The sequence below is a fragment of the Peromyscus eremicus genome, chromosome 16_21 (genome assembly GCF_949786415.1).
Source record: "Peromyscus eremicus chromosome 16_21, PerEre_H2_v1, whole genome shotgun sequence".
Taxonomy (NCBI): Eukaryota; Metazoa; Chordata; class Mammalia; order Rodentia; family Cricetidae; genus Peromyscus; species Peromyscus eremicus.
Window position 1 is genome coordinate 55499998 of NC_081432.1, and position 60948 is coordinate 55560945.

The 60948-nt window shown below is 37.2% G+C and overlaps 1 long non-coding RNA gene across 2 annotated transcripts; it reads right to left on the reverse strand.

Moving 5' to 3' along the window:
• Positions 1–23761: 23761 nt before the first annotated feature.
• On the reverse strand, positions 23762–39868 carry LOC131893705 (uncharacterized). 2 transcript variants are annotated; one of them, XR_009374737.1, is made up of 3 exons: positions 39763–39868; positions 29207–29514; positions 23762–24108 (listed from the first exon to the last, which is right to left on the reverse strand). It is a non-coding gene; the product is annotated as an uncharacterized LOC131893705 (long non-coding RNA). The 2 variants fall into 2 exon arrangements; XR_009374738.1 differs by lacking the exon at positions 23762–24108 and adding an exon at positions 26907–27100.
• Positions 39869–60948: the final 21080 nt, after the last annotated feature.

A 60948-nucleotide genomic window follows, 5' to 3' on the forward strand; every position in this document is an offset into this window, starting at 1 on the left:
TAACAGTTAGTTATATGTAATTTTACTATATTAAGTTAAAACCTTTCTTTCTAATTAAACAGAAAAGGGGAAATGCTATGGGATAATGCTTTTGTACACTGGTTTAATAAAATGCTGATGGGCCAGTAGCCAGGCAGGAAATATAGGCAGGATAAGCAGATAAGGAGAATTCTGGGAAGAGGAAGGCTGAGTCAGGAGATGCCAGCTCACCATCCAGGAAGCAGCATGTAATGGCACACAGGTAAAGCCATGGAAAAAGTGGTGACATATAGATTAACAGAAATGGGCTGAGTTTAAGTGTAAGAGCTAGTCAGTAGTAAGCCTGGGCTAATGGCTGAGCAGTTTTAATTAATGTAAGCCTCTGTGCATTTACTTGGAACCACAGGGCCTCGGGAGCCAGGCAGGACCAGAAAAACTTCAGTTACACGTCAGTGCTGTCCTAAGCAGCTGAAGCTGTTGCCTGACTCTCCAAGTAGTCAGGATACCTTTCCCCAGAGTTGCAAAACTCACATTTTGGTGTCAAAACCTGGGACCAAACACAGAGTTGCAACTAATTTACTTACAAATATTCCATTGTGTAAATGTACCACATTTTCTTTGTCCATTCTTTGGTTGAGGGGCATCTAGGTTGTTTCCAGGTTCAGGCTATTGCAAATAATACTGCTATGAACATAGTTGAGCAAGAGTCCTTTATTCAAAAGCAATGGTGCCATTTTGCTATAAATATGTTTAAAGAACCATTTGAGAAAAAGAAACTGTGGGACCAAGTATGTAGGTAAATTGATGTTATTGTTGTTCCCAAATGTGAATATAAAAATAAAGAAAGTATCGACCCTTATTCACAAATTTACTTTTAAATACAAAATAATAATGAATACAAACTAAGATTCAACAAGGATAATTTATGTCTTTAGTTTATGGAAATGTTCTAAACTCTCTGAAGTAGTTTTAATGAGTCTTTCATGAATTTGCTTTGCATTTTTGCAATTAGCACACAAATACAGAGGGAAATCTTCCCTCCACCCCTAATTTAATAACTTTTTTGGGCATTTTTGACACCACCTGGGAAATCAGAAAGTGAGCAATATAGGCATTTAATGCTAAAAATATTAGATCAGTTGCTTTCTTTTAACAGGTTTAACATTAATCATTTCTAAAAGTCTTTTGTTGATCTTAAAACTTTTAGAGGGTATACTTAATTATCACTTCTGTTGAGAACTCACAAGAAGAGAGCAACTTATTTTCACATGGCTGCTCAACATTGCTTGGCTTCACTTTTTTTTCTGCTGTGCTACACTATATTTTGTTGTGTATATGTGGCACTGAGCCTGTGTTCTGTGTTGTGGTTTATGTGGTTGTTAGTATATGTTTGCTCACACACATGCACAAGTTCATGTGCCCATGTGAATATACAGTTGGAGACCAGAAATATGTGAAGAATACCTTGTTCTGATTTCTCTCTACTTTTAAGTCAGGATCTGTCTCTAAGTTAATCTAAAGCTCATAAATTCAGCTAATCAGGCTAATCAATGAGATTCAGGAATCTGCCTGTCACCCTTATTCCTACCTACCAGCACCCATCAATTCTGCACCCCCATTGCTGATATTAAAGTGCATACCACCATGTTCAGCCTTTGTTGTGGGTTCTGTGGATCATAACTCTGGTTCTTATACTTGTAAACCAGGCTCTCCATTGACTGAGCCACCTCCCCATGCTCAGTTTAGCTACACTTTAACAGGAAGTGTTCTTTAAAAGATTCCATTTTAGGACTGTACTGAGATTCTACAGGGTACACAATGCTATCAAGCAGCACTAACACTTTTCATGACATGACACAGAGAAAATGTGTTTCTTGTCTCTTGAGCTGCTTACAGTCTGGATATTACACAACTGATACATCTCTAAGAGTTCAATGAACAGAAAAGTTACTTATCAAGGCAAATACTTCCCATTCTGGAGCCATTGTGAAATGGATTATTTAGAATTTGGAATTCATCCAGTCAAGATGAGAGACAAGACCAGGCTCACTTTCAGAGTTCTTTCAGGCCCATGTAGTTTTATTTTTATTGACATTCATTTACTAAGACCCAATCTAATGGATAAGGTCAAAGGATTGTGAACTATAGTACAGGGTTAGTGCTGCAGTAGGTTTTCACATGAGCAATTTCTTGTGTTTGTTTCTTCTTTTAAAATGTTTTGTTTGATGTTTTTGTTTGTTTGTTCATTTGTTTAGTTAGTTTTTCTAAGGAGAGAGAGTTAAATGGCATGTAGTTGGGTGGTAAGGAGTCTGCCTGTGCAGTACCTTCTTCATCTTCATGCTACAAGTAATTTTTTTCAAAAAAATTCTTCATGGGGGAAGTTTAACATCAATTAATAATTGTTCTGTAATCCTTTATCAACTGTAGAGTCCCAGATTGGGAGACCATTGGTTCTGTTTTCTTCATATCTTCTGGTTTAAATCCTTCTTGAGACTACATGGATTATAAAGCCATACTATGTAAATCAAAGCATGTTGCAATTTTGACTATGGGTTTCTTTCATTCCTCTGTTAACTCAGATTACTGTGTTGACCTTTATTCTGGCCATTGAGGACATCTTGATGTTATTTGTGTCCTTGTTTGTGTCTCCACTAACTTGCCCAAGAGAAGAGGTTGTATCTCTTCTTAAATGACTGTCCCATATGACACAGCCATGAAATTTTTTGAATTCATATCTGTTGTCACCTGCATAGGGCCTGTGTAAGACCCAGCCTATAAATATTTAATCATAGATGGAAGTTGACTCATGCTCTCAACCCTGACCCAGGGGAGTTAATGTATATATAACAATCAACGGATGCTGCAAGAGAGGTCTTTTTCTCCAATGATTTAGCCACTGGTGTTACTCGTGGTACAGTAGATAGTGTCACATCCATGCCAACATAAGTGTCTGGTTAAGCCCAGTAGGTCACAAAACCAAAAACTAAAAACTACACAAAAAAGAGAAGAAAATAGATGGAAATTTAGTAGGGAGTATGACTGGATGGGTAGAGCATAAACTAAAATGGAGGGATGAATGTGACTAGAATGCATTTATATACATGAATTAAAAATGTTAGAATAGTGAAAAATAATTTAGTGACCCACCACTGCATTATCTCCCAGTTACTTTTAACTGGGCTAGACTCCACCTCATTCCACCATATATAATTCCCACGGGACTAATGTCTGGGGTCCTAACTGTCCATTCTCTGTAAAGGGGAAAGTAAGGTGAGCACTAACATCCATGCTCTACTTCATTGTTCTCTGATCTCGAAGATGGGTGTAATTTGCCAAACTGCTTCAAGTTGACTTCCTGTTATAAAGCCTGGAGTTGTGAACCCGATGAATTCTTTCTATCATAAAATTGCTTTTTTTGAGGCTATTTTGTCATAGTGACAGGAAAATAAACTAAGAAGAACACCAATACTTGCTTTAAGTAAAAAAAGTGATATTTGTTTGTCATTCCATTTCTCTGCTTTATATCTACTAATGTATTGTTTCTTCAGAAAAGTGTGAGGTAGGTGTTAATATCATTTTAACTATTTTAAAGGGGAAATGAAAAAGTTAGGGGGCACAGATATTTAGCATTTCACCAAAGATGCTACATTTTAGTACTACCTAATCCTGCATAAAATCACCTCTCTCTCTCTCTCTCTCTCTCTCTCTCTCTCTCTCTCTCTCTCTCTCTTGTTTTTTGAGACAGGGTTTCTCTGTGTAACAGCTCTAGCTGTCCTAGAACTCTCTGTCTGTAGACCATGCTGGCCTCAAACTCACAGAAATCTGCCTGTCTGCCTCCCCAATGCTGGGACTGAAGGTGTGCACCACCACCACCTGGCTGCCACTACTCTCTTAAATAATGTAAACATCCTTTAGAAACATGGAAGTATTCTGAAGCTGGTAATATTTTTAATGATTAATATGAGTCTTGTGTTTCTTGCATTGTGATGGGCTACCAATGGAAAAAAAATTCTCCTGTTGAGTTACTATGACAATGGCTAACTAAAGAATTCAAAATGCTCTATTAAACAGCATAATGAGCTTCCAGGAAATAGCACAGAGCAAGTGGAGCTAAGGAATAAGGGTCATTAATAAGTTACTGAAATGAAAGCTAACTTGGGAGAATATGTAGATTTCATACAGCCTAAAGCATCAGACAGAAGTTATAGAAGAACTCATGCACAATAACAGCAACAGTAGAAAAAGACACCCCATAGAAAGGTAATAAACTTCATGAAACATCACGTTTATTTGGGTTTGACACTAAGTGGGATCTTTTGGCAAACAATATTTCCACTGAAACTATGTGGTCACAGGCAATTCTTCAAATATTTTGTAGCCTAAATCTATTGTTCACTCAGTTCAAAGGATGTAAGTAAAGAGTTATGATGTCACATCTGCACGTATATCTCACTCAGGTCCCTTGAGAAATCATTTAAAACATACTCTTCAATATATGATCCTAATGTACCTTGTCAACAAATATGAATTTGCAATTATAAAGTTATATCAAGCATGCAAAAGGAGAGTTGCCATGGACAAGAATCAACAGAAACTATTCTAGAATTGCAAGAGAAAATTTATGCTGAAGAAATCAAAGAGAATTTAAATATAAAATGTTACAGAGATTTTGCAAAGATTAATAAAGTTAAAGTTAATTCAGGGCTAAACAAGTTTGAGCTGAAGATGAATAGTGAATGGGGGGAGGTTCAGAAAAAAATTACATAAAACACAGAATTGAGATTAGAAGTGTGGGGCTGGGAAAGTGCCTCTGGTGTTCTGAGTACAATCCCTGGGACCCACATGGTGGAAGCACAGAAATAACTCCTAAAGTTGTTCTCTGACATCAGCAGGCATGGAACACCCTCATACAAATAAATGTAACAACAAATTTTTAAAAGAAACAGAAAACATCACAGACATAATGGATATCATGAAAAGATTCAAAATATATTTGAAGAACATTTCAAAAAGAAATCTGAGGGGGAAATACAGTGGTAATATTTGCAAGAACAGTACCTTGGATTTTTATAGAACTAACCAGAATGATGAATGACATGTAAAAGAGCAAAGAATCCCAAAAACCTTTAAGTTAAAGGAAATACTCATCTAAAAATTCATGATGAAACTGTAAACTACCAAGATCTTGGCAATGAGCATGGAAATCCAATGAGTAGAAATACAAACCCTAAAATGATTATATCAAATAGAAACTTAAATGCATCTTTAAAATTAAGAGAAAGAACATCTGCATCTCATGGTACCCATTACTGGAAAAAAAATATTTACTGATAAAATAGACTTTTGTCAGAACACCTTTTTAAGAATGAAAGTCTATCAAGAGATTTTCAGAAAAACTAACAATGTATTTTATTTAAATGAATAAACAACAGAAAAAAAAAAAGATTCCAGAAAAAGTCAAGCAGAAATGACACTGCTGAACAACGAAAATAATTACACCTGTACAGCTAAAGAAAAAAGCACAACACAGAATGATAAATGTTCCTCATAGGTTCAGGCGTTTAAACAGTTGGTCCCCAGTTGGCAGAGCTTTTTAGAGATGTTAAGAGGATCTGAAGACTTACTGAGAAAGCGTGCCACTGGGGGTGGGCTTTGAGAGGTTAAAGCCTTGCTGCACTTTCAGTTCACTCTCGGCTTCATGCTTGTGCTTAAATATGTGCTCTCTCAGCGTCCTGTTCCCGCTGCTCACTATGTCTCTGTTGGGGCATATTTGAGCACACTGTGAACCCTGAGTCTGCACTTGAGCTAATTTAATAAAAATTAACCTTGGGTCAGGAGGCTGTATTAGCAACTAGTTGACAGAAAGTAATCATAAAGCATCAGAGGGCATCCGGGAGAGATACAGAGACACCCGAAGCAGTAGGGTAGGGTTTGGAGTGGCGCAGCTTTTTGTGGTTTGGTGAAGCAGAAGCACGAGTCTTCTGTGGACGCCAGCAAGGAGAGAGGGTCAGCTAGTTGCTACTCGGCCTCTCTGAGCTCACAGAGTCTTGAGTCTTACTCATAATTAGAACGATAGAGATTTAGTTAAAGCTACCTCTAACTGCAGTGGCAGGGCCAGTGCCAGTGGAAAACTTCTTGCCAGCCTGCAGCTTCAGCGGCCAGGCCTGGTCGCTGCTAGAGAAGGAGGCTCGTAACTATGGAGTTGCAATTGCTGGTTGAGATAGCCATAGAGTAAGGTGCAGCCACTGTGCTGAAGTTAACAACAGCTCTGCCAGTTGCTTCCCGGTCTCTAGCCCACGGTGGTAGACTTTCATCTCTCTGAAATAATAAGCCAGAGCAAACTGTTTTCTTCCTTAAGTTGCCTTTGGTCACATTGTTTTATAACAGCAACAGAAATATAACAGATACAAACTGTACACTGCTTTGTTTCCCAGGACCCAAATAAGGAGATTCACAACCACCCTCTCTCTAACTCCAGAGGATCCAATTCCTTCTTATAGTTGCCACAAGCACCTGCATTCACACACACACACACACACACACACACACACACACACAACATCACACATATCACACACCATACACCCCACACTCACATCTGACACACACACATCATACATACACCCACACAACCAGACATCCAACACACACACACACACACACACACACACACACACACACACCCCACACACACCCCACACATATCACATATAGCACACATGCACACACACACACTCACTAGCATAACGCATGCACATAATTAAGATAAGTATTTAAAAAGCACAACAAAATAACAATAACTAATTTAGATGTGTAACAGACAATGGTATCATGTAAAGTCACAAGTAACCAGACTCCTGGATGTCATTCTTGTTAACCAGATCCTTTCTTTCCCTTTGCATTTATTCCTTCTGCCTGTGATTTTCTACCTGGCAATTGTTGTCTGTTTGTTTGTGTTCTAGTTTCAGCCTCAGAGAATAAAAGAAGGGACAATTGGATTTAAATCAATACCAGATTCTCAAAATTCTCCAGTGGTGTACTAAGAGGTTAGGTGTTTTACTACATATTGATTTGATGAAAACTATTAGAAAAATAAGAATCTTCCATAACAGTAGAGAGAAAAATGCAGCAATAACTTCAAGCAATTTTTAAACTGTGAAAGAAGAAAAGCACGATTTGAAGGAAAAAAATAAAACAAGTAATGCAAGACAGATAGAGCCTTGCAAAACAAAAATGTCCAAATTAAGTTAACTTATGTCAATAACTGTAGTAACTTTGCCAAACAAAAACAACTGTATTCTAACAGAATTTCTCTTTTCTGTACCTTTCTCTTTCCCTCATGGGAACACAAATTTAGACATAGAGGCACACAACAAGAATAATCAGATGCGCCGGGCGGTGGTGGCGCACGCCTTTAATCCCAGCACTCGGGAGGCAGAGCCAGGCGGATCTCTGTGAGTTCGAGGCCAGCCTGGGCTACCAAGTGAGTTCCAGGACAGGCGCAAAGCTACACAGAGAAACCCTGTCTCGAAAAACCAAAAAAAAAAAAAAAAAAAAAAAAAAAAAGAATAATCAGATGCAAGAGGATCTCTGTATTTTGCTTCCAGTTAGTGATCCCTTTTTTTGTAAGATTTTATTTTAATTAACATATTTATGTGTATAGGGCATGGAGGGCTGAGGGGTGCATATGTAGGCACATGCATTTGCAAGAAAAGGACACAAAACCATTTGAGGCTGGAGTTACAGATAGTTGTGAGCAGCCTGACGTGAGTGTTGGGAACTGAACTCAGTTCCTCTGGTTGTGCAAGTGCTCTTAACCACAGAGGCATCTCACTAGCCCATGGTTATCTTTCTTCATCCCTCCTCCCTTCTTTCTGACTTAAACAAAAATATGATGACCAGACCATAAGCAGCTCTGTTGAACTAGGTAACTGATTTCTAGGCTAAATCTTGAGGATGACAGAGCAGTGAGTTAAGAAGCACCCAGCTTCTTCACCCAGTGGGCCCAATTTAGCCCTGGAATACTTTTGTTTAGATTTTGTTTCTATAGGTTGTGCACTGCATTAGGAATATGACTTGTGTTGTCCCAGTAAAAAAAGTTGAGGCCCTAAAATGATGATGAAAGCCCTCATGAAGTTGAAGAAAGGGATAAGGAGACTACAGTAAGTAAAGTATGTAGCTTAATACCCAACAAAAACTAAACATCCAATGCCAACATCTATTGAGAAACAGGTATGTATTGAATATAGAGTCACAGCAAAATCATACAGGAGGTAAAAATAACTTCATGAAGAAAAGAAGTCAATTTAGCTTATACCTTATATTGAAAGTGTTGGACCAGTGGGCTGGTCTCAAAAGACGTTTAAACAGCACTATGAGAGTAGAACATGTGTGTAAGGCAAAGATCATACTTTCCAAAAGGAAGTTAAAAAAATTAATATGGGTACCAGCTTTATCTTATAGAGACTCTGCACTGGTAGAGCTCAGAGGTCCCATGAGGATCACCTTAATGCCTCCCAAAGGAAGCTCCCCAAGTGATTTAAAAAGCTTGTTCTAGCTTCCACAGCCTCTAACAATGCCACATTGGAGAGACCAGACACTCACTTCAAAACTTAGAGGGTATACTTAAGCCATACTTTCTGCTAAGAATACAGTTTTTTCATAAGGCAACATGGCATTGGAAAGGCAGTTAGTGTCTACTTGTGGGAAAATGTTTACTGTGCTCCAAACTGAAGCTGTTCCATGCTACTCATCTTGTGGCAGAAGCCAACTGCTCCTTTAAACACTGGATGAGTATACATTATCAGTTTAGTTCCAGTCTTCCAATATTGATTAATGATAGTTAAGTACAGGAACAGCAGTGAAAAGGCTAGGAGTTTTAGTCCTACAAATTCAATCAGAAGTAAATCCTCAAGCTAAACCTGCAGGTTGAAGTGGAGCTTTGAGAAATTACAGTTTATGAAGGATGGCACTTGCCAGTCACCTTTAAATCCAGTCAGCTAGCTAATTAAATTTACAGTCCCTCAAATGCTTCCAGTAAACAGAATCCACATACCAAGACACTTTTACGTTTTCTACGCAATCTACAGAAAAGTACATTTATAACCATTTTTTCACAGCCAAGAGTTATTTTGAAAGCTCTGATTCCCAGCTTCATGCAAGGATAACCTGTGAGAATTCTTTTATCATGTCTGTGTTTTCTCAAGGATTTACAGATGCTATAAAAGAGTTGTCTTTATAGAATTTCCCATGAATAAATATTTTACAATCTTTTCAAGGACAAAATATTTGATATAAGAGCTAATTTCATCCAACTATTGAGAATAAATCATTTTGTGCATAATCTTTATAATTGGTATAATGTCAGCAAAAATTTGAAGAAATATTCAGGAACTCACATTCATTGTGAAATGAGAAATAAAAGAAAGACATGGCTTGCTGTGGGATGTTCTGTATGTCAAATGTGTTGCTCTGATTGGTTAATAAATAAAACACTGATTGGCCAGTAGCCAGGCAGGAAGTATAGGCAGGACAAGCAGAGAAGAGAATTTGGGGAAGTGGAAGGCTGAATGAAGCAGAGAGACACTGCCAGCCGCCGCCATGGCAAGGGAGATGTAAGGTACTGGTAAGCCAAGAGCCATGTGACAAAGTATAGATTAATAGAAATGGATTAATGTAAGATAGAAGAAGTAGATAATAAATAACCCTGCCATGGCCATACAGTTTGTAAGCAATATAAGTCTCTGTGTGTTTATTTGCTTGGGTCTGAGCGGCTCTGGGACTGGTGGGTGAGAGAGATAGATTTGTCCTGACTGTGGGCCAGGCAGGACCAGAAAAACTCCAGCTACGATGGCTTTTCCTAACGGGAGGATGTTTGGGCTCACTAGAGATGACACAAAATTTTGATAGCCAGAGCTTCAGATGAATTAGCACCTAGGGAGCCCCAAAGAAAAAGTAGATAGTTGAAGCCACAGGAGCCCAAGCTTCCTCTGTCCCCTGATCTCCTGTTAGTGGACATATGCCAGAAACATTGAAGGTGAGTCTTTTACACTTTTAAGAAGATGATTATTAATTCAGATGACACATTTGAATAATTAATGAAAATAGAAAGGTTTACGCTGAATGATTTGACCACTAAAACAAATGTTTGAGGAGATAAATGTTTGCTTCTCTTTGAATATAAATGAATGTATACATGTGTCAGCACATCTTGTGAAACCCCATAAATATGTACTGATGGAATACTGAGAGTGGGAGAAATGGTCTTCTCTATGGAAGAGTCTTCCAATTATTGATATAATTATATCTATATATAAGTGTAGATACATACACATATATATGCATGTTTACCTATATATCTATATGTGTGTATGTGTGCACATGTATGTATATATGCAACAACAATTAAAGAAAAAGAAGCCATGGATTTGAGAAAGAGCAAGGGGGTACATTAGAGGGCTTGCAGGGAGAAAAGGGAAGACAGGAAAGATATAATAATATTATAATTTAAAAATAAAATATTTTTTCTAAAAATGCCTTGAAATGGCAGTCATTAACACTAGTTAAAATGGTTATAAAATACTACTAATATTTAAGAGCTATCCCATACCAATTAAATTAAATCTTGGGAATAGAGACCAAATATTGAAAATTTTCAGTTCCCCAGTTGTTTCTAATGGAAACAGAGATTGGGACTGAATTAAGTTTTAAGTAAAATCCTCAAAAGATCTTAGATTTATAAAGATCTATTAATTTTAGGTACCAGTGAATGGTACCAGATTCATTTCTTCCTCATGTCATTTGCTGATTGTTCTCCCTGGAGAAATAAGACAGTGTCAGTAAGAAGCAACATATCTATATCCTGGAGTTGCAAGACTGTGGGAACCTTTGATCCCACTGGACAAACTACTTCACATTTCAAATGATCAGGGAATTTGTGTCTGTGCATTTCACATGGCACATATCTTCACAGAGCCATAGATCAGCAGCAGCCCCATTCACGAACTGGAAGTTTATTCTAGAGAACCTATAAGATCTGCTTCTTGTCCAACAGTTTTTGTATCATTTTCATTTCAAGATTCAACTCCTCGAAGGGGGAATCTTGTGAGAATGCAGTCTTGTAGTTAAAGAAATTAAAGTTTTCTTGTCACTCTTGAACTGATGGATTCAATCCTCATTCACCTATATATGCTAGTATATTGCTATGGTCTTATGTGCTACCCATGGGAACAATATGCCACTATTAGATAGGATATCATCACTGAAGGATGATTATATGTCATTGGGGATATAAAACAAGTGAATGTAAACTAACTGAACCTTTTTAACTGACTGTGAATTCTCAAAAATAAACCATGCTGTGTCTAAGTACTTGACAAGACAGTGTGAGGAAGGAAGGGTTTGTTATCGCTCATCATTGGTGGGTACAGCAGTCCATCACTGTGATGGAGGCATGGCAGCAGGAGGATATCATTCACATTGCATCAGTCAGGAAGAAGAGACAGGTGGATGCTGCTGTTCAGCTTACATTTCCCTTTTTCTCAGAATGAGATCCTGGTCCAGGGAATGATGCATTCTCCATTCAGCACAACTGCTCCCACTTCAATTAACCTAATTTAGAACTACTCTCACTTATGTGCTCAGAGGTTCACCTCCTGGTGATTCTTGATTCTGTCAAGTTTACTGTCAATATCGACCATCATATATATGTCTAAATCAATGTTTAGATTTTCCTGATTACTAGCCTGCTTTCTGGATGCTTCTGTCTGACTAGGCCAAAAGAGGACCCTAAAGTATCGCTTACATTCTTCTCTACCATCTTCTCCCATGAACCTATTGTGTCACATTGCACAAATGAAGAAAAGGTTAATGGATTGAGCCTACCTTTTCTTTCTTAACAAGTACAGATTCTCCAAATGATAAGAGGACTCTTACTAAATCCTCTAGTGTTAAATCAATGTCTCCTCTCATTGTCTCATGGCCACTATCTCCCTAAACATATTCCCACTCTTCTCAGAGGGAAGCCACACCACATATTGGATAGGATTCACTAAGAGCACATTTAGTGTTTGGAGAGAAGTGTTAACACTTCCACGATTATTCTACAAATGAAAGTTTCAGATAGAATTCTTGACATGGTAATTCTGAAACAGACTTGACCACATCTGCAGAGAACAATCACAGATTCACTGGAAATACTTTGGGCAGTCTGGAAGTCTTAGGTTCCTGAGATGACAGGTAATGTGAGAATGTGAGCCTAAGAAAAAGACCTTGGAGTCACTCTTACTCTTATCCCTCAAGAATTCATTATACAATAGAGAACACTTAAAATATATTTTTGGCAATTATAAAAGTACCATTAGTCATAGTCATTTTTTGTACAACAGAAACCTTGAACTTACTCATGACTGAAACTTTATCTACCTTCCAATAATTTAGTTTCTTTATGTGTATATGTGTGTGTTGAAAGAGTGTAAGTGTATGTGAGTATGAGTACCTGCAAAGGCCAGAGACGGCATCAGATTCCCTGGAGCTAGAATTATAGGTGGTTATAAACTGGCCCATGTATGCACTGGGAACTTAACCATTTTTTTTTAAAGATCAGTAAATACTCAACAGTTGAGTCATCTCCCCACTCACAGAAATTTTATAGATTTTCACAATATCACTGCAATACCTTTCACCTACAAGCTCTTGCTCACCAGCATTATATTCTGGGCCTGTCTCTAACACTCTACATATTTTCATACCACACACAGACGTGAGATCATTTGCATACTTTCCCCACACACAAACCAAAGCATACAGTAATTGGTTTGACTTAGCTCTTTTACAATGTGTGCATATTTCTAAAGATTTTGTTGCAAACAATAAATATATTCTATTTCATCTGTCATTAAAAATTTAAAAAGTTGTAAATGCATTTGGTTGTAAACAAACACTTGACTCTTACATGCAAGTGTGTCTTGTCAGTCCCCATTCTGATCAAGAAGAGACACAAGGACAGAGCACACAGAGCTTCTGGTGGCAATGCTAGTCTTCCTAAAGAATGTGAGGTTCTCTGAAGAAACTGAGAAACTTGTTTGAAAGTGCTGAAGTATACAGTTAAATCTCCCATAGAGGAAAGTGCTATAGAGCTACAGCCATGTTTCAGGCAGGCATATATGTCACACATTTACATATAATTTCTTTGTCTCTTGATAGCTTGTTTTCAATTGCTGACACTTGAAAATTACGAAACACACACTGACAGGTGATTTATTTTTCTACCCTGATAATCATATGAATTACTTGTTTATTATATGAGTTTATTCATTTGACCTTCAGTGACCATACATTAAGATCCAGCTTTACTGTATTGGCCTTAGCTGAATTATGCAAGCTTTGCTGAATTAAACTTTCTTCCTATAAAACTTTTACTTAGAATATCTCACTATAGGAAATATTGAAATTCAACTCAGAATTCAACACCAATTTCAATTTCACTTGGTTGATGTTCCTCTATCCAATTATGAGCCCCATACCCACACTTCATGAATGTTTCCTCATGAATTTTAAATTTTGATTTATTCATTTTCTTTATTCATACCTCTGTCAATGTTGTTGCCACACTTGAAAATGAATAGTAATTCAATCCCTCTTCACCTCTCTGTAATGGATTTAATACCTGCATTTTGCATAGAGTTTATTTGGCTACTCTAGCCATCCAGATGTCTTATTTGATTTCCACAGCATCTTTTATACTTTGTTCTTCTGACACCTTTCTGACTTAAGTGGGAAGCAGTATCGTTCAGTGCAAAGTACCCTAAGGTGATGTAATATTACATTTGTGAGACATACTCATAGATATAGAAGAACATGGAAGAGGAAGAACAATGAAACATTCCTGATTTATTTCAAGCTAAAACTAAAATTTGAGTTTCCAGATATAAGCTCCAGCTTCTTTAACTATAAAGTCATGCAAATATCTGGATAAGAATGAATACATCCTGACAAAATGCAGATAAGTATGTTTCCCGTTTCAAACTTCTTGATGGAGGCAAAAATGAAAAATGAAAAAGAAAGCAATGGCTGATCATGATATCCTACACCAAAAATGCAGTCATGTAAGTTTAAAATTGATTAATTGTAGAACACAGCATTGACTTACTTTCAGGCATCAGATACATATACTGGCAGGACTTTGAAGGGGTGTTACTTCCCTTAGAGAGATCAGTTTAAAAAGCAAGTTGATTATCAATGTAAATAAATACAGAGGTTATTTTCTAGTACAGAGATAGATATTTGGGATATGACTGATGCTGGAGGTTAACATAGTCTTACTATTGTTTTTCTAATTGTAACATGCACATAAGCCACCTCAGGAACTTGGCAACATGAGCATTCTTTTTTTTAAGCCCTGGATAAGTCTCAGATGCTGCATTTCTGTTAAGTCCCCAAGTGATACAGAAAATCCTTTGAGTAACAAGCCACAACACCATCTTTGTCCCATTGGCATGCAACATGTAGTCTTCCATCCCTCCCCAAACTGGCAATCCCTCCTACTAGAGCAGTCAGACACTGTCACATTAAAAGATAAATGAGGTATGTTTGTCTCTGTTTCCATAAGAGCCACTGTCAGGATGATGCTTGTGTGTAATTTAGTATCCTATTTTAGTTATTCTTCACATATTTATGCCATCTACAGAAGGCAGAGAGAAAAGGTAAATAAGATGGAGCTTTGTAGTTACTATTTCCTCTCATTTCACCTGTGAGATTGTAGCCTAACAGACCACAGTGTTTCAGCAATATGTGCACATCGAGATACTAAAATTCTCTTACAGATATAACAGATAATATACTTAATTCATATCATTTGCTAAATAAATAATAAAGATTGAGCTGTGGATTCTAGGAACAGCACACAGGTATACCAGATACACACACTTTGCTAGCCCATTGCCATTTCATGTTTTGCTTTTGATCATTAAAATGTCTTATATAGATACAAAACCAAAGATAATATTAAGAAGTTGCATGTGGATTCCTGTGCATAGACACAGCTCTTAAGTAGATGTTTACAATGTTAAATAGACTTGTACTTTATTATTCTAGCAAATATAATGAATTAGGAAACAAAAATAAATAGATGTGGACTTTTCATTTTGCAGATTTGTAAACTTTAAATCCATGGCCAAGGTAATGAAGTGATGGATGAAATGAGGGTTTGCCTATTCTGCCAAGGGACTGTTCCTGTATTTCAACTGCATACATCCACATTCAGAGACTGATGTTACATCATTAATTACAACTATCTGTAGAAAATATTTACAAACTCATTTTATATTTTTTCCATTTAACAAGTCATTCAGACCTCAACCTGACAGCCATTACAACTTCTTTACATTTGTAAGTTCCATTTTATTATTTGTGTACTAATGGAAATGATACCCAAATATTTATTTATGCAAATATTTCAAAGACTAAGCTATTTTTCTAATCAGATAATCATTAGTTTTCTCAGGTTAAAATTGTTACGTCAAATGTGTTCTGGCATTAAAATTAAGTTTAACCTAGCATGAAGAATGGTATTACCTGACATAACAATACCTACTCCCACCGACCTCAAAAATATATCCATCTACCTGTCATTTAATAAATGCCGATTATACACGGAGCAGTCACTAGAATAGACCACCTCAGAGGACTGAGAACTTGAATGATTGTCTTATAAAATAATGTGTTTCTGTAGTGGTTGTTTAATCAATATTTCCCTATCTCCCTCCAATGAAAGCTTTCCAGCCAGGTATTGCTCCACATAGTCTTGTCAGAGACGAAGAAGTAACTCAGAGAAGTTAAGGCAGGATCCCTCAATTCCAGCATCCAGTAAATGCCAGAAGTCCACTAGGGAGTTTGAATCCAAGTCTTGTTTCAAGACCTGGCTCCTTGGATTTCACACAGCCACTGTGCTGCCAGCCCTGTGGCGCTTTCCTTGGCAACAGTTGTTTTGCAGTACCATCCACTCAGCTTTCCCAACTGCATTAAGAAAGTTGCAAGTGTGTAATCACTGTATCAATAGCAAGCCTTTTTATTTTACTTTGGTACTTTCAGTAGTTACCAGTACTCCATTCTAAGATACTTTGTCTCAAAATTAAGAACCTTGTCATATGTATTTTGTATCCTTATGCTTATAATAATGCTGGCTAAACAGTAGGTGTTCCCTGAATTTAATCAAATGAATCTTTTTTTTTTTAAATACCTGGTATATATGCACAATCAACTTCCACATTGCAACTTAGAGTTTACATGATGTCAAATATTTTTCCGATTACTACTTGTATGCCTGGTCTGATTTAAATTTCCATTAAAATATTTAAAACAATTTATAAAGTATCATATTTAACAGAACATTCCTCAGATATGATACATTGGAGGAACTAAGAAAATTATAATACTTGCAAATTAAAATATTGGTATTTTGAAAAAATAAGGAAAAACCCTGTCAGGAACACTTCATGTTGTTTTTAAGCACTATAACATCATCTATTTGTCACATGCTATTCATGCTGGGCTGTATTCTGTGGCTCATTGATGATAGCTCTTAAGCTGTTAACACTAAAACAATTTAGTAAAACAGCAAACTCTTTAGAAAGCAATTAAACTCAAGCAAATCATAATGCAGAAATGACAGCTCCAGAATAAAGACAAGGCTAAAATCAATTACACCATAAATTATGGAGAGATGAGTCAGCTCATTTTCTCCTCTGAAAAACTGCTTAATCACTAGTAAACTGCAGCATGCTGCCATTTGCACTAACCCTGTTTGAAACACTCTTCCATGCTTTTGAAATTATTGACCTCCCCTGTTGAGTTCGTTACTTTTTTTTCATCAAACAAATATTTCAGAAACATAGTCTACACAATTGATATTTCATTTATTTCTTATGAATGAGATTGACCCATAATATCTACTAAGATTCTCAGAATACAAGGTACAAAACCCAATGAAGTCTGTTTAAGGAATATTAGATAGCATGTAAAACTTCTGCGAAGCACATATACATACATGCAGGCAAATGTTCATACAGATCAAATACAAATAAATGTCTTTTTTAAAGTGGTGATTTTCTTTTAGATGGAGGAATTCTGTTGTATAATCAGAGAAGAATATAAAGGAAAGTTGATGTTATAATATGGACTTAAAATGCTCCCTAAGAATGTTCATGTTTTAAGTAAAACCTTGTTTTCCAACTTGAGGTGTTATTGAAGGTTAACTGGATCCCAAGAGCACTAGCATGAGTTCATTTCTAGGACGACATAGAACTCCTGTCTGCCCCCTTCAGCAAGTCCTACCAATATGCACCACTACAACTGGCTAGATGAACTCATTGCTAAATGGACTATTAGGAGCCGAGGTCTGAATGGGGTGTTCCTCTGAAAGGTAGACTTTTTCTCCAGCCCCTCTCCTTGCTTTCCTCTTGCCTTTCCTCTCCTTTACCTTCTTCTCTGATCTCTCCCTTTCCTTTGTTTTTTCAAACTGTCCGAGAAAAGCAACTTTCTTCCTCAACAGAGTGTTCCGTCTCATCACTGGTCTGTGAGGATGGGATAAAAGCCCATGTAACGGTAAGCCAAGATAAATATTTACTCCTCTAACTTCCGGATTACCAGGTGTTTCCTCATAGCACTGGGAGGATAACTGACATAGGTAACATTCCCAGAAGGCATTCTTGAGGATATTAGAAAATGTTACTTCTCTTTGTCTAAAACAAAAGTTTTAATGATTCTTTGAAAATTTCATACAATATGTATTGAAAACACGCCTTCCCCTCCTCCGTCACATCATATAATCACCCTCTCCTCTCCACCCTCCCATCTCTTCCCACTCAGCTTTAAGCTTTCCTCTATTGTTTGTTCCCCTATCCACCGCAGGAGAGTTATAGCAGCAGTGTTCACATCAGTAGAAATATGGAAGCAATTTAAATTCCTACCAGTTAATGAATGATTAAGCAGAATCTGACATAAAGGAGAATACTGACCAGGCTTAAAGGGGGCAGAATTCTGGTGCATGCTAAATCAAGATGAGTCATGAGGCTAACTGCAATAAACCTGACAGAGAAAGACATGTATGATCTCGATGGTGAGAGGTATTTAGTAAAGTTCAACTCACCGAAACAGTGGTGGTAGCCAGGGACTTGGAGCAGGGGAAATTAGAATTGGTGTTTCTGGTATACAATTTTAGTTCCAAAAGATGAAAATTTTATGAAGATTTGTGGCACATGATTGTGAAGGTATTTAACTCTGCTGACCTGCATGCTTCAAAATGACCATGATGGAAAATGCTATGTCGTGTGCATTATACCACGATGAAAAAGAGGCTACAAAGGCAAAAATATAATTTTCTGATTTACATTTTGGCTGACACATAGTACAGGGGAAATATGATACATTCTACATTGTAATGAGCTCTTACCAGAGGTCTACTGTAGAGTAAAACCATATCTCTCTCCCAGCAGCAGACCATGGGGAAGTTATTCAACTTCAGGGCTTATCCATCAAAGGATACTGTGACTGCAGGTCAGTTCAATAAGATTCTGGATAAAGCATGGCATAATTAAAGGAAGATGCTCTGATCTTCATCGTCAATAGGAGCCCCAGAATGCAAACAACACTGAAGTATAGATATGCATGAATAATCTCACATTTATTGGTAATTCTCTTCAACATTACACACTGCAGATACCTTTTCTAAAATTAAAAGAATACATAGAGCTCCAATGTTTGGTATCGGTTCACCCTAGAGACCCTGCATCCTCCTCACAGAAAGGCTCTGCAGTGTGATTCCTCAGCACCTTTCTGGGAGCTCCCGATGTATTTATAGCTTGGTGAGTCATGGTTCCCAGGGTGAAATTCTGTTCTGGGCTGTCAGTGTATTCATTAGAATGTGCCAAATTACTTCAGATACAGTAAACCAATTTATTATCACATGAAAACAAAAAGGGAGAGAGAGGAAGATCAGGGAATTCATCAAAACAACCCTTTGTCCTGTGTGGTTATGCTGCCTGATGACTGAAAATTTTGCAACTTAAATTAAAATGTTGAAAGAACTATTGTATGCATTTAAACAAGAAAGGGTTAGAGACACGCTTGTAGATTGGGTATGTTTGTATGTACTTGAACAATAAACAAGAAAAGGAAACACTGTATTCACAAAATCACATGAATTAGGCTTCTTTTCTAATTTTTGTTAGTTGCAAAGGAGCTAACGTAAATATACATCTATGTCATCTAATACTGAAAAGCCTAAGAAAATTAAAAAGTGAATAATTACCCTTAATTTGCACATTCTGACGTTTCAGAGCACAGTTGTTCAATAAGCCTTTATTTTTTCATAAACAAAGCATCAGCTGTGAGAACAAGTGACATGCCTGTCCTGACAAAATTAGGAACATATGCTCACCCACTGTAATCTCCTGGAAGTCTTTAAGAAATGCACATGAGCAGCCTCCAGGCCATGAGATCTGATTGAATATATCTGACTTTGGGCTGGGTGATTTCTTGATTTCTTAGATGATGCTAATGTTTAGAATAAAATAAGCAATTCTCTTTAAAGCCCAAGCCACTTACTGGATTTGTTCAGGACTGTGTGGTAAATTATATTAATCTTTTATCTCTCTTTTTTGATGTTTGGATGAAATGATAGAAAAGATGAATGTCAAGCATGTGGTATAAAGATGAAGGTGCAGGAGAAAGAGAAGGAAGAGGGAACAAGAAAAAGAAGAGGAAGGAGATGAAGAGGAGAAGACAGAGCAGAAGAAGAAAAGGGCAAGAGGTAGTGGTTATGGGGAGACTTGTGGCGGGATTTCCAGAAACCGGGCAAAATGATTTTGCTGGAGGTAACAGTGGAACAAATTACAACCCCAATAAGAGGACAAACAACAGGATTCGAAAAATGTGCCCTTAACTTCTCTCAGAAACTCTGCAATTTGGCATCAAGACATGGAATAAAGTGTTGTTTTAGTTTTTCTTAAATGCCCCTGAAACAACAGGCACTTATGCCCTGCCATCTGTTTACCGAGAAGAGATGAGTTCTTGCAGACAAGTGCAGCATCTGCTCCCTGAAGGGTGATGTAAAGATTGTCCTATTGCGTGAGATAACAGTGGAGATACAGAGACTGTGGCCTCTGCCTGAACTGAGCCTCTTCACCTGCAAAGTGGAGGGTATGGATGATGTGGATTCAGTAATTACGTGTGTTAGAGGGTACCCCTCATGACTCTGGCGAGCAAACAATTCCTCACTCTACTCCTTTCACTTGTTTTCTTTTCAAATTTGTTTAATGCAACTATTACACATATAATTATAAATTGAGCGTCTCCATTTCATTCTCTTAAAAATGATTCTGTGAATTTATAGATCATGGACCCTTCAGTTGCTTTGCTGTGCCTTGTGTTCCTTTGGATGGAGTGAGGACGCTCACCTTATAGTGTAGATCTAGTCACTCCAGAGCCTGAAGGTAACTTGGACCTATCTCTTTTTCTCTCGTTTCTGTTGGGTCTTGCACCTAATATCTCCTTTCATTGACTTTAATGATCTGTTATCACACACTTAGCGTTGACAAGTAATTTCCTCAGACCCAGGATAAAGTGACTCTTTGAGGAAGAATATTTATTATTCTCAATTATTTAGATCCACTTTTCAGTGTCAACCTCATTGCAGTAACATTCTGTATCCCAGGGATGCAAATTGGATTAAAAATCAAACAGTTTTATTTACCTGATGCTGAATAGAGCCCTCATTCGAATACTACCTGTCTTCCAAAGATAAAATACAAATGGCCAAATAATATGAAAAAGTTTTCGGAATAACTAACCAGACTTAATCAGAGATTAAGAGAATAAATAACAACAAATATTGGCAAGGGCATGGTAGAAGGGAAGCCTGTCACATGATTTGTTAGAATGTAAAATTTTATTTATTCCCACAAACACATATTTTCTTTCTCTCTGTGTAAATGTGTGTGCATGTTCATGTATCTGCGGGTGCACATGCATGCATAGGTGCACATCCAAGTGTATGTATGTGTGTGGAGATTGAAGTCAGCTTTGGGTTTCATTCCTTAGCAGTGGTCAATCTTGGCTTTCTTTTGAGACCAATACTTTCACTAGAACCTTAGACTCACTGAGGATGCTGGAATGATGGACCAAGAAGCCCAGAGATCTTCTACTCTCTTTCACCCCAGCTCAGAGATATGGAACACCCAACCCCAAGCCTGGATTATTGTCTCTGGTCCTTATTCTCATACAATAAGTAGTTTACCAGCTAAGATATGTCCCTAACCTCCAGAAGGTATGTCTAAATACATAGAATCTTTTAGAATTATCAACATATAAATGAATTGACAAGAAAACAAAAATAAATTTTGTAGCTACTATATTAAATATTTATTCTAAAGAAAGAATGTACTCATAATTTGAGGGTTAACTCTCTTATTGTCAACTCATACTATATAACTACGATGTAAAGAAAACAGTTATTCTTGAGTCTACTACTCAGATATGACATTAAGGGAGTAAATGAAGCATTAAGTTGAATTATACCACATTCATTTTATTTTAAACGGTGTACTTCATTTTCATGTTTTATTGTGATTTTCTGGATAGGCTGTAGACATTTATAATCATCTTCATTTAGTCTAAGAAGAACATGGATTTGTGCTTATGGGCATACATGTGTAAAGCCAAAACCCAGAACTATACTTTCTCATTTGTAAATTGAGATAATATGATACTGTAATCTCAATGTCTATTTTAGCTTTAAGATGTATATTTCTCTATATATAATGGTTGTATATTGAAACAATTTTTGGCTTCTATCTTTTATACATAGTTTTTTTGTGTGTGTTTACATTTAGGTTAAGTCAAATCATTTTTGTCACCAAGACACAATATTTCTCACAAAGTCCTCTAGAAAATATTCTGAAACGAAATGTAAGTGCTTCTCCTATTGTTTAAAATAAAGCCCAGTTTGTTTCTTGCATGTTTATGAAACGGCAGGCACCCTGGAAGCCATCTTCCTGCCCAGTCTTCCCCCACCCACTGCAGCTCACCACAATACAGTTACTGCTCTGGAAACTCTGAGCACATTTTAACTGAATCTTTTTTTTATACCCTGTTCATGGTTTTTCTTGCCTTTCAATCTCACTCACTTCCATCCTTTGAATCTGACAATATATCCTGTCCTCCAGTTCTTCCTCACATTCTAAGTCACGTTTTTTACTCCTTCTCTGAGCTTATGTTGGCAAAGCATCTATCATTCACAGCTGGGAAGCCTCCTGCCCTGTAAAACCCCCAACTCAAGCTTGTCCTCCTTGAAAACACCGATTGTTATTGTTTAATCTTTCAATATATATGTCACTTACCTATAAATATCCATGAAGATGAATATCATATATATGGTAAATTTTTTAAAAGGATACTGAATCTGATTTTCACTTGACTAACTAGCATGTATACTTTTGATTTATTATATTGCTTATTTTTAGAAATTTTTTCATAATGAATTACCTTAATTTTATAACTATAACTTTTGCTATCCTCTCAAATTTTATTTGATTTTATATGATGATTATTTAAAACTAACTACCATATATTTAATTTTAAAATTAGATGTAATCAGATGGATGGATACAATTTTTAATTTTCTAAACTAGAAAAAACACACTGATAATTTCATCTCAAGAGTATGAGAGAGAGTTGACAAAATTGAGTCATTTTTCATATTAACTGAAGAATCCTAGTCTTTCATGGTTATTTTGTTAAAAGGGTTAAATTACTAGTGAAATAACATAAAATTTAGAATAGGTTTATTTTATTTGGGGTGCTGTTCTAGGTCTAAGGATGTCTCAGTGGATCTCCACAATTACCCACAGGTAAGGCTAACACCCTCAGTTATAGAGGAACATTCCAGTGAATTAAACAGAGGCTGAGGTACCAACCCACTGCCTCCATTGTTGAGTGTTCTTCATATAAAATGGAATAGCTAATAAAACAGGGTGTCATGTAACTAAAAAATGGCAGTGAAATTAAGCACACCCAGTTAAGTGCAACATGTGGGTACTGTGGTGGAATCTTAGAGATTAAAACAGACTTCAACTTTAGGGATTATCATACAGAGGAAATAAGGTACAGAATTATATTATCCCATGGATTATCATTTTTTATTATGTATAAATTAGATTAGCTTCTCCAACAAAGACTAAATATTTGTTTTCACATGTGAATTTGATCATATTCACCCCCATTGCTCTCTCTTATCCTCTTGTGGTTTCTTAGTTGTGTTATTCAGAATTTTAAATAATAAAACAAAAAACACATAATTGAGAAAAATGCATAATTAACCATAAATAATGTTTGTTTGTGAGAAAATCACGTTTTGATGTCATTAAAAGACTGTTAATAGTTTCCTTTGCTGCATTGAAGCTGTTTGTTGATGTGACCCATTCAATCAACTTTCTTTGTCTTCGTGTACTTTTGGGTTTCTACCTATAAATTTATACATTGTCCACCACAATATTCAGAGGTTTCTAAAATTTTACAGTTTTAGAGATTGTGCTATGTCTTTACTTCATCCTAAGTTGTAATTTTGCATGAGAGTAGATAAGAGCTCAAATTTATTCTTCTTCGGGTGAATAACACTGTGTAGAAAATACTACCACTTGGGAGAAAATAATGACAATGATAGAGGGTTAATATTCAGAATATACTGTGACTCAAAAGTGTCATAAGCAAATACACATAACCAATCAAATAATGAAAAATTGAACCTGAGTATATATTTATTATTTAAAAAATGAAAAAGTCTGTAAATACATGAAAGACTGTTCAGAATTACTTATCATTACAACAATGCAAGTCAAAGATGTAGTTAGAAACTATGCCACGCAAGTCAACAGGTGTTGGCAAGGATACAGGGAAAAGGAGCAGTTGTACAGTGTGGAGCAAATGAACATTAATTCAAGCATTACAGAAAAACTGTGTGGAGGTTTCTCCAAAGGCTGAAGGTTGGATTATCATGTGGTCCAGCAATCCTACTTCAAAATACTCACCCACAGCATTAGCAATAATGTGTTGAGATGACAACTGCACCCACCATCGCTGTAGTAAGGAATCATAAAAGCAAATTTGTAAAAAGCAGTATAAGTCATCAAAAGAAGAATTGACAAAATAAAATGTGGCATTGTGTACATACACAGTGGGGTATTGCCCAGCCTTTATAAAAAGGACATTCTATCACTCATGGCACTATAGATGAAATTGGAGAGAATTTGGCAAAGCAAAATAATCTTCACCCAAAAAGATAGTCCTACCATGTGTTGTCACTATGAATGGAAATTAAAATATTAGAAAAAGATAGAGTGGTAATTAGGAAGACTAGGATATAAATACAGAAATGGTGCGGAAAGGGTACTAAATCTAGAGAGAAATAATGTGGGTTTTTTATTCTTTTTTAGTTTTATTACAGAGAATGATAAATACCATTCCATTTTAAAATTGCTGAGAGTCAATTTTTAAAGTTCTCATTATGAAATAAATGAAAGCACAGATAATAAATACATGACACAAAAGATGGTAAATAACAATAGTGTCAGTATTTTTGTTTTGGTTTACTCTTCTGTCTACTTTACAAATGATGATAGTAGGAATTATAATATTTAGATGTTGAAGCCAAACTGAGGACTACCAAGAGCATAAGGGCAGCTGTTAGATGAACTGTATTTTTTGGGGGAACAAAGACTTACTGTGAGGTGCTCAACCTCAGCTGATCCATATAAAATGCTACCCCTACACCTGAGGCTCAGGGGATATGTGGAAGAAGCCAGAGAACAAGAAGTCTGCTGTGAGATAGTGTCTTCCATATATAACAAGGAAGGTTTCCCTACAAGATCTTAAAAATATGGTCACCTAAATAAGGCCTGTACAATAGCACCAGTTGACATGTCTGCATAGATAGGGAAAATTTCACAAAGCTTTATCCATCCATGAAAAACTAAAGGCAATTAATGGCCACTGACAGAGTCTTCAGAAATGAGCCCACTGATAGGATATTCAGTCTTGAGTAGTCAGTCCTAGACACATAACACACATTTGAGTGACTCTAAACAGACCTAGTAGACTGTATTGTGTGTGTGTGTGTGTGTGTGTGTGTGTGTGTGTGTGTGTGTGTTTAATAATAATTAAAGAAGAGATTATGAGCCGGGCGGTGGTGGTGCACGCCTTTAATCCCAGCACTCAGGAGGCAGAGCCAGGCAGATCTCTGTGAGTTCGAGGCCAGCCTGGGCTACCAAGTGAGTTCCAGGAAAAGAAGAGATTATTGGTTTGAGAGGGAGTGGGAGTGGGATACATAGGAGGAGTTGGATGGGGACAAGGTAGGGGATATGAATGGTGTGAATACAGTGCCCATCTCTAAAATTCTCAAAAAGAAATTAAACTGTGTTTTTGAACACACACATTGACAGGCCTAGCTATTCATAGCACATACCATTCAATTGAATTGATTTGAACTGTGCCATCTGCTGTCTAATTGCCTCTTAGCCGCTGGGATTTATGTAAGTAAATGAACATCAGAGATAGAAAGAATACTAATGTGAAGTTTGTGTTTCATTAAGCATGCCTTCTTGTTCCAGGACAAAAATTAAACATGCGAAAACTAACGTAAATTAAAAGAGCCTATTTTCAAAGTTTCCACCCTTGACTAAGGTGAAATATCTTCTCCAAGCATTTAAAAAGCAGCCAAAATAATTGAAAAAAAAATTCCAAGGCACTGGATATCAGCCAAGAAGAAAGAGCCAGTAGCTAAGAGATGCAAATAAAACAGATGAGCTCTCTGACTGTGAACAGCAGGGGGATTTCCCAGGCAGAACAGTAGGAAAAGCAGAAAGAGTTCTTGGACTGATGAGACATGAGGGGACAGGATAGACATGATTCTCAGAAGGGACTTGCTAGGAGAGAATTTCAGAAGTGTGGAGGGCTTTCTCCACGAGCCATCAGGTGAGCATTGATCATGAGGCAACAACTTCCATATGCAGAAAGCTGCATGGGAAGATAAGAGGTGATTTGCTTTAGCTGCACAGGGCTGAAATAGTGAATGCCCAATTTGACAAGCCATACGGGAAATCTCAAAAACATATAGAACATTTGGACCTTTTTAAAGCACAATTTTGGTACAGAATTATCCATAGGTCAAATTCTGCCCCCATCTTGCATAAAATTGAAAAAAAAAAATAACTGAACTCAAAATTTAGGAAGTGATGAAGCAGTTTCTTTATAGAGAACAATGTCACCAATGGACATAATTCAAAAGAAGGAGTCCCTATGATCCTCCTTAGAAATCATACCTCTATTTTTTTTTCCTTTGGAATTTTATATTAGATGACAAATAGTGCAAATTCTACTTCATTTAATACTAGCTTCTTTACCAGCTCATTGTGTTCTATTCTGAGATATGATTACATTTTTGGAAACAACATAATTTTTAGGCTTTTGCTTTAGCATGTATGCCAAAGGCTGGTGGAAGAAAAAAACCAAGAGTGCAAATTCCATGCTTAGATCATTTCTCCACGGGTGTTTGGAAGGATGGATGGCCAGTATTTAGCTAGTATGATGGGATATCTCATGAAGTATTTAACCAAATGGCTGTCTAAGAGTCTTTCTTAGATCATGTACTCATAGAGTTCACAAAGCTGAAAAATCCTCTTGTGTTCTTTGTAGAACTGGAAAATAAGTGGTGTGCAACTGATACAGAATCCTTTATGTATTTATTATTCTGTCTACTGTGTGAACCTGACTTTGCTCATGAATAATGCAATGTAAGAGAAAGACAAACAAAACCAAAACTTGGAATTATATTATCCAAATATTTATTTGGGGCATGGGTACTTTTCAAACCACAGAACTGCAATTTTCATATCTCCTTTATTAGCAAGAGTATTATGTTATAGCCAATGAGAAAATGTTCATATTTCTGTACATTGGTACTGTATGTGATCAGGAGAGATTGTTGAAAACAGTTTTGATTCATTTAACTCAAAGGCAAAAATTCCTTTGCCCAAGGAGAATAACACTCATGACTAATCCTTCAATTAGTCCCCTGAAATAGAGTAAATAGGTATTATGCTTTGACACATGTCATGTTACTGAGTTTAGTAAATTTCTAGTGCATGAACTTAGGCTTTCATATACATAGAAAGAAAAGACTATTGCTATATTTGAAAGGCCATATTTGAACTTCTTTTTCCCACGTTTTTTATTTCACATACCAAAGGCATATCCTAATCTCTATGTGTGTTTGTGTTTGTGTTTGTGTTTGTGTGTGTGTGTATGTGTGTGTGTAGTTTGTGTGTAAATAAAGGATATATTTATATGTACAAAATTTTATGATACTCTGAGAAAAATCAACCTTCCCAAAATCATTTTGGTAACAATAATTCTAAAATAAAACATGATATAGACATTATGTTGTCTAAATTGTAAATAATCTTATTATTTTCAAATAACTTCAAAAATCCACATTTTATTTCCTATAGATGTTCTCCATGTCCAAATAGTTCAGCACATACAAAAATGTATGTGACTATCATCACAAACAATAAAACAATTCACTCTGATAATATTCAAAGATAAATAATTGTAGGGTGGGATAGTGGAAGAAATTTAGGATTATCATATTTTCAGTATTTTGAGAATGTTCTCTAAACCGAGGCAAATAAAGTTTGCTTCCAATGCAACCCAGAAAGTCTACATTCTCTGGAGAACAAAAGTATTTCATTTCTAGCTGTTTCATATTCCAAGTCTCTTGGAAAGTACACTCCCATGCAGAGGCTTTATAGGCTGACGATTTCTCTACTCAATTAATATTTGCTGGTTCTCTTTTCCTGAGCCAGTGAATATTTATATAGAGAATGAATTTCTCATTATATTGTTCTCCACTCTGATTCAGGGCATTCAGAAATGATTCCCGAAATCTACTTTCCTTGTCTTTCTACACATTTGAAAAAAGTCCTCTGACATACTTCTGGAGTCGCATTGCCTTGAGAATATTTTGATTTCCCACACCTCAAGCCACACTTTGATTAAGCATATTTGAGTTATTTCAGCCAGACTTTCCCATTCCACTGCTTGTAATTATTTTTTTCCCTTCAGAGCGGCAAACAATGAAGTGGATTCATAAGTATACGTCTGACTAACTGGAAATTAAAAGTATTTATAAATTAAAACTTGTTTCACAAATTTAGAGTTGAATATACTATAAAAATAAGGTAGTCAGGATTTAAGAATTAGATTTACTTCATACTGATATCAAACTAAAATAATAAAGAAAAAAAATGTCCTCTGGACATCAACATGGGCATCCTAGGACTAATCTTTGAGAGAGGGAAAAGCATGTTCAGACAGCTTTAAATTGTTCTGGTGTGCTACTTAAAACAATTTAAAGAACATCTTCACAGAGAGACCAAATCAAAATGAGCCTAGCAATTTCAAAGAGGTAAATAATAGAAATAAAGGACTGAAAAAGACTCAAAAACCTGTAATTTACAGAAACCATTCCTGAGAAGAAAGAATTATGCAGGGAGGAAAAAGGCCCACAAAACTTAGTAAACAGTTGGGGTTTTGAAGGGGTGGTGGGAAGTCTAATCAGTTATGTAAATATAGCATGAATCAGTGAGGTAAGATAAAGTGCCCAGAGTTCTCTGAAGAACACTTGTTGAGCCACAGCCAGGCAGAGTGGGGAGTTCATAATGAGCCTCAAGAGTATTAAAAAAGAGAATCACCGCTAGATGGAAGAGCACCTTAATAATTTCAGCAAACTGTCATAGAATGAGGGCCAGTGTAAGCCTGCCGTGATAGTGCTCTGAAAAGACAACACAAAGAGTTGACACCAGCCTTCAAGTAGCCTAATAATCTGCCATTGCAAACACTAAAGCTTCCTTTCGTTGTTTTGTTTTGCTGTTGATGGTGGGTGCACTTTAAATCAGGGATATTAATCTCACAGTTATTTCTTTTATTCTCTGAAAAGTTTATGCATGTATACTCCCCATCTTGGTTGTATCCACGCGTCTCCAACTCCCTCTTGCTACCCTCACATTATCTCCAAAGACATTTCCCTCCACATATCATGTCCTTTAAAAAAAAAATGAGCAAAAGGAAAACAAATCAACGAATTCGGTCATGTACTGGGTTGACTCAGGTGGCTTACCAGTGACCATCTTGCTCAAAGAAAGTGACTGTTCCTCCCTCAGCAGTCATAACTGCCACTAGCTCCACAGTAGGGGCTAGGCATTAAGATCTTCCCCAGTTGTGCGCTGGAATTTTTAACTGCTTTAAACACGTGCAGTCATTTTGCAGGTAACACAGCTGCAGTCGGTCCATGCATCTCTATTATCATCAACATTACATGTAAAACTTGCTGCTGGCTGTGCTGAAGCTCACACAGGTGAGCCCATGTTTCTGCCAGTAAGGATATTACTTCGTGGTCCTTCATGGTATAACATCACCATATGCATTCTAATGAAAAAGAAGAAAGATTATTAAAGACCTAAATGATGGTAACACAAAGTACAGCAGATAAAATAGAAGAACATATGTATCAGTTACTTTACTGCTGCTGTGACAAAACACTATGACCATAAGCAAATTACAGGGTGTTTATTTGGGTTTACGGCTCCAGGGGGATAAAATTCCATCATGCCAAGGAAGCATGGGAGCAGGCATGGAAGCAGATACAGGAAGATGAAATACAACATCATTTACCACAAACTTGAAGTTCAGAGAGTGAACTTAAAGAAGACCAGGCTGTTTACTCTCAAAGCCAAACCCCAGTGACACACTTCCTCCAGCAAGCCCACACCTCCTAAACCTCGCCAAGCAGCACCACCAACTAGAGATCAAGTGTTTACATGCTTAAGCCTATGAGGAATATTTTTCATTCAAAACACCACAACGTACATCTACCATTTTATTCTAGGTAAGATTTTCCTATTAACATATTTTAGTGTGCTATTTCTTATTAAAAGTGATTATTACATAGTATATTAAAACTGATAGCTTAATGCTAAGCAAAATCGGAATGATGGTATCTTTCCTAATTTTTATGATTATTCATTTATACTTAGATATATATTTATTTGCTGCATATTAATTTAAAATTTTTTGTCTGGCATAAAACTGATGTATTTTGTATTCCAAATTAGTAAACAATAGAAAATCCATTAGAGAAAATAAAGTAGTTAACTATAATCATAAAGAATGTTCAACCTCATGGTATAATCCACTCCCGTATTAGAATGTCAACCACATTGCAAAATAAAATAAAACTGAGGAATTACAGAAATTCTTCAGACAGAATAGAAGGAGAAAGGAAGAAACTTAACTTTGTAAAGGTGTTTAGTTCTAAAGGTGATGCTTACAAGAAAAAGAAAGGAAACAAGACCTTCATAGAGATTTTAACAGCTTTTTGACAATGCGATTACTGAGATAATGAAGTTGTGCCCCTGGGAAACTCCAAGTAGGCTATGACTTAGGAAATGTAAAAATTAGTTTGGACAAATCATTAGGCACAGAGATAGGAGACAAATTTCACAGTTACTGGCAAGAATTTGGTTTTGTGCAATTTCCATGGTGGCAGCTGCATTACAAGGAGTGAGTCTGAGGTGTCCGCGTGCAGGGCTAGCAGATCTCCTTTGTAGCTGGAGAATTTTTCTCCAGCTCCCGCCACCAAGTTTCGCCAGTCCCAGAGCCCACTTATAAAATAAACACACAAACTCTTATATTATTTAAACTGCTTGGCCATTAGCTCAGGCCTGTCATTGTCTAGCTCTTACTCTTATATTTAGCCCATTTCTATTAATCTTTACTTTGCCACATGGCTTGTGGCTTACCGGTACTTTACATCTTCCTTGTCCTGATGGCGGCTGGCAGTGTCTCCCCCTCAGCCTTCCACTTCCCAGAATTCTTTTCCTTGTCCCGCCTATACTTCCTGCCTAGCCAATGGCCAATCAGTGATTTATTTACTGACCAATCAGCAACACACTTGACATACAGACCACCCCACAGCACTTCCCCTTTTCTTTTCTTAAAAAGGAAGGTTTTAACTTTAACATAGTAAAATTACATATAACAAAACAATTATCAAGCAAGAATTACAGTTATAATATTAAAGAAGAGATCCTATCTATCTTATATTTGTAAGTTTAAGGTTTTATATCTAACTTATCTTTTATTATAACTAAGGAAAATTGTAAGTATCTAGTCTTTAACCACATCAAAGACCTCAGAAGGATATACTACTACCTGAGAAATGGAGAAGGATATAAGCAACTTTTAGGAGTCTTGTAGGGTAGACAGAGACAGCTGAGCCTGGACAGTCATGCAAAGTTTTCTTGTAAAGTTGGGGCATCTGTCTTCAGCCCACAGGCCTAGAGTCTCTTATTCACTTTTCTCTGTGTCCTGTAGAATGTCTGGCAGTTTTCTCTGCAAAGCAGGAACCTGAAGGACCATTTTGTCAAGCAAAGTTCAGTGGTCACCTTTTTATGGGTCCTCTATGTCCAGTTGATCAGGCAGTCCAGGCAAGAACAGTTTCTTGCCCAAATGGCTATTTTTGTCAAGGTGAAGATAAATTCCATATGGAGTGTCTTCGATGCCCATCCTCCTCTCTGAAGTAAATCGGTGCTGTCAGGAGCAGACATGTCTCACTGTCCAGAAAGTCTAAATTTTTAAAACATTTTAAATGCCATATTCTGTAGGTCTTTGAAGTGTTTGAAGACTACCTATCTATCTGAAATATATCTATGTATACCTAGAAGACTTAACTAACATGGCTACAAATATTATCATAGATGACTAACTATTAATCTATTTTTTAATTATCCATTACAATTTTAAATGAGTTACATAAACATAATACCTCAAACAAGAATAGAAATATATATACAGTATAACAAAATTAAGTTTAAACTTGTATCAATAAACTAAAATCTATACCGATGTAAAACATTTTAAACAAGTTGTTACTCTTTAAAAGTAGGTTCATTAATCTACCCTTTCATCCTATCATATCTAAACTATCCCCTTTTTTTTCTTTAGAAAGAGATTGTATTTATAATCAACCTGCTTTAAATAAAAATATTGGTTTTTGTCTGTCCCACACCAGAGGGCTCTTCTGATTTGGGACATAAGAATCTCTTAACCATTTTTTTTTTTTTGAGCAATATGTCTGGGTTTAGAGGGGGAGTGAGCCAATTCCATCTCTAAAGCCAGCTTGGTATATTTGGGAATTTGGGCGTAGCTTCTCTTACTACTTCCTGCTGGAGGGGGGCGCTGTATCTTCTGGAGACAGAAAGAAAATTTTAGGATCATGGAGTAGTCCCTGAGGCTGTATCGTCTGAGCCAGTTGCCTTGAAACCATTCTGGATGTTGGATCATCTGGGCCATGGTGTCATTGGAGACCTTTCAGGGGGTCTGGGCTGGTCAAACCTGATGTATCTTAATCTGGAACAAATCCATAGTCTCTGGCTTTCTGTGGAAACAAAAGCAGAGACTCTTTTCCAAAGCAACATATCCTTATATCCAAATTTTGAAGTCAAGGTACCTTTAAAATATGCATATTGGTTTAACTCAGCTTCCTTTACAATCAAATATCTCTCTGCAGTTAAGAATCCCAAAGACAACACAATCCAGATTCTCTGTGTAATATTCATCTTTACGTGGCTTATTTTTATACTACCTTTACTGTCTCTTTAAAGACTTTATTTTTTAAAACTATGTATTTGTTTCTATAACTCTATATATCACCTTGTTTGTCTCTTTCAAGCCTACGTATCTTTTACACACATTGTAAACTATTACATCTGAATCTGTCTTATTGTGAATCTCTTGCCTTAAACTGCAGCAGCTGTGGCTGCTGGCTCCGCCCACCTCAGCTTCCCAACATGGCTACATTTACCGCCAGCTCTGGGAGCTATCGTGGGTCTATGCTTTTATCCAAGCAGCGTGTAGCCCAAAAACCTCTTTTTTTGTTTTGTACCTGCAAAGGCTAAATCCACCATGCAGCTTAATGTAGCACTTGCAGAGGCCTGATTCCCGCCATACTGCAGGTTGAGCGCACACGCCAGAAACCCACCAGTAGCTCAAACCGGCAGCTGCTACTCATTTGAGAGAGACAGTTAGGAAGCTGTGTTTAGCTCCGTTTTAGAATCTTTTCTCAAGTTTTAGGTGGAAACTCTTGCCACCACGTTGGACGCCATTTGTTGCTGGAGAATTTTTCTCCAGCTCCCGCCACCAAGTTTCGCCAGTCCCAGAGCCCACTTATAAAATAAACACACAAACTCTTATATTATTTAAACTGCTTGGCCATTAGCTCAGGCCTGTCATTGTCTAGCTCTTACTCTTATACTCCTTCTCTCTGGTAAGGAATGTTAATAAAAAATCTATTTCTCCTCTTCTGTCAGACATCACATTTATCTGAAGTGGTCGGTTTTGGCTTTGCTTTATTTTGTTTTCTGTTCGTTTGTTTGCATTTTCTGCAGAAAGAAGACACCTTCACTTGCCTCAGCTTCAATTAATATTTATTTTCTTTTAAAATTTTGAAATAATGATTTTTGTGGTTAAATTGGGTCAGTGATTGAGAGACATTCATATTTGAATCCATATATAGTTTTAAAACATAGACACTGAGTATAGAAAGCCAATTAAAAAGCAATAACACATAGAATCCACCTCCTCTCTTTTCAACTGGACTCTTGGAGCTCAGCCTGGTGTTTGGCTGTGGATCTTGGCATCTGTTTCCATCAGTTACTCTATGATGACAGTTAGGGTATTCACCAATCTGATTACTGGGGTAAGCCAGTTCAGGCACCCTCTCCACTATTGCTAATAGTCTAAGCTGGGGTCATCCTTGTGAATTCCTGGGAACTTCCCTAGCACCAGGTTTCTTGCTATCCCTATGATGTCTCTCTCCCTCTATCATGGTATCTCTTTCATTGCTCTCCCACTCCATCCCTGTTCCAGATCAACCATCCCGTCCATGGTACTGGATTGGCCCTCTGCATATTTGAGACAGTTGTGTAGCTTGGTCTGCTTAAGGGGCCCCCTGACAGTAGGATCAGGACCCATCCCTGGTCCATGAGCTGACGTTTTGGAGCCCACTACCTTGCACAGCCTTGAGGCAGGGCTTGGACCTGTCTCTACTGAATGTACCAGACTACGCTGACTCCCTATGGGAGGCCTTACCTTCTTGTAGAAGGGGGAATATGGGTGGGTTGAATTGGGGGAAAGCTGGAGGGGTAGGAAGAGAGAAGAGGGGGATCTGTCATTGGTATGTAAAATGAATAAAAAATTTCCAAATAATAAAAAAATAGCACTCCCTCCATTTTTATAGGAATTGATTTTCTGTTAATTTACTAAGGTATAGTTTACTGGCTAGCATTTGTAAAGTCAAGGATACTATAAAGGCTGTTGAGAGAGAAAAGTCAACGTTTTTACCTACTGTTAATACTGTGAGCCTCAGTGATCATCAACCTGGCAAGGTATGCCCATTGGTGCAGTAATGCCATGAAAGATCTGTGGTATAACCAGCCACCTACTGATTCCATTTTAAGACCACTCCACAGGACAAAACTTATGCCTGGGTCTGTAAACTAAGTCAAGGACCTGTTGATGGCCACATAGAGATCCTACTTTTAATATTTTGCTAAATTGATATAGTATCAAACTGTTTTCAAAATTGTAACTTTCATGCCAATAGTACAGCAGCTCTCAACTCTCATCACAGGACCTTCTTTATGCAATGAATGACAGTTAATATAAAGACCTAGGGCTGATTGAAGTGAAAAGAATAAGTGGCTGTGGGAGCTGCTAGCACTAAAAAAAAGAAGAAGAAGAAGAAGAAGAAGAAGAAGAAGAAGAAGAAGAAGAAGAAGAAACCTCACTTCCTACCCCCACTGCTCTCATATCTGTGAACTCTTGTGAGCTCTGCTTAGTTGATTCTGTGGGCTGTGTCCTCATGCTGACTTCAACCACTCCAGCTCCTATAGCACACATCCTCTTTTGCAGAGTTCCCCAAGTTCTGCCTAATGTTTGGCTGTGCATCTCTGTATCTGCTCCCATCAATTGCTGAATGAATCCTCGCTGATGATGGTTGGGCTAGACACATATCTATGATTACAGCAGAATATTATTAAGAATCATTTCATTGACATATTTTGACCAGTTTTGTTTGGGTCTATCCTATGCCTCTGTGCTATCTAGCCTCTGGCTCCTAGTCATCCAGGCAGTGTCAAGTGTGGGGTCCCTATCATAGCATGGGCCTCAAGTTGTGCCAGTCATCGGTTGGCCACTCCCACAAGTTCTGGGCCACCATTACACCAGCACATCTTACAGGTAGGGCAAATTACAGGGCAAAGGTTTTGTGGCTGGGTTGATGTCCCAATCACACTATTGAAAAGTCTTGCCTGGTTACAAAAGATGCTGAGTTCAGGCTCTGTATCCCCCCATTACTAGAAGTCTTTCCTAGGGTCACCCTCACAATTTCCAGGGAATTTCTACTATACTAGGTTTCCACATTCATTGCATAATGATTCTGTGATGAGAGTTGAGAGCTACTCTACTATTGGCATGAAGATTACAATTTAGAAAACAGTTTGATACTATATCAATTTAGCAATGCCCTCCAATTCCAATCGTCTCTTCTAGTACTCTCCCTCAATCCCCCCTGCACCTAATCCCTCCTGTTCACATCTACATACACCCCAAGTCCACCTGTAAAATCTATTCTATTTCCCTTTCCCAGGGAGAAGATTCATGGATCTCTCCTTGAGACCTCCTTCTTACATAGGCTGAGAAACTATCGACAGTTGAGGTCTTCTAGGAAAGAGAGAGTCAGTTTAAATTAAGGGTTGACCCCTAATAGATTGGCTAAGCTTTGGTAGATGGCCCTATATCCATGACTATATGGGAAGTATAAAGAGACTCAGTGAGTTATATTTTTTAAAGAAGAAAGGACACGAAGTCGGGAGGCTAGAAGGATATAGGTGAGTAGATCTGGGAGAAGTTGGGGGAGGAGTAAAGAGTGGTGAATATGATCAAACACATTTATGAAATTCCCAAAGAATTAATATATTCTTTAAATTCCAGCTTTGATGAATCCCACCACTAACAGAGTAACTATTGGCAGATGATAGCTGCCAGGAGAGAGACAGTCAGTATTTTTCAATGATATGACTCTGGTAGATTGCCCATATTTCAGTGGATAATGCTGCATCCTTTTACATATTGGATGCACAAATTTGACACACTGAGAAAAAAGACATAAACTTGGGAGGGACATGTGAAAGTGTGTCTGGAAAGAGTTTGAAATAGAGGTGGATATAGTCAAAATTCATTTTATACATACATAAAATTTTCAAATAATAAATTATAATGTTAAGAAAATACATAGACACATAACTTTAAGCTTTGATTTATATCTGTAGAAATTTTAAGATATAATACCAGATTTTTCAGATTTTTTACTATGGTGTCTGTAGCTAGAGTTTTCCTGCCTGGCCCACAGTCAGGACAAATCTCTCTCACCCGCCAGTCCCACAGCTGCTCAGACCCAACCAAGTAAACACAGAGACTTATATTGCTTACAAACTGTATGGCCGTGGCAGGCTTCTTGCTAACTGTTCTTACAGCTTAAATTAATCCATTTCTATTCATCTATACCTTGCCACGTGGCTTGTGGCTTACCGGTACTTTACATCTTCCTTGTCCTGATGGCGGCTGGCAGTGTCTCCTTCTCAGCCTTCCACTTTCCAGAATTCTTTTCTTGTCCCGCCTATACTTCCTGCCTAGCCAATGGCCAATCAGTGATTTATTTACTGACCAATCAGCAACACACTTGACATACAGACCATCCCACAGCACTTCCCCTTTTCTTTTCTTAAAAAGGAAGGTTTTAACCTTTACATATCTCCAAAGTCAGCTTGGTATATTTGGGAATTTGGGCGTAGTTTCTCTTACTACTTCCTGCTGGAGGGGGGCGCTGTATCTTATGGGGATACAAAGAAAATTTTAGAATTATGGAATAGTCCATGAGGGTATGTCGTCTGAGCCAGTTGCCTTGAAACCATTCTGGATGTTGGATCATCAGGGCCATGGTGTCATCGGAGATCTTTCAGGGGGTCTTGGCTGGTCAAACCTGATGTATCTTAATCTTGAACAAATCCATAGCCTCTGGCTTTCTGTGGAAACAAAATCAGAGCCTCCTTTCCAAAGCAACATATCCTTACATCCAAATTTTGAAGTCAAGGTACCTTTAAAATATACATTTTGGCATAACTCAACAGCTTTTGTAATCAAATGTTTTTCTTTAGTTACAAATATCAAAGAGAACATAATCCAGATTCTCTGTGTGGTAGCCATCTTTACGTGGCTTATTTTTTTTATATTAGCTTGAGCCTATTGCTTTAAACTGCAGCCTTCTAAGCCTGAAACGGCACTGGCGCTATGGCTGCTGGTTCCACCCACTTCAGCTTCCCAACATGGCGGCGGCACTCTACCACCAGCTCTGGGAGCTATCGTGGGTCCATGCTTCCATCCAAGCAGCGAGTAGCCCAGAAACCTCTTTTTTTTTTTTTTGTACTAGCAAAGGCTAAATCCACCACACAGCTTAGTGTGCCACTTGCAGAGGCCTCATTCCCGCCATACTGCAGGTCGAGCATGCACGCCAGGAACCCGCCATAGTAGCTCAAACACGCAGGCTGCCGCTAGCTTGAAAGAGACAACTAGGAGCTGTTTTTAGCTCCATTTTAGAATCTTTTTACTCAGGTTTTAGGTGGAAACTCTTGCCAACACATTGGACGCCATTTGTAGCTAGAGTTTTCCTGCCTGGCCCACAGTCAGGACAAATCTCTCTCACCCGCCAGTCCCACAGCTGCTCAGACCCACCAAGTAAACACAGAGACTTATATTGCTTACAAACTGTATGGCCGTGGCAGGCTTCTTGCTAACTGTTCTTACAGCTTAAATTAATCCATTTCTATTCATCTATACCTTGCCACGTGGCTTGTGGCTTACCGGTACTTTACATCTTCCTTGTCCTGATGGCGGCTGGCAGTGTCTCCTTCTCAGCCTTCCACTTCCCAGAATTCTTTTCTTGTCCCGCCTATACTTCCTGCCTAGCCAATGGCCAATCAGTGATTTATTTACTGACCAATCAGCAACACACTTGACATACAGACCATCCCACAGCAGGTGTCTGTATAAAATTCTTAATTTATTAAATTTATTAGTTTAAAATTTCTTTTTGGTGTATCACACTGGGTGAAACTTGGCAAGTAAATTTTCCTTTTAAAATTGAAAAAAATATATTTTAAAAGTATGAGTAGGCCTTAATTAGGGTTTCTGTTGCTGTGAAGAGACACCATGACCATGGAAACTCTTAAAAAGGAAAACATTTAATTTTGGAGACTTGCTTACAGTTCAGAGGTTCAGTCCACTATCACCATGGTGTGACATAGCACCATGTAGAGAAACACAGTGCTAGAGAAGTAACTGAGAGTCCTAGATCTTGCAGGCAGCAGGAAGTGGACTGTGACCCTGAGAGTAGCTTGAACATAGGTGACCTCAAAGCTCACCCTACAGTGACACAATTCCCCCAAGGCCACGCCATTTTCTCTCAAACCACCACAATGGGAAAGAATAGAATGTTTCAATCCACAAAAGCTACAATGTGTCCTCAATCCACCATTGTTCCCTGCAAAGATCCTCTCTTCTATTTGTCTTTTAAGATCTACTATTAAAATAGAGGAATTGTCTCAAGCAAGATTGAGAAGCATGAGTTAATAAACCTGACCATTTCACAGGAAGACCTTACAACCAACTTCTACAGATTTTATAAGAGAGAATTCAAATTGCATGTGATAAATTGACAGGAAATGAATAAATGTGAACAGTTTACTACATGACTCCCAAAAAGAGATGAAAGAAGATCTAGAAATTGTCACTATTGTTTTCATTTCAGTAGAATGTTCACTTCTCAGTAAATGCATTGGAGAAATGCATTTTGGAGACATGAGTCCTCATGGTTTTGATTGCAAATATTTTACTCATTACTAGGTGACGAATTTTGGGAGATATAAACAACACACACACACACACACACACACACACACACACACACACTCATGCTGCAACTACATAGCATGTAATTGAGGTTTAAGGACAGAAATACATCTACAAATTGACATTGGAAATATTATTTGAACTGGAAAAAAAGAAATGAAAAAGACAGGAGAGAGGAGAGAGGCAATGTAGTGTGATTTTCCAAACAGAAAAATTACAGGCCTTAGGTGAAGGAACAGCTAAATGCTCAACATATTAAGGAATTGACCAGTCTTTGGAATTCTCCTGTATTTGCTATTAAAATGAAATCTGGAAAATGAAGAATGGTCACAGATCTAAGAGCTATTAATAAGGTGATCCAGCCAGTGGGCTCTTTACAAACTAGAATTCCCTTGCACTCTCTGTTACTTAAAGAAAGGCCTATTATAGTTATCAATTTAAAAGTCTGTGTTTTCACTAAACCTTTACAAGAAAAAGATAGAGAACAATTTGCCTTCCTGGTACCTACTTATAAGCATTCTCAGCCTGTTAAGAGATATCAATGAAAGGTTCTCCCACAAAGGATGCTAAATAGCCCAACCTTGTGCCAATATTTTGCATGAAAGCCTTTAGAAATGATTCATGTACATTTTCCTCAAGCTATAAACTTACCATTATATGGATAACATTTTACTAGCTGATTCAAATGTAGATACTTTAGAGAAAATGTTTGAAGAAGTAAAGAAAATTCTGCCTTGTTGAGAATTACAAATTGCTCCTGCAAAAATACAATGAGGAGATTCTATTAATTACTTATAAATTAGGTCTACAAAAAATTCAATGCCAAAAGGTACAAACCAGGAGAAATCAATTGCAGACTCTTAATGACTTTAAAAAATTGCTGGGAGACATTGCACAATCAAGAACAGAGTAATTTGTTTCAAACCTTAGAAGGTGACAAGGACTTAGCTAGTGCCAGAGTATTATCAGTGGAAGCTGAGAGAACTGGCTTTAGTGGAAAAGAAATTACAGGATGCACATGTGGATCGTTTGGATCAGGAGATTGATTGCATTCTGGTTATTTTACCCTCTATGCATTGTTCCACAGAGTTTTTAATGCAGAGAGAAGATATTATCTTACATGGATATTTTTCACCACACAAATAGAGTAAAATATTAAAGATATGTGTGGAAAAGTTTTCTGAGGTAAATTAAGACTTTATTATTTGACAGGAATGGACCTAGTAGAAACTTTAGTACCTTTTAATAATAGTGAAACTTCCTCTTTATGGGCAGAAAATGAAAGTTGGTAAAGAGTTTGCAGCAACTTTTTGGGGAGAGATTAACAGCAAATATCCCAAAAGCAAGAGAATTCAATTTATAAAGAGAACTAACTGTACCCTTCATCACATTGTATGGGGAACACCAATTTCTGGAGCCCCTACATTCTATACTGAAACAAAAAAATCAGGAAAGCCAGGTTATAAATTGGAAAATTTAATAAAAGTGGCTCAAAGCCCTTAGGATTCTGTCCAAAAGTCAGAATTATATGCTATTCTCATGGTATTAATAGATTTTACAAAACCTCTTAATATAGTTATTGACTCTCAATATGCAGAAAAGTTGTTTTATACAACCGCTTATGAGTCAGAATTAACTTTGTTATTTATGCAATTACAGGAACTAGTAAGGAATAGGAATAGTATTCATCTCATATACATAACACATACCAGATCTCATAGGGTCTTCCAGGCCCTATAGCACAAAGTACTGATGAAATTGACCAGTTATTAATAGGAAATGTGCTGGAGGCCTCAGAATTACATAAACAAACCATCATGTCAGTAGCAAGGGTGTAAAAAAGGATTTTTCCATGACTTGGCAACAAGCCAAGGAAATTATAAGAAAATATCCTACTTGTTTTTTGTATAACCAAACTCCACTACCTGCAGGAAGTAATCCAAAGGTTACTCATTGAAATAAAATTTGGCAAATGAATATGTTTCATTTTGCAAAGTTTGGAAAATTAAAATATGTAAAACACATCATAGATACATATTCAGGATTTCAATGGGCAACTGCTTTTAGTTCAAAAAGGCTGATTCTGTAATTATACATCTATTAGAAGTCATGGCCATCATGAGAATACCTGTACAAATTAAGACTGGCAATGCTCCAGCATATGTCTCTAGTAAAGTGAAACAGTTTTTTTTGCATATTACAACATAAAGCATATTACAGGTATACCACACAATCTTACAAGACAAGCAGTTACAGAAAGATCTAATAGAACTCTAAAGGATATGCTAAATAAACAGAAAGGAGTAATAGAGACCCCTAGGATAGATTGTATAATGCTTTATTAACTTTAAATTTTCTAAATGCTAATGAGAAAGGAATGGCAGTGCAGAGAGACATTGAGTAATAGAAAAAAACTACTGAATTAAGTCATCCTGTATACTTTAAAAATGTGTTGACCTCAGAATGGAAACCAGTATGTACTTGGAAGTTTCTCCAGTCCCTCCAGGCCTCGTGATAGTGAGGAATCTCACACCCAAGTTTCACAGCAACTTGGTCCCAAGTAAACACACAAAGGCTTATATTATTTACAAACTGTATGGCCTATGGGTCAGGCTTCTTACTAGCTAGCTCTTATTACTCAACCCATATCTATTAATCTATGTATCACCACGTTTCTTTGCTTTACCCCTGCGTCCTATTACATGTTGCTCCTTGCACAGCAGGTTGGCATCTCCCTTTATTCTCTGTTTCTCCTTTCACTTTCTCTCTTGGATTTTCCTGCCTGGTTCCATCCTGCCCTTCCATAGGCCAATGCAGATTTATTTATTGGCCAATGGGAGTAACCCATATTCACTGTATATAGAAAGACATCTCACAGCAACAAGATATGTGTTATGCTGGGGAAGAGGTTTTATTTTGTTTCCACAGGAGAAGAAAAGCTATGAATACCATCAAAATTGATAAAGATTAAATTTGAACAAGAGAGACCTCTTGATTAGAAGAAGTTCATCAACTAGCATGACCATTTAATCTAAATTAACTTACAAGACTAACAAATCATTTTCATTTGATCAGATATAACTTTCCAAAAAGGAAACTCCCCAAATTTAGGCTTGGGGTAGGTTTTTGTTGTTGTTGTTGTTTGGTTGGGTTTTTGTTGTTGCTGTTGTTGCTTTGTTTTTCTTTTTTTCATTTGCTTTTTTTTTCCTTTCCAGGAGAATGAAGACAAGGAGTCTGAAGACCACTGGACAAATGAGACATCTGAAGAAAAATGATGAATCATCCAGACAAAATTTCCCAAGAAAAGGAGTAAATTGGCCTATTGATATATCACATTTCCAACAGGACAAAATTCCATACATCTTCCTAAATGTTTCTGCTGTTCTCTACAGATACATAATGCAAATGGGTTTTTTTTGTAGTCTTAGTTCAATTAAATATTAAAGTTGGCTTTGGAGTTGGAGTATGGCTCTCTCCTTCTCTAAACCCAAGCACGGTGTTAAAAGAAAATGCAGAGTCTCAGCTTCATATCAGAAGAGCCACCTGGTATGGAACAGAGGGAAACTAAAATCTCAGGACAATTATTATCACAAATCTCTTACCCTTCAAGTTTATTTTGACTCTTTAAAGCTTTTCTTTAGGTATAGTACTATCTTAAAATTCAAACTCTCTGTTTTGATATTAATGATGTTTCAGTTTTCTACAGTAAATAATAAACTTTCCTAACTGTGATCTCTGAAGTCTCCAAAAAGAAACAGGGCCCCACAATAATGATTCCACCTGGACCATGTTAATGCCACTAAGCTGACAAACATCACCTAAAGATCAGCTTTAGACTACAAACTGCTCAGGACAATTTCAAGGTATCTGGCTGAGATGATCCAGCCTCATAGACTACTCTAGCCAGGACTTGAGACAAGCCCTGCACTTTCCCATTACACAGAGTCTGGACAACAAATAATATAACTAGCTCTCCCAGGACTTGACAATTATCCCAAATTTTTTCAAGGTCCTCTAAAGATGCCATCACTTCCATACAGCAGGAAGTAATTTTACGAACATAAAGCCTGTATTCCCAAGAGATGGGGTGATTAGTTTTTGGTCATTTAGTGGGTTATGGATATTTGTCATCATTTAGGGAGTTTGGTTACAAGTTGTTATTGGTAATGGTTAGGAAAAAAAAGCTGAACAAAGGAGATTAGAATCAGAGATCTTGTTCTAAAAAGAAAAAGGGGGATATAGATATAAGGTAAAAGGGTAGATTATTGAATCTAATTTTAGACCAAAAAGCAACTACTAGTTTTAAATATTTTACATTGGCTTGGACTTCTGTATATTGATACAAATTTGAGGTTATTTTTGTTATATTGTATATATATATTATAGAAATGATAGGATTAAAGGTAGATTATTGAATCTACTTTTAAACCAAAAAGCAACTACTAGTTTTAAATATTTTACATTGATATGGACTTTTGTATATTGATCCAAATTAAAGATTATTTTTGTTAGGACATACTATATATATGTTTCTATTCTTGTTCAAGATATTATACATATACATCTCATCTAACAATGCAACGTAAATTTGTAGTCCTTGAAAATTTTTACTACAAACTATTTAGGATAAAGACATGCAGGTTAGTAGTTAATCACCTATTACAATAAAACTTGTAGTCATGTTAGGCATGTTTTCAAGATCAAACAGAAATATATTTTAGACAGACAGGTGGTCTTCAAACACTTTGGAAATCTACAGAATGTGGATTTTTTTTTTTTAATGACAATGAAGCATGTCTTCTCCTGATAGCACCAATCTACTTCAGAGAAGATAATGGGCATTGAAGAGACTCCATATGGAGTGTACTTTCTTTATGATAAAAGTTAGGCATTTGGAAAGAAACCACCTTTGCCTCCACTGATGACAGTATGCTGTCCAAATTTGATAAGCAGGACAAAAGAGATAGTGAGTGCTAAACTTCGAAAGACAGGGTATGACAGTTCCTCAAAAATCCTGCTTCACAGGTAAAGTCTGTCAGATAGTCTAGGCCTGTAGGCTGAACATAGATACCCCAAGTTGCAGAGAAACCTTGGATGACAGTCTAGGAAGCCAGCTGTTTCTGTCATTTCTTATTTTTGGAAATTGTTTGCTATACAGTTCCTGTTTACTCAAGTAATATTATATCCTCAGATCTCTGATGGAGTTGAAGACTAGATACTTATAATTATAGTTTTCCTTATCACCAGACTCAGAAAAGAAACTCACTAAAGAGATATAAAGTGTGTAAGGTTGAGAGACATAAAAAAGATAATTTTGGGTTGGTAATAAAAGTTAAGATAGAAAGTGAATTAGGTACAGCACTTTGGACTCACCAAAATAGTGTAGCTAATGGAGCATTTACTTTTAGTTTGTCAATGCTAATGTATACTGCTAATGCAATTATTGTCTGTAGATATTTGTATATAGTTATTGTACTTGTTGTATATAGTTTTTCTATGTTAGTTAAAACCTTTGCTTTTTATTTTAGACAAAAAGGGAAAATGTTATAAGATATTTTGTTTATGTTCTGACAAATAAAGCTTCCTTGGGGATCAGAGAGTAGAGCAGGCCACTAGTTAATTATATAGGCCAGGCAGTAGTTGCACACACTTTTAATCCCAGCACTTGGGAGGAGGAAGCAGGAAGATCAGGAGTTCAAGGCCAACCTAGGCTACACAGATTGAACTAGTCTAAAAGAGAAACAGAACTGGGCAGTGGTGGTACATGCCTTTAATACCAGCACATAGGAAATAGAAACAGGAATATAAGGCAGATAGAGACAGGATCTTTCAACCATTCAGTCTGAGAATTTGTAGAGACAGGATCTCGCCCATTCAGTCTGAGATATTTGTAGAGATAAGACGTCTCTAGTGGCTGGCTGCCCTGCTTCTCTGATCTTTTAGCTTCACCCTAATATCTAACTCTAGGTTTTTATTTAATAAGATTGATTAGGATCAGACTACAAGACAATATTAATAAATAGATATATTGAGCAGCAGCAGAAAACACCATGAAACTGGAATTGTTGAACATTTACTGTGTACTACATGCATCCTTCTATTCATATTGCAATATAAATACATCTGTGTAACATGTATGTGTATGTAGGGTGTGTGTGTGTGTGTGTGTGAGTGAATGAGTGAGTGTGTGAGTGAATGTGTCACAGAACACACGTCGAGACAAGTACAACTTTTAGCAGTTGATTCTCTTTCCATCCTGTATATCCAGGAAATTGAACTTAGGTCATCAGACTTGCAGCATGTACCTTTCTCTGCTGAGCTGTCTCACTGGCCCTATGCAACATTTAATACATTAAGCTGTCATTACAACATTCAAAATCAGGATGCTGATGGTGATTTTTTTTAGAAGTGTAGAGTTTAAGTAATTTTTCTGAGGTTAATATCATTTGGACTGTAGTTTATCAGTTCTTGCTCACAGATGTGTAAGTGTTTAGAATTACCTCCGCCAATTGTCTTTACAAATGAGACATTCAAAGAGGGGACTAGTTTTGTTTCAATATCTACATTCAATGATTTCAAACTTCCACCAGGGTTGAATTGAGGCAAAGCAGCAGGATGCTCTGAGAATGATATAAATCTATCATCAGCACACTTCTATTCTTGTTGTTACTTATTTCTGCACAATAATCTACATGATAATTTGAGACCTTGAAACAAATATTTCATTTTTCACAATTTTGAGGGTGGTTAACATGTGAATAGCTTTGTGAGCAACTTACCTTTTATCTATTTATGAACAAATTTGACATGTTGGCTCTCATTGGCCCTTTTTTCTCAACATGGCACTTTAACCTACCTGATCTTTCTATTGACCTGATCATCTCATATTGTAGACAGACTTCTTTATTGTACTGAATCCATCTATAGTCAGTTTTCAAAAAGTAAACACTTCAAGAGACCCGGGTTAAGATGCAGGGATTCTTATGAACTACTTATACTCAGAAATTGCAGAATGTTATCATTGATACAAAACATAGCTCTCACAACAACGTGAATAAAAAGCAGTGTTTTCTGAACTGAATATCAGTGACCATGATCTAGGAACATGAATTCAGGTTGTCCTTTATGCCATGTTCCACTGTGGATGTGGTTGCATGAATTTGTGTGGTTCTAGAGTAACAGAAAATCATAAATCGAAGAATTTTTCAAATCCATTAATGGGAAAATCAAGTAAACTGGTAAAGTTTCTGCTATAGGCTTTAGATGATATCTGATGGTCTTCTTAGCTTTGGGATTAGTAGGAGACTGTGGTCTGCCTGGAACACATTCTAGAGACTTTATGTGATAATTCAAAGGATATTAGGTCAGACGCAGGGATGGACAATAAGTGTCTGTTTTGCAGTTCCCTATCATCCAAACAAATCATATAGCCCAGGCCAGGGCCAAGCATAAAAGAAGTGCAGTCATCTTTTCCATAGGCAGAATGCACATGCTAGGAGGGGAAAATACTGACTGTAATCATGTTAAAGAAAAGATTTCAAAGTCTTGAAACCAACACATTCTAGGTAACAATCAATAATAACTAGTAGTTGTTTTTACCCATACTTACACTATTTTTGTCACAATTATGTAAATTAATTGAGCAGAAAACACTTTAACCTGCCAACTGAAACAAAAATGGATTGAGATAATCAAATACTTATATCAGCAGAAAGATCTGTCTGAAGTACTCCTGTTTGGGTCAAAGGATGCAGAAATGAAGACTCTCTTGAAGAAAATGCATGAGAGTGCCAGTGAACAGGATTCTGTGACATGATAATGAAGCACTCTTTCTAGCTTTCAAGTCTCCAACTTGGCCACTGAAATTCACTGTGTAAAGCTAAGAGAAATGTGAAAGGCTTCTGGATCATACATAAACAGTATGCTGCAATTGAAATTGTTGAAAAATGTGCTCCAAAGTTCCATGTGTTGAACATGTATTCTTAAAATTCATATGTGAATGCTACTGGGAAGTGTTAAACAACCCTGTGAAGATAGGGTTACTCTGACGACATTGGAAGCTTCATGAGAAGAATACTAGAAAGATGAATTAGCATCCTTGTTGTGATTTTCCATGAAGTGTCTCCTATCAGATTATGGAGCAGCAAAAGCCCTCACCAGAAGAGGAACAGATATCATGTCAGGCCTATGTCCCTGGACTTTCTAGCTTCTACAGCAATAAGGCAAATAAATTTATATTCTTTATAAATAATTTTGTTATAGCAATATAAATGTAATATTTTTATCAGCTACACCTCAAAAAGATTTCTAAAAAATTCACACAAAGTATACGTGCTAAGAGATTAATTCTGTGCTACAGCAAGGACTTTAAACTGCCTAATGGTCTCTGACATATCCCTCAGCTTCAATTTCTCCCTCCAGTCAAATTGAAATAGAAAGTAATTATTATGATGGTGCCCTGCATAGCAGAAAACAGAACCTATTCCCAGCTTTACCCAAGCTTAGAAAACCCCACAGCATTAATTTTGCAGTGTGTAGAGAATACTAAACACAGCAACCCTATGTGCATTGTTAAAACTAATTTACCACCCTGAAATTCTATCTTATAGAGGCCCAGGTCCTTTCAGAAACATCAGCTGAACCTAAAGATAATAGAAAATAAAATTCCCTCATAAAGTAACTGCCAGGATCACCAGCTGCTGGAAGTTTACCCTAAGCTTGCTGGGTGATTCTGGAAAATTCAGACGGTGCACTTTACATTTCTGAAATACTTGTTTTATAAATCACATAAAGCTTTTCTAGAATTTTATAGGAAGCAAAAATGTGCTGCTTGGACTCTGGCATAAAACAGAAAAGACTCGGAAAATGAAAGCAACAAATATTTGCCACCTGACATTTATCATGTCAAATGAAATCTATAGGACGAGACTTGTGGATGTTTTCCGCTGCTTACCTCAATCAAATGGGAAGCATATTAGTGTATTTCAGGAAGATTCTAAACATTTTACTTCAAATCTTTTCTAATGTTTGAATTAAACATTCATAGATGTTTCCTTGAGTTTCTGATCTTAGGAAAATGCAAGCACATTAAAGTAAAATTAAGGCATATAGTCATGATACTCTGGCCCTTGGGCAGAAGTAGTACGTTTTAGCTGTTCCTGATAAATCTCTGATCATTACCACATGAACAACCCAAGTTAGTTCCCTGGTAATAAAAATCAGATGACCCAGCCTTCTAGTGGCAGACACATGGATATGCTTCCCATAAATATACCTGGTAAAGCCCTTCAGATGTTAGATTGCCCAGGTAAATGAACACTAAATTTTCGATTCAATATCCATACACTGAAGTCAAAATGCCCTGAATTTGAGTTAAGTTAATGAATAGAAACATTCGTGTTCTTATAAAAAACCTTGACACATGTATCTACTCTCTCTTAATTTTATGTTATTAGGACCTAGAATTATTAAACAGCACAAACAATAAATGATAAATTGAGGTTCAGTAAAACTGAGATAACTTTGCTTACACAAAAGAGACAATTGAGCTGAAATTATAATCAGGTAGAAAAAATATGTAAAAACATCTATGCGCAACAAATTGGTCATATACAGATTGCATATGATTTTTTATTAACAACGAGCATAATCCACAGCAATAAACAACTACACATAAGCAAGAAAATCTAGCTGGCAAGATATTTGACTCTTTCACATGAGACAGTAACAACAGGTGGGTAAGCATGAAAATATACTCTTTGTAATCTGTCATCTGGGAAATTAACTTTGAAATTTTCTAAGAGATGGAAATATAAGTTTTTATGGTACATAGAAAGAGCTTAAAGACCAACTGAAATAAAAATTTCCTTAAAAAGCCAAGACAATGGAAGAAAAAGAAGAGAGGGGGAGAATAGTTATAGATATCAGAGAGCTAGTGAAGTGCTGTAATTGTTAGTAGTGAATGATTTCATGTATCCTGGATTCAAGCTATATTACATACATTACATGATAAAAAGTGTACTTGCTGACTTGAAAAGTTTCCAGATCAACTGTGTAATAATGTTGCATTATATTGGAGCAAAGATCCAAAACAGACATTGACATATCTCAAAAAGACATTGTGATGTTAATTCACTTTCTTCTTTTTATTGAAAATAGCCCCTTCTCTCATACAGTACTTCCCAATCCATTTCACCTCCCTCCACACCTCCTAGTTTACCCCACATCTCCTCTCCCCAGAATCCACTCCTCCTCTGTTTCTCTTCAGAAAAGAGCAGGACTCCAAGAGACAACGGTCAAACAGGACAAAACAAGATAAAATAGAGCAAGGTGAACATTCTCATATTGAGGTTGGATAAGGCAACCCACCATGACTCACCATTAAAATACTAAGATTTCATCATTCTGAGAAGCACTCAGTCAATGTTGATGCATCACTGCAGGAAGGGACTATCTTTTTACAGGAGGCTGAAACCCTTTCCTCTCATCTTTAATCACAGCATTTGGGCAAAGTTATTTTTAATGCTTCAACTATGAATATCTTTGCCCCATTTTACCATGGAAAGAGCATTTGATTTGTGCCTCCTTGGAAGGCACATCTCTCTGGATGATATAGATGTGAAGTAGACTGCATGCAAAACTGATTGCCACCTTATGGCTTGAGAACCAATGGAGTGTTGCCAAAATGTTGTGGTAATTCATGAGACTCTGCTTTCTCTCTGCATGTTGAAGAATGGAAAAGGCTCTTATAAATGCTGATGGATAATATGCAAGATTATTCTTACATTCTCATCGTCTTTAAAATTAATATATATTTAATTTAGTCTATGAAAATTTCATGCATTTCAAAAATGTATTTTGGTCATATATTTTTCCCACTCTTCTTCTTCAAAACCTTCCAGATCCTCCTACCATAACCATCTCCAAAATTTGTGGCCTCCTTTTCTTAACCCATAGAGTCTAATGAGGGGTTCCCATATTTACATGGGTGTGGAGCCATTCACTGGAACATGGGCAATCTACCAGGGGCCACTTCCTTGAAGAAAACTGGTACTCCTTCTCCTAGCCATTAAGTAACAACAGGTCCCGGTATTTTTACACCTGACATTTATAAAACAGCTAGTCATGTACCATCTTCTTTAGCCTTGTTTGTCATAATCTGCTCAAGCCATTTTAGCCTATTCACTTATATATTTTTTATATAAGAAGCAATCACATGATATTTTTTACAGGAAATTAACCTTCATGACAGCTATTCTTCAATTTATGAGATGTTTCTTAATCTTTTCTGTGAAAACTCCTTTTCATATCATATGTGAAATGCTTAATTTTGATTTAACAATGAAATTGTTTAATTTTTTAGCTAGCAGAGATTTCAAATAAACATGTACAGTGCTCACAGTTTTATGATTTAAAAATAACCATTTTTCTCTATTTCCCCATAATTGCTAGCATTTTCACTTTATTCATTTGATCGAAGCATCTAGTAATCCACTCCTGTATACATTTTATTTTCTAAGAGTTTCCCTATGTATATCCTATAGATGGTATACCTAAAGAATGTTTCCTTCCCAGACAACTATAGATGTGGCATGATTACAAACATAAAATTCGGTGAGAGAAATCTGAGTAAATATGGGTTCTGTGAGTGGTTAGAGGAAAAGAGGGTGAAAAATTGCCTGATAATTAAAATTACTTGACACTGAGGCTGAATTTGGCAAGAATGGATTAATTTACCAAGTTGAGATAAGCACTCTATAAATCTAACTTGGGGCTTAATATGAGTATTTGAAAACAACTTATATAATCAAATGACAAATTTTAAGTGTTATTAAATTATTTGAGTAGGGACTAGAGAGGTGGTCCAAGAGTTAAGAGTGTATGTCACGCTTCTAAAGGGCCCTAGTTCAGTTCCAAACACCAATATCAGGCAGCTCACAACTGCCTGTAATTCCAGCTTCAGGGAATCTGACACTCTACTTTGGCCTCTGGGAATACCTGAACACATGTCACACACACACACACACACACACACACACACACACACACACACAATATTTAAAAAATATATAAATTATTTTTATTAATTTTAACAATTAAGAAGCATTTTAGTTTACACATTTGATAGTAAAAAATAGCAAGAAATTAAGTAGCATTGATTATAACCATATAGCTTGTAGAGAACCAATTTCAAAACATGAAAGGATTTCAATTCTAATCTATATAAATAGTTACATTAAAAAGTCATTCTGTGTGAATTATCCTAAGATGCAGTTTATAAAAAATTTAACCACAAAGTCTAATGACTAAGTATCTAATTACTTCAAGCTGGAAAAATCACTTAGCAAATAAAAGAAAAGCAAGATAAATTAAAAAAAAAAAAACCTGCAGAACAATTCTGGATATTAAGAGCTAAAAGATAGTAGACACAAAATCAAAGAAATTTCCATTGCAGGGGCTCATGGTTGCATTTTCAGAAAGTCAGTTTGGGAAGTGAACACAGACCCAGGGAACAGAGACCTCAGCATCAATGAGCTAGATTGGCTTTCTGTGTTTATTTCAGAGATTCCCTGGAGACAAAGCTCTGTGGTGTTCAGAGTGTCTTAGCGGGACATAACTTCCACTTCTAAGTGCATGATAACTCTGTTCCAATTCTGAGATCAACCCAAAGCCTTTCACAGGGCCAGCAGATGCTCTGCCACTGAGCCACATCTCAGTCCTCTTGGTAGAATTTTTTTATCCCCATGTTAGGAACAGCTTTATTAAAGAGTTTTGTAAATGCTCAGTGAATTGCCTCAGCAAATAATGAAGTTCCTATTAGTCAAATTATTTATGTATAAGTTTGACAAACATTTGGCAAGACTGCCCTTTCAGATTCTTTACAAGACAGAGTGTCTTGCAAATAAATCAATTCTAGTAGGGATATTTTATTCCTGAAGCCAATAATTCACTTGAGTAGGACCAATTTTTTTTAAAGACAGAGTCTCTTTATGTAGTCTAGTTGAGCCTCAAACTCACAATTACCCTGCTCAACTCTAAAGCGCTGACAAAAGCCGAAGAAAATTATCCTCCTAAACAAGGGACCCCAGCATAGAGGAAAGGTGAAACACTACCCTGAGCTGGCACAGGTAGAGGTCCAGCTAGGGCTTCTCTGAGGATCTCTGCAAACCTGGCGAAGGAGGCAGGTCTGAAAGGACGGCAGGCCGTGGAGGGCACCCCGCTGAAGCAATGTGCTTGCAGCTGCTCAGTGGGGTAGGTGGATATGGTAAGGATAGCAAGGTATGTTAAGAATCGTTCCAGCGTGTGTGACAGTTGTGTAGCTTGGTCTTCTTGTGGGTCTCCTAACAGTGCTAACAGGGGCTGCCTCTGACTCTTTCACTGGCTTTTGGAACCCTATACCTCATAGGTTTGCCTTGCCCAGCCTTAACACAAAGGAAGGTGCTCAGACTTACTGCAACTTGATATGCCATGTTTTGTTGATTTCCATGGGAGGCCTGCCTTTTTCTGAAGAGAAACAAAGGAGGAATGGATGGGGGCAGGCAGAAAGGAAGGGGGGGGGAGGGACTGGGAGGAGAGGAGAGAGAGGAAACTGCCGTCGGGATGTAAAATAAATAAATAAATATTTTAAAAATAAAGAAAATAAAATATGGGGGAAAAAAAGAATCATTGCATGAGTCAGAGCAGAGGAGTCCTAAAGGATGAGTTAAAATGGGTCAAGGGGGAAAGAAAGATATCCGTGGTAGAAACTCAGTTTGAAATGGACCCTCCTTAGAGTCTCTGTTCATTTGAGATTAGTGCTGAAACCAGGGTTTACGTCTTGACGTTTAGAGATTGCTGTGTTGGCATGCATCCAGAACCATGACAGTGTCGATGAAATATGCCGAAGCTGGGCCACAAGCCAAGCCCACACAGTCTGGTGATGCTGTATTAGGAAAAACCTTTGCCCGGTAGAAACAGAGAAATGACTCAGGCTGGGCAAATTGCTTAGACACCCAGAAAGCACTGCTCAGTCCTGCAGGGATTGCGTGCTCTGCGCTCCTATGGTGTTCTTTCTTCTGAGAACACGACAAAGCACAGGGATCAGAAGCGTGAAAAAGGACAAAGCACAGGGATCAGAAGCGTGAAGAAGAAAAGCAGACTACCAGGTACAAACACATACTGATTTCATAAATGCTCTGCAACAGAATCAAGAGATGAAAGAATGAGCCTTGAGCAAAACTCAAGTGTCAGCAGCTGTACTTAGTGCCTATGGATATTGCTGGAGGACGCTGAACTACAGACCAAGCTGAAGTACAGCCACACTTCATCTGCTAGCACTGTGCAGCATGTTCTAGTCCTTGTGTCCACAGCATTCATTTGTTCCTGTTACGTGCTGGGAAACAACTAGGAAACAAGATGGATTTTGTATTTGCTTATACAAGCTTTAATCCACGATTTAAAAAAAACAAAAAGTGTTGTGAAAAACAGCTGCACCTGTCTCAACTGAACAAAAAAGGCATATGCCAAAGGGGCTAGGTTCACATGCCCATCATCTACCTCAGCACACCACGCAATATGTGAGGGGCCATATCCATTCATATCAGGTGGTATTACTTCACACAGACTGCAGAAGACCCTTCTTCCATCACTGCACAGTATGTTAAACTGGCCACCTTTAAACCTGTCTTGGGGAAAAGTGTCACTTTTTTTGCTCATCCTGTGTTGCTTCAATATTTGGCGTATATAGAACTGTGAAACTAGAAGATTCCTAGTTTCTGCCTAATGCCTTACTAAGCTAAGTTTTCAGTGCTGTGTCTGGCCTCACTCTACCTGTGATGATCATTTTAAGCAATGCATATATTGCCTGAGAGCAGAATTGACTCTAATGTGAAAATTCTTTGTCCACCAATGCTGGTGTCACTGTGTTGCTTAGAGAAAGGGCTACTAAAGGATCTTAGAAGAAACTGATCAAAACTTAAATTAAATATCTAATCATTACCATGCAGAGAGCAAAAAGGAATGTTCACAAAACAAAAAAAAAAATGCTTTGTCCTAATTTCCAACCTGTGGCCAACTGAGAAGAAAGCCTCCCTTGAGGAACCGAGCAAATCAGATAGGACTGTGGGTATGTCTGTGCTGGGACTGTCTTCATTTCTCATTGATGTACAAGGGCGCAGCTCCCTGTGAGTCATACCATCCCCATACAAATGTGGTCTAGATTATATAAGAAAGCTAACTCAGCATGAACCAGTAAGAAGTGGCCTACAAGATGCAGGTACAAGAGAATTATGAATAGGATTCCTTTCACTCAGGAATTAAAGCCAACAATTTACACCTATGATTTATAAACCTGAAAAGCTCATTTATAGCAAAGAAAAAAAACTCAACTGAGTGCAGAGGAAGTCGACAAAGTAGGAGAGAATCTTTGCCAGCTACACATCTGATAGAGGATTAATATCCAGAATATTCAAAGGACACAAAAAACAGAAACTCAGGAAAAATAATGGCTGAATTTTTAAAAAGGCTACAGATGAGAATAGGAAATTCTCAAAGGAAGAAATAAAATAGTTAAGAAATAAAGTTTTTGGCGCCAAGACATAGGGTGAGAGTTTCCACCTAAAACCTGAGAAAGCTTTAAAAAAGGGTTCTAAAATGGAGGCAAGAACAGCTTCCTAGTTGTCACTCTCAGGCCAGCCGCAGCCTGTGGGTTTGAGCTATTTTATGGCAGGTTCAGATGTGCAGGTTTGACCTGCAGCATGGAGGGAATGAGGCGTCTCCAAGCCGCACATTACATTGTGTGGTGGATTTAGCCTTTACTAATACAGACAGAGAGAGAGAGGAGAGAGAGGGAGGGAGGAGAGAGAGAGAGAGAGAGAGAGAGAGAGAGAGAGAGAGAGAGAGAGAGAGAGACAGACAGAGAGACAGAGAGAGAAAGACAGAGAGAGAGACAGAGAGAGAGAGAGAAGAAAAGAAAAGAAATTTGGGGCTACATGCTGCTGGATGGAAGCATAGACCCACTGCCTCCCAGAGTCAGCAGACAGGCAGACAGCCTGGTTTCCAGGCTGTAAATGTAGTTCTGCCATGTTGGGAAGCTGAGGTGAGTGGAGCCAGCAGCCAAAGCTGCCATTTCAGTCCTGGTAATGCTGAATTTTAAAGCAATAGATTCACAATAAGGCATATTCAGGTGCAACAAGACTTTAAATGGTTTACAGTGTGTGTAAAAATGTACGCAGGCTTGGAAGAGGAAAAAAATGAATGTAGACAGTTATATAACAAGTAGTTTTAAAAAATAAAGTCTTTAAAAAGATAGTAAAGGTAATATAAAAATAAGCTATGTAATATTACACAGAGAGTCTGGATTATATTGTCTTTGGGATTTTATTTTTATTTTTATTTTGCAATACAATTCAGTTCTACATATCAGCCATGGATTCCCTTGTTCTCCCCCCTCCCGCCCCCCTCATCTTCCCCCCAGCCCGCCCCCCATTCCCATCTTCTCCAGGGCAAAGCCTTCCCCGCAGACTGAGATCAACCTGGTAGACTCAGTCCAGGTAGGTCCAGTTCCCTCCTCCCAGGCCAAGCCAAGCGACCCTGCATAGGCCCCAGGTTTCAAACAGCTGACTCATGCAGTGAGCACAGGACCCGATCTCATGTCTGGATGCCTCCCAAACAGATCAGGCCAATCAACTGTCTCACCCACTCAGAGGGCCTGATCTAGTTGGTGACCCCTCAGCCATTGGTTCATATTTCATGTGTTTCCATTCGTTTGGCTATTTGTCCCTGTGCTTTATCCAACCTTGGTCTCAACAATTCTCGCTCATGTAAACCCTCCTCATTCTCGCTAATTGGACTCCCAGGAAGAAGTGACTGAGAGACCCTAGGCCTGTAGGCTAAAGACGGATGCCCCAACATTGCAGAAGAACCTTAGGTGATTGTCCAGGCAGCCAGCTGTCTCTGTTATTCTAGATTTTTGGAAGTTGCTTTCAATGCACTTCCTGTTTACTTAGGTAATATTATATCCTTCTGAAGTCTTTGATGTAGCTGAAGACTAGATAGTTGTAGTTCTAATTTCCCCGGGTTATGATAAAAATAAATTAGATATAAAACTTTAGACTCACAAATATAAGATAGATAAAATATTTTCTTTAATTTTACAAAATACAAATAGACTAAATAATGTAACTGTAATTCTTGCTTGACATATGTAATTTTACTAGGTTAAAGTTAAAATCTTCCTTTTGTTTAGAAAGAAAAGGGGAAGTGATGGGGAAATATCTTTCTGTATACTGTGAAAATATGCTGCTCTGATTGGTTGATAAATAAAGCTGTTTGGCCAATAGTGAAGCAGAATAGGATTAGGCAGGACATTCTAACTAGAACGGAGGAAGGGAAAACAGAATTGAGGAGGAGATGCCAGCCCACCATCCAGGGAGCAGCATGTAATTGCACACAGGTAAAGCCATGGACACGTGGTGACATATAGATTAACAGAAATGGGCTGAGTTTAAGTGTAAGAGCTAGTCAGTAATTAGTCTGAGCTAATGGCCAAGCAGTTTTAATTAATATAAGCTTCTGTGTATTTACTTGGGTCTGAGCAGCTACAGACTGGGCGGGACACAGGAAAACTTCATCTACAGTGTTTAGCATCCCTGACAATTAGAGAAATACAAAGATGGTAAAACCACACCAATTGATTCATCCAATACCAGGTGGTCAGTCCTGCAAACATACATACAAGTAACAGTATGAAGACTGAGCAGGTTATGTTAAAGTATTTAGGAATACTTGTGTATATACATACATAAGGAAAAGATACCATGGATTTGAAAGAGAGCAAGGAGGAGTATATGGGAGGATTTGGAGGAAGGAAAAGAAAAGGGGAAATTACATTACAATCCCCAAAAAATTATAATGAAAATTAAAAATGATTAAATTAAAAAAAAAAAACTCACAGCAAATGCTGACGCTCCCTGTTTCACTACGGAATTGCGAATTGGCATGGCCACTATGTGTGTGTGTGGAGAATTCTCAAAAAGCTGAAAAAAGTTTTTAAGATTAAAGTGCATATGTGGCTCTGATTCACTCTGGCTCTACTAAGTGAAGCTCTGCACAGCAGCTGATACAGTCAATCCTCATCAGCCATGGATTCCTTCTGTACATCAGCAGCACCTTAACATTTATTTCTAGCTCCAAAATCAGCTCTTACAGTGATTTCAAAAGCATTTGCTGACAATTGTAAAACAGCAGAAAATTTGAGTCATTCAGTAGACTATGTTCCCAGCTGAAGTGGAACAAGGCAATATTTTGCCTTTACTTTCAATTGTTTTAATCTATTTAACTCTTTACTTCCTACCTTTGAATCTATTAATCATCTTACCTTTTAATCTATTTAATTCTTTGATCCCTGCCTTCTTTGGTTCTTTTCTGTTTATATGCCTTTCTATCTATGATTTTGCTATTTAAATTGGAACCAAGTAGCTGTCTGATATTTCTAAGCACAAGGTAGCTATGACATGTCTTACAGTTAAATATGTGATAAGCTTTATCTTATTGTGAATGGCAATGCAATTATTTGTGACCTCAATGTTAATAAATCAAAACTATGCACTAAATAAAGAATACTAAAATGGGAACACACATAATCAGGCTATTATTTATTGAAAAAATCTAAAGAGAAACTTAAAGATAACTACTGCCACATTTCTCTTAGTAGCATTGTTGCATTGAGTCCTGGTTTGGTATTTTCAGCAAGTTCATACAAAATAGCTGCTGGCAATATTGGTAGTTAACTGTATTATAAATGTAATACCATTGTTTTTATTTCTCACCAAGTAGGAGCTATCAAGGCATTCAAATTTTTTGCCATAAAGGTACACTGTTTTTTTCAGAAAAAAAAATGTGTTTTCTTTATCTTGAAACTAAGGACACTGAATTTGTAGCATATACTAAACATTACAATATATAGTACATTGTACAAACTGTTACTGAAGAAACTCTGTGAACATCCCCATAAGCAAATATTAAAAAAATGTTTGGATAATGTTTTCTGAGGAAAAAAAAAACAGTTACAACTTATTCTTTCACATATATCCACATGCACATTAACTCAAGTCATCAAATTTATTTCCATTTATGTATCTCAAAACCACATAATTTTAGCTATACATATACATTACATGTCTCAATTTTTACTGTAATAAACCTGAAAAATGCCTGCCAAGAGGGTTTAGCATGCATAAGCATGGCTGAAGACTTGAATTCAACTCCCAGATTGTGTCCTGAAAATTTGCATCCTGAACGTTGTTCTCTGACTTCCACAAGTGTGGAATGCATCTAACAGTGCGTGGGCGCGCATGCACCCACACTCACACACAAACACACACAGCAAATAAAAATAATTTTAAAGAATAGTTTTAAATTTCTATAAAGCACATTATATTAGGAATTATTTATTATCCTTATTTTAATAGATAAGAAAATTTGTGTAAAATTTATCAAGTCAATTGCCATGAGAATGATATTAAAAGTCAAAATCAAACTGGATTTTAGCCCATTTTTTTTTCAAAACCTATTTAGTCTTTTATATGCTCAGTATTGTAAAGCAATGTTGATTAGTTTAAATAATAATGTTAATATCACATTACTCTTGAAGCCATATAATTAGAACTCTTTCTCATTCCATTGATAAATGAGAATTTGAATTTTTGGAGAACTTTGTTTTATTCACAGAGAAGTGATTTTCTATTGTGAAGCCTTCTGGAGAAATTAATGTATTATTATATAAGACTTTCTGGTATTTAATTTATCTCATGGACTTACAATAAAAGCATTTGGTAAGTATATATTTTACAATGTCAGCAATATTAGACCTTGTTTGATAAAATATTTTCACCTTTATTAACAAAAGTGTTAAGAATAACTTTAGGCGAGAGCCTGCCAGCACCTGACTGGACTAAGAGGTGAGTCTTTATCCACATACCCGAACACCCCAGCCCCTAGGCTTTGGGCCCAGGGACACAACCCTGCGCCCCTACACCACCACCCACTGCAGTTCCAGTTTCAGGCCAGTTGGCAGGCAGACCTCTTGTATTGGCGAAATTATTAAGGCCACTCCACATAGTTAAAAGGAGATATATCTAATGGCATAACTTACAAGTTAAGGGATAGGTAGGTCTCGGGATCTGGGGAAGGTGTATCGCAGTCCAGCAGTGTTCTCTGGAGCTCTGCTTGGCCCACCTCTGCCGTCCAGGGTCCCGGACCAGAGAGAGCGCTCACCCATCCAGATCTTGGGTCTCCAGGCTCCTCCCTTGGCCCCGCCTTGTAGGCGTGACAGTTGCTGAAGTCACAATGGGGGTTGGAACTTCCAGATCAAAGCTGGAATGGCTACCCACTACATCTCCCCCTTTTTGTCTAAATAAGAAAGTTCTAACCTAATACAAGACTATATACAAAGGAATGGTTATCAAATATTGTCCAGGACTAATGAGGGATAATGACCTAGATAAGATGGAACTACAACCAATGCAAACAATATCAAGCAAGAAGCACATACTAAAATCCAGAGAAGTATAGAGCATAGGTAAATGGCATGTTACAAAGATCGTTCCAAAAGTTGTCCTATCCTAAAGAACCCGAATCTAATACTTAATATGTTTTATCTACTAAGTTGTAAGTATAACTGCTAGTCTTCAATCCCATCAAAGACCTGAGAAGGAATATAATGGTACCTGAGAAATGGTAGATAGATGCAAGCAACTTTCGGGAATCTTGCAAAAGTAGACCGAGACAGCTGGCAGCCTGGACAGTCACCTAATGTTTCTCAGCATTGTTGGTGCATTCCAATTGGCTACAAGCCTAAAGTATCTGACAGACCATTTTCAGAAGCAGGAATTCTGAAAGACCATCTTATCCTGTCTTGGCAGAGTACAGTGGTTGCTTTCCTTGTGTCCTGCTTGTCCAGAAAGGACAGCATTGCATTTATACTGTCAGTCATTGAGGCAAGGGCAGTTCTTTGCCCAGTAGGCCATTTTGTGCCAAGAAGACAAACTTCTAAATGGAAATGTCTTAGAAGCCCAACATTCTCTCGGGATCAAATAGGTGCAGCCAGGAGCAATTGTGTCTCACATCAACAGAATTCTAAGTTATTTAAATGCCATATTCTCTAGGTCTATGAAGTGTTTGAAGATTACCTGTCCATCTGATCTATGTATCTGTAAATCTGGATAACCTAACTAACGTAACTATAGAGATGACAAGCATAGGTGACTATAAATCTATAAGTCTTATCTACCAAAATAACCTAAGGACTAAGGCTTCACATAAACAAGGTAAACAGTCTATAAGCAAATGTATGGTAAAGAACGATGACTTCAAAATTGTGACAATACACAAGATATTTATAACAGAGGTAGGAATATATAGTGCGATATGCAATATGACAATAATCTTAAATATATATCAATATACCAAATATCCTAAACAGAAGTAGAACATACATAAACTATGACAGATATAAATTTACATTTGTATCAATATACAAATATTTGAAATAAGAGTAGAAATATATGTACATTATTAACAATTTCTCTCTTTTTTTTTAGAATACTGAGTCTAATATTTTCTTCCACCCCCAACCCTATAACCATCATCCATAACCCTGAGAATTATGAAACCTAAGGGAGAAGGGGCGTCATTTTCTTAGAATTGCTTCCTGCTGTTTAGGGGGTGATGTTATCTCTGTTGGGTACTGTGAGAAAGCTCAGAAAGTTAAATCTCAGTTAGACTAACTGTAGGTTCTGCAGCAAGTCTTAGAGTAATGGGTAAGATTGTCTGTAATTCTGGCAAGAAGTGTAGTATGAT